This window comes from Phyllobates terribilis, unplaced genomic scaffold (assembly GCF_046119375.1).
Source record: "Phyllobates terribilis strain yellow unplaced genomic scaffold, ASM4611937v1 Scaffold_4__5_contigs__length_816908805, whole genome shotgun sequence".
NCBI classification, from domain to species: Eukaryota; Metazoa; Chordata; class Amphibia; order Anura; family Dendrobatidae; genus Phyllobates; species Phyllobates terribilis.
In genome coordinates, this window is record NW_027362764.1 from 241403140 (window position 1) to 241475228 (window position 72089).

Here is a 72089-nt window from a genome sequence, read left to right on the forward strand (position 1 = left end):
TGATGAGTAAGCATATAAACTAACCTATACTGTATTACATTAGTTTGCCAGTATTGGGGAAAAAATGTTGGGATTACTTCTTTAAGAATAGCTTAGACTCCATAGCCTTGGAAAATCTTCAGAAATTGATGTCTCCCTTTACTTCTTATAATAACACTATCATACTGTTTTACACCTTTATATTTGTTCTGAAATGATGTAATATGTTTCCATTTTATGTAGCAAGCAGATATCAAAAGTTCCTATGAACATTTAAAAAGTACCATTGTAAAAATTCAAAAGGCTAACTGGGGAGTTGGGGAATGAACAAGAAGCAAAGCAGAACTGAAACGCATCAAATAAGGTTGCTGACAATTTATAGAGAGATATTTAACTGGCCTTTCAAGTGTGAGGCATTTGTGCAGAGAAATGTATTGTGTGCTTCAGCAAGGCTCTCCTGTCACATAAAATGCTATTCAGAATCACAGTGCCCTACTCATTTTATGAGTCATAGAAAAGAGCATTTTAACTATTTAGTCATTAGAACACTACATAGAATTTAAATTAGTCAGAAGCTAAATAGTAGCCTTTACCCACTTTACCCTCAACTATTTTAACTAAAACACTTGATGTTCCTGGAGCAAGGTGGACTACAATTAAAGGAATCTCTAATGTGGTCCAATAGCCTGGTGCTAGCAACCAATGGGCAAGGACAACTGCTACAGGGGAGGATTAGTAAATCTACACTTTACTACAACAATCACAATCTAACGTCTACAAAATATACTCTATTCTATCCTGAAAACCGAGAGGAAACTATCTATCCTTATGGAAAGTGTAGCGCTGGCGTCCCTGCCCTCTGCTAGGCAGGGACGCTGCTCCCCTCACCGCTCTGCTCCGTGCCCGGCGTCCTCTCCCCGCTCTGCTGTCAGCGCGCGCTCCTTCCCGGCGTCCTCCTCCCGCTCTGCTCTCAGCGCGCGCCCCTTCCCGGCCCCTGTGCTTAGGGCGCGCGCGCGCGCGCTCCCCTCCTCTTAAAGGGGCCGCGCGCGCCGTCCTAAGGAGTCCCCGGCCAATGGCCGGAGGACTTCATCATATATAAGGCACCTCCTCCAAAATGGAGGTGCCCGAGCAATGTTGTTTGCACCTGTGTCTCACCTGTGCTTCAGCCCTCAGGTCCCGTTGCCAGTTTCCTGCCAGTTTCCTGCCAGTTACCTGCCAGTTACCTGCCTGATTCCTGCCTGAATACTTGTTACCTGTCTGCCAGTCTGAGGTCCGACGGTCTGCCTTACTACTCCTGTCAGTCTGTCTAAAGGACCAGCCTGCCCGCTCACCTGGGAGCGCATATCAGCTACCTGCCTGCTTGCCTGAGGTCCGACGGTCTGCCTTACTACTCCGGTCAGTCTGTCTATGGACCAGCTTGCCCGCTCACCTGGGAGCGCATCTCCGTTACCTGCCTGCTTGCCAGCCCGGAGGCTCCGTTGTCACGTGCTGTGACCACCAGCTATCTCAGAGACTCTTGCCCGCTCACCTGGGAACGCATCTCCGTTACCTGCCTGCTTGCCAGCCCGGAGGTCCCGTTGTCACGTGCGGTGACCACCAGCTATTCCAGAGACTCTTACCCGCTCACCTGGGAGCGCTTCTCCGTTACCTACCTGCCTGCCAGCCCGGAGGTTCCGCCGTCACGTGCCGTGACCACCTGCTATTCCAGAGACTCTCGCTTGCTCACCTGGGAGCACACATCTACCATCTGCCTGCTAGCCTACCCGGAGGCTCTGCCATCACAGGTCGTACCTACCCCTTACCCAGAGACTGCCCTGATCACTTGCCGTAACTCCCTGTCCGTTCACCCAGAGACTGCCACCCGCTCCCTTACAAGGGCCGCCCCCTTGTATAGTAGCTCAGAGGTTCCGCCTCCCGGACCCGTTACAGTTTGCTCGGGCCATGGAACCCGGTGGCACCCAAGCTCCCTCGCTCTCGGACCTCTGTCTTGAACTGTCCCGTCAGAGGTCCCAACAGGAGGCCATCCTGGGTCACCTGCGGAATGTTAATACTCGCCTGAACACTCTGTCTGATCCACCAACAACCTCCGCCAGTGCCATATCTTGCAATCCGGCAGCTCCGCTGCCCACTAATACTATGGTATCCTACCCCGGACCCCGGCTTTCTGCACCTCCTCGCTTCGGAGGCGACCCCGTCCAGGCTCGGGGCTTCATAAATCAGTGCACCCTGCACTTTGAACTTTTGTCCCATCAGTTTAATTCCGACCGGGCCAAAATTGCCTTTATCATGTCCCATCTCACCGGGGAGGCCCTGGCCTGGCTAAATCCTCTATGGGAGAGAGGAGACCCCCTGGTGTCCAACTTGCCTGCTTTTCTCTCGGCTTTCCGGAAAGTCTTCGACGAACCCGGACGGAAGACCTCATCCGCATCCTCTCTGCTACGCCTCCGTCAGGAGGGTCTCACCGTGGGCCAATATGCCATACGGTTCCGCACCCTTGCCTCGGAGCTGGCCTGGGATAACGACGCTCTGGTATCCGTCTTCTGGGAGGGTCTGTCCGGTCGTATTAAAGATGAACTTGCTGGTCGGGACATTCCTACCTCTCTCGATGATCTAATAACCCTTGCCACCCGGATTGACCTACGGTTCCAGGAGCGTGCCAAAGAGGTCACCCGTGAGAGAAGGATTCCAAGTTTAGCTCCTACTTTCCAGAAACCCGTCATTCCCTCCATCTCTCCCCAGGTACACTCTCCTGAGCCTATGCAGGTCGACCAGACCAAGATGGTCAAAACCCGTCAGGACTCACGCCGTGCCGAGGGGAGCTGCTTCTACTGTGGCAGTAAGGAGCACCGGATCCGTGCCTGCCCGGAGAGGTCGGGAAACGCCTGTGTCTAGGTTCGCTCAGAGAGGTCCACCTAGACAAGAATAAATCCTCTCCATCCCTGCTGTTGTCAGTTTCGATCATCTACGGGGAGAACCGTTATTTCGAACTAGCCCAACTTGACTCTGGAGCAGCCGGGAACCTTATTTCACAGTCCCTGGTTGAGAAATACCGCATCCCTACCAAACCTCTGGCTGTACCCTTGTCTGTCGCTGCCGTGGATGGGGGCCTCTTACCTCGCCCCATTCAACTCATCACCGAATCCATTACCCTGCAGGTGGGAATGCTGCATTCTGAAAGTATCTCCTTTCATGTTCTGCCTGGACTCTCTCACGCCCTCTTGCTAGGTCTGCCCTGGCTCCAGAGACATGCACCCGTGCTAGACTGGCAAACCGGAGAGGTCCTTCGCTGGGGACAAGACTGTCATAAAACCTGCCTGGTTCCCGTCCATCCCGTCCGTCCCTCTCCTACCCCAGCTAATCTACCTGGACTTCCGATTCCTTATTGGTCTTATGCAGATGTCTTTAATAAAAAGGAGGCAGAGACATTACCACCACATAGACCATACGACTGTCCCATCGATCTGCTACCCGGTACTACTCCTCCCCGTGGGCGTATCTATCCTTTATCCGCTGCTGAGACCCGGTCAATGTCCGAATATATTGAGGAGAATCTGGCCAGAGGATTCATCCGGAAATCTACCTCCCCGGCGGGAGCAGGCTTCTTTTTCGTCAAAAAGAAGGACGGCTCTCTCCGTCCCTGTATAGACTATAGAGGCCTAAACCTGATCACGGTGAAGAATAAGTACCCCCTTCCGCTCATTCCAGAATTATTTGATCGCCTGAGGGGGGCTAGGATCTTCACCAAACTGGACCTTCGTGGGGCGTACAACCTGGTTCGTATTCGTCAGGGGGATGAATGGAAGACGGCATTCAACACCCGGGACGGCCACTATGAATACCTGGTAATGCCCTTTGGTCTCTGTAACGCTCCTGCCGTCTTTCAAGAGTTGGTCAATGACATCTTCCGGGACCTTCTCTACTCCTGCGTAGTGGTGTACCTGGACGACATCTTGGTCTTCTCTCCGGATCTCCAGACTCACCGGAGGGACGTTCGTCAGGTCCTGCTCAGGCTAAGGCAGAACCATCTCTACGCTAAATTTGAGAAGTGCCTCTTTGAGCAGACCTCGCTTCCGTTTCTGGGCTACATTATCTCTCAGACCGGCCTACAAATGGATCCTGAGAAACTGTCTGCCATCGAGAAATGGCCCCGACCGGAGGGGTTGAAGGCCATTCAGCGATTCCTGGGCTTCGCCAACTACTACCGCCTCTTCATACCACACTTCTCTTCCCGGACGGCCCCAATTTCTGCGCTCACCCGTAAAGGTACTAATCCCAAAGAGTGGCCACCCGAAGCAGAGGAGGCCTTTCTTTCCCTTAAACAGGCCTTCTCTTCCGCCCCGGTGCTGCATCGCCCAGATGGCAACAAACAGTTCTTCCTGGAAGTTGACGCCTCCTCCTCTGGAGCCGGAGCGGTACTTACTCAAAAATCATCTTCCGGGAGGATGGTAACTTGTGGCTTCTTCTCTAAACTCTTCTCCTCCTCTGAGCGCAACTATTCCATAGGAGACCGAGAGTTATTGGCCATCAAACTGGCATTGGAGGAGTGGCGTTACCTGCTCGAGGGGGCTCTTCACCCGGTAATAATTTACACTGACCACAAGAACTTGGCTTACCTCCAGCATGCCCAGAGACTTAACCCGCGCCAAGCCCGGTGGTCCTTGTTTTTTGCTCGTTTTGATTTTGTCCTTCATTTTCGCCCGGCTGACAAAAACGTCAAGGCGGACGCCTTGTCTCGGTCCTTTCTGGTGTCTGATCTCGAGGAGGATCCGAAACATATCGATCCCGCCAGAGTAATGCAGGTGGCTCCCGTGAGTCTAAATCGTCTTCCTCCTGGTAAGACGTTCGTACCAGTACCTGATCGGGAGAAGATCCTACACTGGGGTCATTCGTCTAAACTAGCTGGCCACGCCGGTCAGAAAAAGACCCTCCAGCTTATTACCCGGCACTACTGGTGGCCTAACCTGCACAAGGATGTAATAGACTTTGTTTCTGCCTGTGTGTCCTGCGCCCGCAACAAAGTTCCGAGACACCTGCCGGCCGGCCGCCTCCTACCTCTGCCAGTACCTGCTGCCCCCTGGCAGCATATTGCGATGGACTTCATTACTGATCTACCCGTCTCTGCCGGTTGTACGGTCATTTGGGTGGTCGCTGACCGCTTCTCCAAGATGGCTCACTTCATTCCACTGCCAGGTCTTCCGTCTGCACCCGAGCTGGCTAAAGACTTTATCCGCCACATCTTCCGTCTTCATGGCCTGCCCCGTCACATCGTGTCGGATCGTGGGGTACAGTTCACTTCCCGTTTCTGGAGAGCCACTTGTAAATTGCTGGACGTCACCCTGGACTTCTCCTCCGCTTACCACCCACAGTCTAATGGTCAAGTGGAGCGGATCAATCAGAACCTGACCAGTTACCTTCGGCACTTCGTTAATGCCCACCATTCTGACTGGGTGGATCTCCTGCCATGGGCCGAATTCTCGTACAACAATCACGAGAGCGAGTCTTCCTCCAAATCCCCGTTTTTTGTAGTCTACGGTCAGCATCCTCGGATCCCGTTTCCCGTCTCCACCTCGGCGGACAATCCGGCTGCGGAATCTCTTGTTAACAAATTTTCCTCCTTATGGGAGAGTACCCGGTCCGCACTCCTTCTGTCATCCGAGCGTATGAAAAGACACGCTGACAAAAAACGTCTGGACCCTCCTCAATTCCGCCCTGGGGATAAAGTCTGGCTCTCGTCCAAATATGTCCGGCTCAAGATCCCTTCCTATAAGTTAGGGCCTCGGTTCATCGGCCCACTGGAGGTCATCAGTCAGATCAACCCGGTGGCCTATAAATTGAAACTCCCGGCCAACTTACGGATCCCTAACTCCTTCCATGTGTCTCTCCTCAAACCTGTAGTGCTTAACTCTTTTTCCAAGTCTACAGGTACGCCTCCTGCTCCGGTTTCTGCTGAGGACGAGTTTGAGGTAGAGAACATTCTTGCCACCAAAAGGGTAAGAGGAAAGACCTTTTTTCTGGTAGATTGGAAGGGGTTTGGTCCTGAGGAGAGAACGTGGGAGCCCCGGGAGAACATCCATGCCCCTCTCATCCTAGCTAAATTTCTGTCTGGCCTAAAAAAGGGGGGGCCTAAAGGGGGGGGTACTGTAGCGCTGGCGTCCCTGCCCTCTGCTAGGCAGGGACGCTGCTCCCCTCACCGCTCTGCTCCGTGCCCGGCGTCCTCTCCCCGCTCTGCTGTCAGCGCGCGCTCCTTCCCGGCGTCCTCCTCCCGCTCTGCTCTCAGCGTGCGCCCCTTCCCGGCCCCTGTGCTTAGGGCGCGCGCGCTCCCCTCCTCTTAAAGGGGCCGCGCGCGCCGTCCTAAGGAGTCCCCGGCCAATGGCCGGAGGACTTCATCATATATAAGGCACCTCCTCCAAAATGGAGGTGCCCGAGCAATGTTGTTTGCACCTGTGTCTCACCTGTGCTTCAGCCCTCAGGTCCCGTTGCCAGTTTCCTGCCAGTTTCCTGCCAGTTACCTGCCAGTTACCTGCCTGATTCCTGCCTGAATACTTGTTACCTGTCTGCCAGTCTGAGGTCCGACGGTCTGCCTTACTACTCCTGTCAGTCTGTCTAAAGGACCAGCCTGCCCGCTCACCTGGGAGCGCATATCAGCTACCTGCCTGCTTGCCTGAGGTCCGACGGTCTGCCTTACTACTCCGGTCAGTCTGTCTATGGACCAGCTTGCCCGCTCACCTGGGAGCGCATCTCCGTTACCTGCCTGCTTGCCAGCCCGGAGGCTCCGTTGTCACGTGCTGTGACCACCAGCTATCTCAGAGACTCTTGCCCTCTCACCTGGGAACGCATCTCCGTTACCTGCCTGCTTGCCAGCCCGGAGGTCCCGTTGTCACGTGCGGTGACCACCAGCTATTCCAGAGACTCTTGCCCGCTCACCTGGGAGCGCTTCTCCGTTACCTACCTGCCTGCCAGCCCGGAGGTTCCGCCGTCACGTGCCGTGACCACCTGCTATTCCAGAGACTCTCGCTTGCTCACCTGGGAGCACACATCTACCATCTGCCTGCTAGCCTACCCGGAGGCTCTGCCATCACAGGTCGTACCTACCCCTTACCCAGAGACTGCCCTGATCACTTGCCGTAACTCCCTGTCCGTTCACCCAGAGACTGCCACCCGCTCCCTTACAAGGGCCGCCCCCTTGTATAGTAGCTCAGAGGTTCCGCCTCCCGGACCCGTTACAGAAAGTAAATGAACATCATTCTCAAGCAAAAGGTTCCTACTGTCCCTTTATAGTTTCCTAATTATCAAACTACCCATGCATCAGCATAGGCACACTCACGTTTAACACATATTTCTCCCTCTCCAGTGCAACCTGATCTTTGGCATCACTACATATCCCTCCTGGCACCACCTCTTACAATTCTTAATACAAGTAATATCCATATTAATCAGAGAAATGAAGTCCCATGAATTAACTTTGCCCAAATAATTTCTTTTGATACCTATTTCTGGGCAGCCAGCATCTCAATTATACATACAGTTATATGAAAAAGTTTGGGCATCCCTATTAATCTTAAGCTTAATGTTTTCTTAAAATTGGTGTTTTTGCAACAGCTATTTCAGTTTGATATATGTAATAACTGTTGGACACAGTAATGTTTCTGCCTTGAAATGAGGTTTATTGTACTAACAGAAAATGTGCAATCTGCATTCAAACAAAATTTGACAGGTGCATAAGTATGGGCACCTCACCAGAAAAGTGACATTAATATTTAGTAGATCCTCCTTTTGCAAAAATAACAGCCTCTAGTCGCTTCCTGTAGCTTTTAATGAGTTCCTGGATCATGGATGAAGGTATTTTTGACCATTCCTCTTTACAAAACAATTCCAGTTCAGTTACGTTTGATGGTCGCCAAGCATGGACAGCCCTCTTCAAATGATCCCACAGATGTTCAATGATATTCAGGTCTGGGGACTGGGATGGCCATTCCAGAACATTGTAATTGTTCCCCTGCATGAATGCCTGAGTAGATTTGGAGCGGTGTTTTGGATCATTGTTTTGCTGAAAGATCCATCCCCTGCGTAACTTCAACTTTATCACTGATTCTTGAACATTATTGTCAAGAATCTGCTGATACTGAGTGGAATCTATGCGTCCCTCAACTTTAACAAGATTCCCGGTGCCGGCATTGGCCACACAGCCCCAAAGCATGATGGAACCTCCACCAAATTTTACTGTGGGTAGCAAGTGTTTTTCTTGGAATGCTGTGTTTTTTTGATGCCATGCATAACGCCTTTTTGTATGACCAAACAACTCAATCTTGGTTTCATCAGTCCATAGGACCTTCTTCCAAAAAGAAATTGGCTTCTCCAAATGTGCTTTTGCATACCTCAGCTGACTCTGTTTGTGGCGTGCTTGCAGAAACGGCTTCTTTCGCATCACTCTCCCATACAGCTTCTCCTTGTGCAAAGTGCGTTGTATAGTTGACCGATGCACAGTGACACCATCTGCAGCAAGTTGATGCTGCAGCTCTCTGGAGGTGGTCTGAGGATTGTCCTTGACTGATCTCACCATTCTTCTTCTCTGCCTTTCTGATGTTTTTCTTGGCCTGCCACTTCTGGCCTTAACAAGAACTGTCCCTGTGTTCTTCCATTTCCTTACTATGTTCCTCACAGTGGAAACTGACAGGTTAAATCTCTGAGACAGCTTTTTGTATCCTTCCCCTGAACAACTATGTTGAATAATCTTTGTTTTCAGATCATTTGACAGCTGTTTTAAGGAGCCCATGATGCCACTCTTCAGAGGAGATTCAAACAGGAGAACAACTTGCAAGTGGCCACTTTAAGTAGCTTTTCTTATGATTGCATACACCTGGCTATGAAGTTCAAAGCTCAATGAGGTTACAAAGCCAAAAAAAGTGCTTTAGTAAGTCAGTAAAAAGTAGGTAGGAGTATTTAAAACAAGAAAATGATAAGGGTGCCCATACTTATGCACCTGTCAAATTTTGTTTGAATGCAGATTGCACATTTTCTGTTAGCACAATAAACCTCAATTCAAGGCAGAAACATTACTGTGTCCAACAGTTATTACATATATCAAACTGAAATAGCTGTTGCAAAAACACCAATTTTAAGAAAACATTAAGCTTAAGATTAATAGGGGTGCCCAAACTTTTTCATATAACTGTATCACTGACACCATGTTGGGCAGCACCTGCACATAGTGAGTACTTTAAAACCCCTTCAAGTGTTCTTCATCTGAGAAGATTAGACTGAGAGAGTATCCATTGCTAACCACTTTGACTAGCTTTACTATAAAGTCACAAAGCATGATACAAACATGTCTGGAGCAGCACTTCATTTAATGGGGTTCGCAGGAAACAAACATGTCCTTAAACTGCCAGTGGTCACCACAGAAACTTTGAGGAAAGACAACTGCTGCATCAGTACAAACACTGTAAGTAATAAGGGGGTTAATGAGGTTGTCTAATTCTCCTTCCCACAATAATGTCATCCATCCTGTAATAATGTTGCCCATAATGGCTCCTCCTATAATAATGCCCCCAATCTTGGCCCTTTTGTAATAATGTCACTAGTTCTGCCACTCTCCATTTCAAAATGCATTTCCAAAAACTCTAAATGACATTAAATTTTCAAAACAAATCACATGTACCTCCTATGCTCCTAGCCACATATGTACCAAAATTAAAATTAGGCTCTCAATGGGATCAAACTTAAAAAAACAACAACAACAAAAAACCCTATATAAACAGTGTCAATAAAATGCAGAATAGAAATGATAGATGGTTAGATGTTAGATGTGCAAAGATAGACAGAAAGTAGATAGGTAAGCGTGAGACATATAATTAGTGCCTGTGTGTGTAATGCATTGTACTTGTATTTAGCTAATAAATAAATAAATGAAAAAAATGACGAGGGATCCTAGCTATTTTTCATAACCAGACAAGGTAATGCAGACACCTGTGGGCTTATATTAGGAGGTTGGGAAGGTTCCTGGTCATTGAGCCACAGCCACTGCAGAATTGGCGCATCCGCTTTGCCCAGTTCTTCAAGATTGACGTGGTGCATTGGCAATGGGTGTAATGGTAGCTGGGGTTGATGACAGCTGTGATTTATCAAAAATCACAGCTGCCATCAACCCCTGGGTTTTAATAAGGGCATGTGTCTTTCAGACACCGACATTATTAACCTGGTAATAAAAAATAAAAACACACACACAGAAAAAAATAATTAATTGGAAAAAAGACTCTCCCACACTATACCTCATTCACCAATATATTTAAAAAAATAAATCCCATGCATGTCCACCGAAATCCAACAAATCCAAAGTAGTCAAGAAATGTATACCTGAAAAACATAAAAAGACATAAAGAAACACAATAGACAGTACCTCATTCACCAACTTATTACGCAAAATGTTCCCACAAAAGTCTGCCGTAGTCCACGTTCCTCATATCTGACTCCAGAAACTGTGAATAGCAGTAAAGTGAGAACTATTCACAGGTACCGGGTAGAGACGACAATGATGATCATCTTCGCCGGGTCTCACTGCGCGCAGGGAAACTTGGTGGGTCTGATGAGAGTTGTAGTCAGTACCTGACACCTCTGAATAGCAGTCACTGTACTGCTATTCACACTCGCCAGAGCAAGATTTGAGGAACGTGGACTATGATGGAGCTTCGTGAGAGCATTTTGGGTAATAAATTGGTGAACAAGTCTGGGCCAATAACAGAAATCATTTTTCAGCATTATCTTTAGCACTTAGCCATTTTGAGACTTTTTGTGTTTTATATGGGACATAGAAAAACCACTATATTCATCAATACAACAATTACAGTAAAGCACTGACACACAAAAACTAAGACGTTAACAAAATGCTCTCTACTTTCTGCTCAAACCAATCCTATCTGGCATAAACATGCAAGTGTTGTATTACACTAACATAATGTGTGACACCTGTGTTCCTCTCACTTTGGTTAGGCAAAGGTGAGTCACCTAAGCTAGCCTAAAAGGCCTAAAGAATGCCATCCGAGTTGCTTGTTGGATTACCATGCATATGGAAGTAAAAAAAGCTAGCCACCTGAGGAGGATAGAAACCTTGCGTTAGAGCTGGGAAAGGTGTGTTACAATAACCAGCTTTGTATGGGCCTTAGCACAAGGGTCCATCAGAGAATAGAGAGAGTCCTTGGCATGAAACCTTTTGAGCATCCTTGGGGCATTAATATCCTTCCAAAGAAACCAACTTCTTTCTTTTGAATTCTATCCCTTCCAGTCAATCAAGTAGCAAAGACTCATATGAACTTCGTTGAATTTAGAAGTTGGCTAATCTCAAATTCAACATTAAGATTAATAGCAGAATCAGAAATCAGAATCAGAAAATGTATTGATGACCAGTTGTGTATTGAAGACTTAGTAGTAAATATGAACAGATTGATTCGCGGGTGATCAAGTTCAAGTCAAATTTCCTGAAATTAGCAGTTTCACTTGAATTCAAACATTGTAAGATTCGATTTACGGTACGCAAAAAATCCCCAAAAAACAATAACTTTCGGAGCTCCATTTCTCACACTCCTGCAGAATTATCAGAGAGGGTTTATGTCATTTTGCATTGCAGCACGGGCGTCCCCCTGCTCAGCAGCTATGACATCTTACTGATTATAATACCTTGTATAGGAGGGTTAGTATCTGGGCCATCAGATTAGCAGTTCCGAGTGGAACATAGTTTAGATATCAGAGTCATTTTCCATCTGCAGAGTTACTGAGTAAATCTCACTCTTTTATAGAGTGTAAGCTCTTATAGTCAGCTTGATCTTTTCTCTCTCTCCAAAAAAGTGTAAGATCTTAAAGTTTATGCTCTTATATCTGGCTGGCTGGGTCTTTTCCTTCTGCTCCTCCATGTGTATTTTTCAAGCAATTACAAAATTTATCAAATTGAAATTATCGCAAATTTATTCACCATAAATCAAATAAACTATTAGGAATTTTAAAGGAGTAGAAGGCAGTAATAAGTGAAAAGTGACCGGGTTGATTTGCTCAGATATTATAAATGGACCAATGAATCTCAATGGAAGCTTTTTACAGCCAGTATTTAGACCAGGGGTGAAAAAACTTTTTTCTGCCAAGGACAATTTGGATATTTATACCATTATTATACTCTTAAAAATGATCCTGCTAAATTTGGTCAAACATGTAATTAACTCTCTACTAATATAATGTCTGGAATTGCTTCTCTTTGGTGAGGCTGTGATGCTCTGTTGAATTGATGATGTTGCTACTCGCAAGTGCTTTTCCAACTTTGTGTCGGTCTGGAGCACAGTCGACTCTTTTTGATGATAAGTTTTGTAAAAAATGGTTCTCTGCAGTAAGTTGTACCAAACACAGATATATATTTCACTAAATAATTCTTCACCGTGTGACGCAGTGAGGGGAATTATATGCGAGTGGTGGCATGTTATCCCCCAGGATGCGCATAGAAGAATATTGAACCGGCAGGAGTGCATTCAATCACCGACATAGCTGTGGTTGCAGTGCAAAATAAAAGTAAGTTTGGACTTGGTAAAGCTATTTGACCAAGTCCGACTTAAGAAAACCCAGCATGGGCTTTTATTTTTGGAGTGAACTACAGGATGACAGTGGTTCATGTCTACAGTTTTCATTTAAAAACTTGCAGCAAAGGTTTGGGTGTGTTAGTTTTGTGTTTGAAAGCTGCAGTCAGAAGGCTTTGCAATACTGGCCTGTGTGACCTGAACACAGAGGCCAAGAGGAAATAAAAACTCCAGGTGCACGTCAGCATGACACGACGGTGCAGTCGCCCATGGTAACGGGTTTGGAGACAGACTGTATTACAACCCAGCTACAATACAGAGGATACCGTTTACCTTTACTTTGTGAATTTTTGGATAATAAAGACATTTAAGTTGAACTTTACTGGGTCACTGCCTCATTACCACACACTGTGAACACCGCTGCACTACAATATGGTGGAGAATGCGGGCAGTGTGAACTGATGCATACCCCAACGCCAGCTGCATGTCTGTTATTAGGCCTACGACATTGCAGCCCAGGCCCGCAGATGAAATGGAGGAACTGATAAGGCAATTGGTCCTTACTCAGCGGCAACAGCAGGAGCAGTTCCAGCAGCAGTAGCACACCAATGTGCAGCAGATTGAGGCTCTGTGGGAGACGCCACCATCACCGACCCAGGAACGTCGTGAGACCTGGGACAACGTCCGTTCTGCATTGAGGCAGCGGAGTCTGGAGGACAACGAGGAAGCCTTCCTCACCATCTATGAGAGCACAGCAGAGCGGGAGAACATGCCAACTTCCCAGTGGGCTGAAGTGGTGGCTCAGTTCCTGTTGGGCAACACGCAGAAGGCCTACTTTGACCTCAGTTTGGAGGATCATCAGGACTATGGGAAGCTGAAAGGTGAGATCCTTGCCCAACTAGAGGTTAACACATATGTGAGAGCCCAACTGGTGTTTTCATGCAACTTTGTGGAGGCCCGACCCTCTAGTTCTCAGGCATATGACTTGCTGCAGCTAATAAAAAGGTGACTCCAGCCTGAGACCTTGACTCTGGCCCAGATGTTGGAGAGGGTGATGGTCGACCGGTTGGTGAGAACTCTGCCAGCCTCTATACAGCGCTGGATGTGGCAAGGGGACGAGGGCACTCTAGACGAGGTGGTTGGCCTGATTGAGTGGTACACGGCCACTCAGAACTTCATATTGGGCTCTGCCCCATTGCAGCTGTCACGCCGTACCATGCAAGCCCAGGACCCGGGGAAAGGGTTGCGTTCCTCTGCCGAGGACAGTCAGCACCAAGTCCATACTGAAGGGGTACCTCGGAGTGAGGGTGGCAGGAGACCTGCTTCCCCTAAAAAGGTCTCAAGGACTAACAGTGCCTCCACTATTTCGTGCTGGCGATGCCAAGGGCCCAGACATGTGGATGCTAACTTCCCCCTGACTGTAGAACCCAAGGACTGTGGGTTTACTTGCCAGGTGTCCATGTATGCCCAGAATGTCTGCACCACGAATGCAGACATGACGCACAGTGAAGCCCAACTGTGCCAGGTACATGTCCACGGGTACCCGACGGAGGATTTCTTGGACTCAGGGAGCCTGTGTTAGAATCCTCCTGTTTGGTTTTTCCATCTTGTGTTTTGCGGTCATGTGACCATCTGCCTTTATATTCCAGCTCTGCCTTCTTGGCTGTGCTGGACTTCAGTGTTGTTTGACTGTTTTGCTAGCCAGGTGCTTCGGTGCCTATATCTCTCAGTTTGCTTGGTCCTTTGAGACCTCTAGTACCTTTTTGTCAGTTTGTCTTTTGTTTTCTGCAACAACTTTCTCTGTTCAGGAGGTGTCCCATTTTTGTTCCAGTTCTTAGTTCTTTTAGGGACCCCTTCCCTTTATTCTATAGGTCTTTTTTCAGACTAGCCTAGGACTAAGGCGGGTCTGTTTGCTAGGAACATGCAGCCCGCTACATCGTAGGGATTCAGCTTAGTCTTACTGTAGGGAAAGCTTTCATCTTCTTTCCTTAGTTCTTGTTTGCAGCTCATAACAGTAAGTCCAGCCCCAAAAAAATAAGGAAATATTAATAAAGGGATCAGTATGGCTTCCATCTAGGATTTGGCTCGACGCTTGCAGGGGTTGACTCTGGAGGTGGCCGAGCTCCAGCAACACGTGAGTAGCTGTTCTGGAGCGCATTTTGTGGAATCAAGGTAGGACTGCCGGATGTTTTTTATGGTAAACAGCAAGATTTTTTTTCCTTTAAAAATGCTTGTTTGTTATATTTTCGTTTGAGACCAAGGTCCTCTGGGAATGAATCACAGTGCATTAGTTTTATTATGGGTGGGCCTTTTCTCTTCAACCTAATGATCCATGTTTGAGGTCGGTAGAAGAGTTTTTTTCTGCTATGGGTCTATTATATGACAATCCTGATCGAATCTCATCTGCTAATCAGAACTCAGGCATTTGAATCAGGGGTCAGATGATGTTGAGTTTTATTACACACACATTAGATGGTGGGCTTCTGAAGTCACATGGAATGATCCTGCTCTTAAATGTCTATTTCTTGCTGGTCTGAGTGAAAGGATTAAGAATTTGCTAATTGCATTCCCTGCATCTGAGACTCTGCAGGATGCCATGCAATTAGCTGTTCGTGTGGATAGGAGGCTGAGATCTAGGCAGAATGAGGTAAAGACTCCTGTAATGCCAGGTCCTAGTCCCCAGTAAATCTGCTCAGACAGCGGAGAACGGATGGAGGTTGGGGCAATGTCGCTCCGCTCTCAGGAAAGAGACCGGAGGTTTGCCGAGGGATTGTGTCTTTATTGTGGTAAAGCTGACCATTTGATTAAGTATTGTGAGCTTCGTTTAAGTAAAGAAAAAAAAAAGATCAGGTACGCCCGTTTAGCTTGTTTACGCTCTGCAGGAGTATTTCTTTCAGGGAGTACTATTTTGCAGGAAAATTTGATTGAATTTCAGGTATTTGTGGATTGTGGTTCAACACTTAATGTAATTGATAAAGGGTTTTTGGAAAAACTTAAATTGAAATCCAAACCTTTGTCATCACCGATTTCCGTGATTGCTATTGATAACACTCTCTTGAAATGTATTACTCACAAGGTTGCTGCATTTCCAGTCACTAGCAATGGTCTTCATCAAGAAATTTTGGACTTGGTTGTATTAGATAATTTACCCTCTCCGGTTGTTCTAGGATTGCCTTGGTCAAAAACTGCACAATCCTGGACTGGTCTACTAATGTGATAAAGTCTTGGAGTCCGAAATGCTATGATAAATGTTGTAATGGTCTCATTGCGGCTGTGGGAAAAGGGGAATTACCTGTACCTATTCAAGATTTTTGGAGTTTTTTTTCGGAGGAGAAATCGCAAGTTTTACCTCCTCATAGGGATTATGATTGCGCCATTGAGTTTATTCGGGTAGCTACTCTTCCCAAGAGTCGCTTGTTTAATCTAACTATACCTGAAAGAAAGACCTTGGAGGAGTACATACAGACTAGCCTGGCTGCTGGTCACATTAGACCTTCTAAGTCGCCTGTGGCAGTTGGATTTTTCTTTGTTAAAAAAAAAGGACGGGGGTTTGCATCCGTGTCTGGATCTTCATGAAATTAATAAGATTACCATACTCAATTCCTACCCATTTCTGTTAATTCCAGACTTGTTTAACCAGTTAGTGGGGGCCAAGTGGTTCTCCAAGATTGATCTCCGGGGGGCATACAATTTGTTACGAGTGGAGGAGGGCGATGAGTGGAAAACTGCCTTTAACACTCCGGTAGGTAATTTTGAGAATCTGGTGATGCCTTTCGGTCTTACCAATGCACCTGCATTTTTTTAGGACCTTATTAACGACATCTTGAGACCTTTGATTGGTAAGAATGTGGTTGTGTATTTGGATGACATTTTGATTTATTTGCCAGATCTGGAGTCCCATTGGCAGAGTGTACATGAAGCTTTGCAGTTATTGAGTGATAATTCACTCTTTACTAAGCTGGAGAAATGTGAGTTCGCTGTGCAGAAAATTAGTTTTTTGGGCTACATTGTCTCCAGCGAGGGCTTTGAGATGGACCCGGTGAAGGTTCAGGCTGTGCATGAATGGCCTAGGCCTATAGGTTTGAAATCTATACAAAGATTTTTGGGTTTTGCCAATCATTACAGGAATTTCATTAAGAATTTTTCTGTAATTGTTAAGCCTCTAACCGATCTCAACAGGAAAGGTCCGAATACGGTTGAATGGACTACTGAGGCCATTAAAGCGTTTAAGTATCTCAAAGAGAGGTTCAGTTCAGCCCCTATCCTTATGCAGCCTGATGAGACCAAGGCTTTTTTGGTCAAGGTTGATGCTACATCGGTGGGGGTCGGAGCAGTTTTGTCTTAGAAGAACAAGGATGGAGTACATCCTTGTGCCTTTTTTTCGAAAAAAAAAATCGGAAACCGAATTGAATTATGATGTTGGAAATCGGGAGTTGCTGGCTATTATACTCGCATTTGAACATTGGCGTCATTTTTTGGAAGGCGCAAGATTTCCTTTTCAGGTTTTCACAGATCATAAGAATTTGATCTATCTGGATGCTGCCAAGCACTTGAATGCCCGTTAAGCTAGGTGGGCACTTTTTTTTTCTCGGTTCCATTTTTCTGTTACCTATATCCCTGGTAGTGTTGAGCCACCCCCGGAGTGTTCGAGTTCGGTTCGGTTCGTCGAACACCCGTGTGTTCGCCGAACGGTTCGTCGAACTGTTCGTCGAACACCTTCGAACACCGTTAAAACCAATGGCAGGCAAACAAAAACACATAGAAACACATAGAAAACACCTTCAAAGGTGTCCAAAAGCTGACAAACTGCTCAGAAGACACAACTAACACATGGAAAAGTGACAAGTACATATAGTCATGCGAAAAGAAAAGAGGTGGAGGAGTAAAAGGAGGGGGAGACACAGATATAGGCATGTCATGCCCTTCTAAAATCCAAAAAGTGAGAAGCCGACACGTTCAGTCCACTCCTGCCCGTGCCACCTCCGTGTCGCCGGGTTTGTGCCAGAGCCGCGGTGAACCCTGACGGCCAGCCCCCCTCTCCCAATACTGGTGCCTGTTCGCTGGTGGGTCGAGCGAGCCCCCCTGTGGTGGAGGCATCTCTAAGCTTTTTAATATAAATTGTCTCTCTAATTTGAATGAATACACTTTAAATCCATTTACAAGGATCTATTGGAGGGCAAGTCTCATGCCAGCAGCCGCGTAATTCCAGCTCCAGCAGCGTCCACTAAAGCTGCTGCAATTAAAAAGCTTTTATAAGGATCGAGCTCGGCTGTCCACCGCAAGGCATCCTACTGCCAGTCCCAGCCCCTATGCCTTGGGGTGCCTCCTGATGCTCTTCACTGAGTGTCCCGTGGTCCCGAAGCATTTCCTTTGAAAAAATGAAGTGTCCAAACTACAGGTGGTGTAGCTTGCTTAACAGCCGGGATAATCCGCTGACTAGCAGACACTGCTACTAGGCACAAAGTATTTCCTGGGCTAGATGCAGTTAAAAATTTGTAATTAGATACTCTCGTTGGATGCTGAGAAAGCATTCCATAGAGTCTCCTGGCACGCCATATATGATTCTCTTAAAAAGCTTGGGGTAGGGGTCTAGGGGACCCTTTTATAGCCAAAATCACGGCCCTGTATCACAATACGTCACCTAGGCTGAAGATAAATGGAACTGTAGCACCCTGAGGGCTCGGTTGCTACAGAGGTATTGCACCTCACCCAGAGGTGTGATATCTCACTCTCAGGTAAGGATGGAGTGTGGATCAGGACCCCGACACCTGCATGCATTACACCACATTGCCGTGGGGCAGGGCGACCAATATGCCTCTGAGATGGGCACGACAGTCCCTGTCCCTGGCTGGAGTGGGGGGAGGGAACACTGAGGAAGGGGAACCCTGTAGTGCAGGAGCAGGGAGGAAGCAGTTCCTGGGTGCATTGAGAAGGGAGTATAAAAGGTGGGCACCATCTTAGTTCAGTGCAGAGAAGTCTGAGCAGAAGTGGCAGGGAGCAGGGGCTCTGCATGAGCTCTGCTCCGGAGGAGGGCCTAGTAACAGAGGCCCAGGCCTGGAAGAGGGAGAAGGAAGGAAGAGGAGCGGAGAAGGCTCCAGGAACGAGGAATGAAGGGATCCCAGGGGTGTGGACGGGCGAGTCGCCACCGCACGCCCGAATCCACCTGCTTGGAGGGGTCAGGCCAAAGGGGGATACCGGTCCCCGAAACTAGTAGAGGCAGGAAACGACCCTCAGCTAGAAACCGGAGGCTGTGACGTTTTATGTGGCACAGACCCTCGCTACACCCGCTAGGAAGGCACCACATAGGGTCAGGGAAACTGGCGCCAAGTTTACCAAGAGGAGGCCCGAGGCAGCCGGACAGAAGGGTTGGTAAGAAAGGCCAGACAAAGGACACACAAAGGGGGTCCTGTGAAGCGCTCCAAAGTTATCTGGGAGTTGTCTGAGCCCCTCACCTGGTGAGCATAGTACGACGTGGGCAGCCGTTTCCTGCAGACGTGGTCTGGATAATAAGAACTGTGTGTAAAGGCCCTGGACTGCATCACTGACTCCGTGTCATTACTGCTGCTGCCCTGCACCATCACCCCCATCCTCCGCATACACTGCCCTGAGGCTATACTCCTCCCGTGGGGAGTTATGCTACGCTCTGCTGCACCCACAACACCAGCCTCAGCGGTCTGCCCTGCAGCGGCGGTTCACTCTGACCGCAATCCACGGGTGGCGTAGTCGGACATTTAAACATAAAAACCACATAAATAGTTCCGCCACTGGTTTGACCACCCTGAGCCACGGAACCGGGTCGCCGCCACGAAGACTACAACCACCAGCATCCACCAAAAAGGGTCCGGCTCCGGGTGTCCCAAGGCCCAGGGGGTGCATCAGAACATTTTCATCACCTTTCACAATCACCAATGGGACAAGGCAGGGATGTCCTCTGTCCCCTCTCTTATACATCCTAGTGACAGAGCACCTGCTCTCATCAATTCGCCATAACCCCAATATTAGGTGGATTGAGGTGGGAGGCACCGAGTACAAGTGCTCTTTATTTGCTGATGATGTCCTAGTATATATCACTCAATCACATATATCCATCCATGCTGTTATGGCTGAAATAGATCACTTTGTTACATGGTCAAATTTTAAAATCAATGCAGCGAAGTCTGAGGCCCTCGATGTCTCCCTCCCCAAATCCATATAGGATTCCATTCAGTCCAACTTTCCCTTTGCCTGCCCTCACAGGGTATCAAATACTTAGGAATTCCTATTCATAGAGACCTCTCCCATCTATGTTATCTTAGTTTTGGGCCCTTTATTGAACAACTCCATACAGACCACGGCTGGCAAGTTAGAACTGTAAGATTCACTACGTGAACCACTGGTGTTTTGTGGAAAAGCACATGTACACTGTGTTCCAAATTATTATGCAAAAAGTGTTTAGGAGTGATAAGGGAAGAATTTGTTTGTTTGTCAGTTAAACTCATTGATGGTGATGTGTGTCAGGGCTCTTTATATCACTGTAAGCAATTGCAGACACCTGTGCTAATTAGTTTGGCAGGTGTGTCCAATGAAAGGCAAGACTACTTAAGAAGGCTGTCTCACATTATTAAGCAGCCTACATTTTCTGCCAAAATGGGAAAGAAAAAGGATGTGTCGGCTGCTGAGAAGCAACAAATTGTGGAGTGTTTAGGTCAAGGCATGACTACAATCAACATTGTGCGATGATCAGGATGAAGTGTCTTGGCAATCAAGAAGTATGTAGCTGATTCACAGTACACACGTGTGCGTGCTGATAAGGGCAAATTGAGGACTCTTTCCTACAGGCAATTACGTCAGGTTAAAAGAGCAGCGGCAAAAAAGCCTTGTCATAGCAGCAGACAAGTTTTTGAAGCTGCTGGTGCCTCCAACGTCCCCCGAACAACAAGATGCAGGGTCCTTCAGAGGTTTGCAGATGTGCATACGCCATCCTGTCGACCTCCTCTATCCACTTCACACAAGCAGAAACGGCTCCAGTGGGCCAAACATTACATGAAGACTGATTTCAAAACTGTTTTGTTCACAGATGAGTGTCGTGCAACGCTCGATGGTCCAGATGGATGGAGTGGAGGATGGCTGGTTGATGGACACCCCACGCAAACACGGCTATAGCGCCAACAAGGAGGAGGTGGAGTAATGTTTTGGGCTGGAATCATGGGGAGAGAGATTGTCGGCCCCTTTAGGATCCCTGAAGGCGCTAAAGATGAACTCCATAATGTATGTGGATTTTCTCAAACAGCACTTCCTGCCATGGTTCAAGAAGAAGAACCGTGTATTTCACAGCAAGATCATTTTTTTGCATGATAATGCACCATCTCATGCTGCACATAAAATACCTGCATCTCTTACTGATATGGGCATAAAAGGGGACAAACTTATGGTGTGACCCCCATGCTCCCCTGACCTCTACCCCATTCAGAACCTCTGGAGCATCATCAAAAGGAGTGTCTATGATGGCGGGAGGCAGTTCACATCTAAGCAACAGCTCTGGGAGGGTATTCTGTCCTCATGCAAAACAATTGAAGCAGAAACCATCCAAAACCTGACAAATTCAATGGATGAGAGAGTTCAGAAGCTCCTTTCGAACAAGGGGTCCTATGTGAAAATGTAACATCACCTAGAATAAAGTTTTGAGTTGAAAACTGTTTGATTTCAGTTTCTAATGTAACATACCTGGCGGCGTCCTTGCATGGTGGTCCATCTCCCACTGTGCAAGAGGGCGCACTTGATCTCCTGTCCAGAATGTCTCTCTGGCTTCCCTCCATGCTGTCTGTTTGTGTCTGTTTCTGCTGCTTAAGGGCGGCGCCCGATCACTTCCTGCCTTTTGTACCTGCTGTGGGTCACACCCCTTGTGCGTCCTCAGCCTATTGCTGTCTGTCACTTGGTATATAGCTCAGCAGCTCCCTTCTATCCCTGCCTGAGCATAGTGTTTCCTTCAGTGTGTGCTTGCACTCTGAAGGTGCCAGGTCCCGTCTCTTGTCTCCTGCTTTTTGTATCAGTTCCCGTGTCTGAACTGAGTCCTGTATGTCTCCTGCTTTGCGGTATCAGCTCCCGTGTCTGAACTGAGTCCTTTCTGTGTTCTCTTGTCTGTCCTGTCTGAACACGCTCTTTGCCTGTTCGTTCCGCCTTTTAGTGGCCGATTTCCTAGACCCGCTCCTGTGTCTGGTCTGTCCTGTCTGAACACGCTCCTTGCCTGTTCGTTCCGCCTTCTAGTGGCCGATTTCCTAGACCCGCTCCTGTGTCTGGTCTGTCCTGTCTGAACACGCTCCTTGCCTGTTCGTTCCGCCTCTCTGGGGGCCGTATTCCCAGACCCGCTCCTGTATCCCTCTGCAGTGTCGGTCTCCTCCGTACACTCAGTTCCAGTCTGAACTCTCTCCTGTCCTTTACCTGTTTTGCCTCTACGTCCGTTCCCTTCCTTTTTCTGCAGAGTCTGAACTCGTACCTAACTCCTGCTTGTTGTCTCTGCAAGTACTGTGTGAGTATCTGGCTCTGTCTTTCCCTTCCTGTCTGTTCCGTGTGAACAGAGCCCTGTCCTCCCTGCTCAGCCTTGTCTGCACTCTAGCTGTGCTTGCCTGTAACCCTCTGCCTGTATTGTTCCTGAGTCCCGGTGTGTACTGGGTCCTATCCCGCCTGTGTTCCTACCTGCTAGTGCCTCCCTGTCTGCACTCTAGCTGTGCTTGTCTTTACCCCCCTGCCTGCATACCCGCCTGCCTGCATACCAGTCGTGCCTGCCTATACCCACCAGTCTGTGTGCCAGCCTACCAGCCTGTTCCTGTATTCCCCTGTGTGGGTCAACAGCCGTGTCCGGGGTCTGTCCTGGAGTAGCACCTGGTCCCTCTGCTCGGTTCCTCCTTGGTGCACTGGCGTCGTATGCCGTCGTGCGACCCTGGTCGGATCGGGTGAATACCTAGTCACGCCCCTCCAGGCATTCACTCTCCGGCACGGTCCAGTGGAATCACTACCAATCACACGCACACGCCGCTTAGCCCGGGCGTGTGCATAACAGCATGCTCAGGCCATGGCTCCCGTTGAGCCCCACGGCCTTCGCTCTTTGAGAAGTTTTTCCAGCGAATACATGCATTAAAATAAAATAAATAAATTTTTTTCCCCCTTTAGCTGAGTTCCAGGCGAATTACGCACCCGTCCAGATGGATCTATCAGCCCTCGTTCCTGCGGATCCGCCACGTTACTATGGGGATCCAAGACAGTGTCGTGCATTTGTGGAGCAATGCATGCTACACTTTAAGGCTTACCCTCTCTATTTTCCTTCCGATTGGGCTAAAGTGGCCTTTATGATTGACTACCTAGCGGGTGATGCCTTGAAATGGGTCACCCCCCTATGGGAAGCATGGGATCCTGTCATCCTTGACCTGCAGGCCTTCCTGGTGGCCTTTCGTATGGTCTTCGAGGACCCTAACTCTGAAGCCCCTGCTGAAGCTTCACTTCCCAATATCCCGGAGCAGCCCCGACGGGTAATGTGTGTGGGTAGCGCAATAGTCCTCCAGCCCAATGAGACTACTGCCCACCCAGAATCCTCACAGGGTGACTACGCTTTCCGGAATACTTCTCTCAACCTCAAGAGGCAGTCCAGACGTGCTAGACTTAGAGGCAAGCCGTCACGCCAGGGTCTGTCCTCCCTGAGACCTCCTGACCCCAACCTTGAAGTCCCTACTGAAGCTTCATCTCCCTGTATCCCGGAGAAACCCCAATGGGTAATGTGCGTGGGTAGTGCACCAGTTCTCCTGGCCGAAGAGACTTCTGCCCATCCAGACTCCACACAGGAGAACTTCCTGCACCCGGCATCAGATGCTTCTTTCTCTTTAACCGGTGTGCATGTCCAAGGATGCTCCAAAGCTGTGGTTACCTCAGAGTCTGTGCACCTCTACTACCTGGCGGAGGATCCCCTGTTGCCTCCTGAACCCTCCGGGATACCACTCGATGACAAATGGAGAGAGACTTCTCTACACCCGGTACTCAATACTTTGTCCGCTTCGTCCTGTGAGCCTGACAATGGGTACCCCAAAGTGGTAGTTACCTCCGAGTCTCTACACCCCTCCGACCAGGCGGAGGATCTCCAGTTGTCTCCTGAACCCTTCGGGGTGCTACCTGGTAGCGAAAGGACAGAGACTCTCCTATACTCTGTACCTGATACCTCGCTCGCTTCGTCCAGTGAGTCCAACTTAGTGTACTCCGAAGCAGAGGTTACTCCTGAGTCTCTACACCCCTCCGACCAGGCGGAGGACCTCCAGTTGTGTTCAGAATCCTTCGGGGTGCCACCTGGTGGTGAATGGACAGAGACTTTCCTATATCCTGGATCTGATACCTCGCTTACTTCGTCCAGTGAGTCCGACCTAGTGTACTCTGAAGCAGAGGTTACCCGTGAGTCTCTACACCCCTCTGACCAGGCGGAGGACCGCCAGCTGTCTCCAGAACCCTTCGGGGTGCCACCTGGTGGTGAATGGACAGAGACTTTCCTATACTCGGTACCCGATACCTCGCCTGCTTCCTCCAGTGAGTCCGACCTAGTGTACTCTGAAGCAGAGGTTACCCGTGAGTCTCTACACCCCTCTGACCAGGCGGAGGACCGCCAGCTCTCTCCAGAACCCTTCGGGGTGCCACCTGGTGGTGAATGGACAGAGACTTTCCTATACTCGGTACCCGATACCTCGCCTGCTTCCTCCAGTGAGTCCGACCTAGTGTACTCTGAAGCAGTTGTTTTCTCTGAGCCTCTGCACTCTTCTGACCTGGCGGAGGACCTCCAGTTGTTTCCTGAATCCTCCGGGATACCACCAGATAACAAAGAGACAGTGACTTTTCCTCATTATGTACCTGATAACCCGTCTATTTCTTCCTGTGAGCTTGACAAGATGTACCTCGAAGCAGAGATTACCCTTAAGTCTCTGTCCCCCTCCAACCCAGTGAACGACTGGTCCTCGAATTCCCTGCGGAAGATTCTGGCAGGCCTGAAGAAGAGGGGGCGTAAGGGGGGAGGTACTGTAACATACCTGGCGGCGTCCTTGCATGGTGGTCCATCTCCCACTGTGCAAGAGGGCGCACTTGATCTCCTGTCCAGAATGTCTCTCTGGCTTCCCTCCATGCTGTCTGTTTGTGTCTGTTTCTGCTGCTTAAGGGCGGCGCCCGATCACTTCCTGCCTTTTGTACCTGCTGTGGGTCACACCCCTTGTGCGTCCTCAGCCTATTGCTGTCTGTCACTTGGTATATAGCTCAGCAGCTCCCTTCTATCCCTGCCTGAGCATAGTGTTTCCTTCAGTGTGTGCTTGCACTCTGAAGGTGCCAGGTCCCGTCTCTTGTCTCCTGCTTTTTGTATCAGTTCCCATGTCTGAACTGAGTCCTGTATGTCTCCTGCTTTGCGGTATCAGCTCCCGTGTCTGAACTGAGTCCTTTCTGTGTTCTCTTGTCTGTCCTGTCTGAACACGCTCTTTGCCTGTTCGTTCCGCCTTTTAGTGGCCGATTTCCTAGACCCGCTCCTGTGTCTGGTCTGTCCTGTCTGAACACGCTCCTTGCCTGTTCGTTCCGCCTTCTAGTGGCCGATTTCCTAGACCCGCTCCTGTGTCTGGTCTGTCCTGTCTGAACACGCTCCTTGCCTGTTCGTTCCGCCTCTCTGGGGGCCGTATTCCCAGACCCGCTCCTGTATCCCTCTGCAGTGTCGGTCTCCTCCGTACACTCAGTTCCAGTCTGAACTCTCTCCTGTCCTTTACCTGTTTTGCCTCTATGTCCGTTCCCTTCCTTTTTCTGCAGAGTCTGAACTCGTACCTAACTCCTGCTTGTTGTCTCTGCAAGTACTGTGTGAGTATCTGGCTCTGTCTTTCCCTTCCTGTCTGTTCCGTGTGAACAGAGCCCTGTCCTCCCTGCTCAGCCTTGTCTGCACTCTAGCTGTGCTTGCCTGTAACCCTCTGCCTGTATTGTTCCTGAGTCCCAGTGTGTACTGGGTCCTATCCCGCCTGTGTTCCTACCTGCTAGTGCCTCCCTGTCTGCACTCAAGCTGTGCTTGTCTTTACCCCCCTGCCTGCATACCCGCCTGCCTGCATACCAGTCGTGCCTGCCTATACCCACCAGTCTGTGTGCCAGCCTACCAGCCTGTTCCTGTATTCCCCTGTGTGGGTCAACAGCCGTGTCCGGGGTCTGTCCTGAAGTAGCACCTGGTCCCTCTGCTCGGTTCCTCCTTGGTGCACTGGCGTCGTATGCCGTCGTGCGACCCTGGTTGGATCGGGTGAATACCTAGTCACGCCCCTCCAGGCATTCACTCTCCGGCACGGTCCAGTGGAATCACTACCAATCACACGCACACGCCGCTTAGCCCGGGCGTGTGCATAACATCTAATAACCTGCTAATGCTTATAATTTCAAAAATGACCATTTTTTTGGTCTTTATTAAAATGAAAAGGTTGATCGAAAAGTTTGGGGGATCTAAGAGTGTGGCAACCCAGTAGTCATGATTACTTCGAATTCTGACAATATGAGGGTCATGTTGCAGGTAGTGCAGCAAGAAGGCACTTATGTGTCTTCCGCATCTCGGAGCCCCAAAATTATTTTCCGGGCTAGATGCAGCTAAAAATTATTATTAATTTTAAATCTGGTGGAGCTTAGTATAGATGGCCTAATAGGATCAGTGCTGCACACTGCTACAAAGCCCAAATTATTTTCCAGTCAAGATACAGATAAACATGATTAGTAATTTGAAAGCTTAAAACGGTTGGTAGGGTGATTTTAACCAATCATCAAGCTTTTACTCTCCCCAGGATGACACAGGGGTTGAAAAGTCGTTTCGGATCCATGATTTGTTCATCTTTATGAACGTGAGTCTGTCTACATTATCAGTGGAGAGCCGCGTGCGCTTATCTGTCAGCACACCACCAGCAGCGCTGAACACACGTTCAGACAGAACGCTGGCTGCGGGGCATGACAAGATCTCCAAGGCCTAAGTGGCTAGCTCCGGCCATTTATCCAGATTGGAAGCCCAAAAAGAGCAAGGGTCCAGTGACTCAGTCATGGCTTCAATGTTTTCTTGGAGATACTTCTGTACCATCGTCTCTAGGCGTTGACTATGTGTCAGACTTCTTGTCTCCTGTGGCCTTGCAAAGGATGGGCTAAAAAAGTGGTGAAATGATTCCGCAAAATTGATGTTACCAGCAGATACTGTGGTTCTGTTACGGTTTGAGTGCTGAACACTTGACGGTCCCACGGTTGGCAAGTTGGAACTGTGAGATTCACTACGTGCACCACTGGTGTTTTGTGGAAAAGCACATGTAAGATTCTGCAACAGTCTCTGCTGATACTCCTGCATGCGTGCATCCCTTTCTATGGCAGGAATAATTTCTGCAAATTTACTTTTGTACCGGGGATCTAACAGTGTGGCAACCCAGTAGTCAGGATTATTTCTAATTCTCACAATTCGAGGGTCATGTTGCAGGTAGTGCAGCAAGAAGGCACTCATGTGTGTTGCGCATCCAGGAGCACCAAGTCCCTGTTGTGTTGGTGGCGAGGTAACAATCATGCTTCCTTCCTCTGTCCTCTCCCCCCAACCTCGCACAACAGAAATGTGATCAAGGTCTCCCTCATCTGATGAGTCTTCCATCAGTTCGTCCTCCACTTCTTCCTGGGCTCCTGTACCTTCTTCACTAGTTTGGCTGCTACCATGCGCCCTGGTAAAACCATCTCCCCCACCCTCACATGCCTGCCGCCTTGGTGCTGCCGACCGTCCGGACCTTGCAGATGTTAGCCCTTCCGCATACAACTCCTCCTCCTCTACTTCCTCCACCTCCTCTTGTGCCACCACCTGACTCCGAATTCTGTTTAACATGTGCTCCGGCATGTAAATCACCGGAATAGTCATGCTGATAATGGCATCGTCAGCACTAAACATCTTCGTCGCTATTTCAAAACTGTGCAGAAGGGTGCATAGGTCCCTGATCTGAGACCACTCCTCCAGCGTGATTTGCCTCACCTCTGGATCTCGTTGGCCCAGGTTATACGTCAGAACGTATTGCACCAGGGCTTGTCGGTGCTGCCACAGTCGCTGCAACATGTGTAGAGTTGAATTCCACCGGGTAGGCACATCGCATTTTAGCCAGTGAAGTGGCAGGCCCAACGACTTCTGTAGAGATGTAAGTCGCTGAGCTGCGGGATGCGAACGGCGGAAGTGAGCACACAGCGACCGTGCCCTCTGCAGAAGGCCATCTAGTCTGGGATAGTGGGCTAAAAATTGCTGGACAACCAGGTTCAACACGTGAGCCATACAAGGCACGTGTGTGACATTGCCCCGGTGAAGGGCCGCACCTAGGTTTGCAGCATTGTCGCACACGGCCTTCCCTGGTTTCAGGTCCAGTGGAGACAACCATTCATGAAATTGGTTCTCCAGAGCTGACCACAACTCCTCAGCTGTGTGACTCACATTTCCCAGACATTTCAAAGTAAAAACCGCCTGATGACGTTGAGCCCTACTGCCAGCATAGTAAGGAGGTGTGCAGGATCCCTTCTGCGCAGTTAGAAAGCTTGTGGCATGACCAGACAGGCTTTGGGTGCAGGTGGAAGACCGAGAGGAGGTTGAGGAGGCAGAAGCAGTGGAGGAACTTTGACATAAAGAGGATTGACGCACAACTCGTGGGGACAGCAAGACTTGGACAGCAGCCCCTTGTCCTGCTGTCACCATAGTTACCCAGTGCCCAGTCAGCGACATGTAACGCCCCTGTCCATGCCTACTCGTCCAAGTGTCTGTGGTGAAATGCACCCTGTCACACACAGAGTTTCTCAAAGAAGCGGTGATGTTGTGTGCGACATGCTGGTGCAGCGCAGGTAGACCTTTCTTTGAGAAGTAGTGCCGACTGGGCATCTGGTACTGGGGCACTGTGACGGACATAAGGTCTTGAAAATCTTCTGTGTCCACCAGGCGGAAAGGCAGCATTTCTGTAGCCAAGAGCTTGCAGATGGTGAAATTCAACCTCTTAGCTTTCTCATGGCTAGGAGGAAATGGTCTTTTACTTGTCCACATCTGAGGGACCGAGGGCTGGCTATTGTGCTTAGACGGGGTTGATAAGGGTGTCCCCGGCAAACTGCCGGTCTGTGAGGAAGATGCAGGCGGACATGTTAGGTTGCCTTGATCCAAAGGTGGTGCTATCGATGTCGGACAGCGCTCAACACCAGCTGGTGTTACCACCTCCAAAGAAAATGATGACCTGCCAATCACGCTGGCTGTTGCGGGTAAAGAGGTGGCAGGTCTGCGCCCCAAAACAGGTGTGACTGCTGTCCCCCCAGTCACAGAGGATGAAGAGGCCGCGGATGCACAAGATATGGCAGACGGTGCTTGGCCCGGCCGGCTAGGCCGCATTGTAGCACACTGAGCTTCCCACTGCAACTTATGCTTCATGTCCATGTGCCGGTTCATGCATGAAGTACTCAAAATATGTATTTTTTGGCCTCTACTTAGCTTTTGCTGACAAATGTTACAGATAACACGAGTTGGGTCATCTTTATCAATCTGAAAAAATGCCCAGGCTATGCAAGGCTTAGCACCCATGCGACCTGAAGAGCCACCACGACTTGTGGTGAGAGGCAGAGTTGTGTTTGAGGATGCAGTTGTTGACGTGTTTCCAGTACTATGTCTCTGTCCAGGAAGGCGCAACCTGACCTCGTCGTCACTAGCATCTTACTCCACCTCCTCGGCTGACCTCATCTCTTGGCTGACTGTGGGTTGACAGTAAGTGGGATCTCCAACCTCATCATCATCACCCTGTGCGTTATCACACCCGTCGTCCTCAGAGCCAACCTGTTCCTGCCCTGACAAAAAACTAAAGTTGTCGATCCAATCAGGTGTTTGAGTCTCATCATCGTCTTCCTCATTGTCTCCACCAACAGGAGTTACAGTTTGGGAATGAGGGTCTACATTATGGTCAGAACCTTCTGCGTCTGGTCCTGGATCCGACTCATAAAGATTCTGGGCATCAGTGCAGATCATTTCCTCGTCTGGATTCACAGAAGCGCTGGAGTCGACCTCTGATTCCCAGGCTATAGTATGAGTAAACAGCTCTGCAGACTCAACCATCTGTTCTACCTCATACTCAGACGGGCAGCTGAAGATTTGGGAGCTGTGAGGAAGCAAGTGCGATTGGGGTGACACCTTTGAGGACTGGAGTATTTGTGATGTTGAAGTTGATGTGGAGGAGAGCCCACTTAAAGGAGCACTTGATATCCGTTGAAGCACCTGCTGTTTTTGTGCCTCATCTGGAATTTGTAGCGATTGGCGTGGCCGTAAGAAAGGGATCTTATCACATTGTCCGCTAAAAGAAGTAGACATTTTAGTTTGGCTGGAAGATGGTCTTTCTTCTGCAGATGTGACTGTTGCTTTAACACCTACCCCACGGACACAACCTTTTTTCCCCTTCCCAACACGCCTATTCCCCTTTCCACCAGCAGCAGGCCTTTTTCCACTCATTTTGGTGGTTAACTAATTCACAACTCTGGAGTTGTTTGCACAAAAAAACAATGGATGGGAACCGAGCAGAGCTGAGTGGCCAAACTGTGGTATTAGGCCAAAACTATTGGCTGGGTTAGATGCAGAAAAAAATTATATTCAATTTGCAACCTGATGGAGGTCAGTATAGATGGACTAATAGAACAAGTCCCACACACAGCTATAAGCCCAAATATTTTTTCAGAGGTAGATGCAGAAAAAAATTGTATTCAGTTTGCAACCTGATGGAGGTCAGTATATATGGACTAATAGAACAAGTCCTACACACAGCTAGAAGCCCAAATATTTTTTCAAAGGTAGATGCAGAAAAAAAATATATTCAGTTTGCAACCTGATGGAGGTCAGTATAGATGGACTAATAGAGAAAGTCCCACACACTGCTAGAAGGCCAAATATTTTTTCAGAGCTAGATGCAGACAAAAAATTATTTTTAATTTGCAACCTGATGGAGGTCAGTATATATGGACTAATAGAGAAAGTCCCACACACTGCTAGAAGGCCAACTATTTTTTCAGAGCTAGATGCAGAAAAAAATTATATTCAGTTTGCAACCTGATGGAGGTCAGTATAGATGGACTAATAGAACAAGTCCCACATACAGCTAGAAGGCCAAATATTTTTTCAGAGCTAGATGCAGATAAAAATTATTTTTAATTTGCAACCTGATGAAGGTCAGTATAGATGGACTAATAGAGAAAGTCCCACACACTGCTAGAAGGCCAAATATTTTTTCAGAGCTAGATGCAGAAAAAAATTATATTCAGTTTGCAACCTGATGGAGGTCAGTATAGATGGACTAATAGAGAAAGTCCCACACACAGCTAGAAGCCCAAATATTTTTTCAGAGGTAGATGCAGAAAAAAATTATATTCAGTTTGCAACCTGATGGAGGTCTGTATAGATGGATTAATAGAACAAGTCCCACACACAGCTAGAAGCCCAATATTTTTTCAGAGGTAGATGCAGAAAAAAAATATATTCAGTTTGCAACCTGAAGGAGGTCAGTATAGATGGACTAATAGAGAACGTCCCACACACTGCTAGAAGGCCAAATATTTTTTCAGAGCTAGATGCAGACAAAAAATTATTTTTAATTTGCAACCTGATGGAGGTCAGTATAGATGGACGAATAGAGAAAGTACCACACACTGCTTGAAGGCCAAATATTTTTTCAGAGCTAGATGCAGATATAAATTATTTTTAATTTGCAACCTGATGGAGGTCAGTATAGATGGACTAATAGAGAAAGTCCCACACACTGCTAGAAGGCCAAATATTTTTTCAGAGCTAGATGCAGACAAAAAATTATTTTTAATTTGCAACCTGATGGAGGTCAGTATAGATGGACGAATAGAGAAAGTCCCACACACTGCTAGAAGGCCAAATATTTTTTCAGAGCTAGATGCAGATTTAATTTATTTTTAATTTGCAACCTGATGGAGGTCAGTATAGATGGACTAGTTGAGAAAGTCCCACACACTGCTAGAAGGCCAAATATTTTTTCAGAGCTAGATGCAGATAAAAATTATTTTTAATTTGCAACCTGATGGAGGTCAGTATAGATGGACTAATTGAGAAAGTCCCACACACTGCTAGAAGGCCAAATATTTTTTCAGAGCTAGATGCAGAAAAAAATTATATTCACTTTGCAACCTGATGGAGGTCAGTATAGATGGAGTAATAGAACAAGTCCCACACACAGCTAGAAGCCCAAATATTTTTTCAGAGGTAGATGCAGATAAAAATTATTTTTAATTTGCAACCTGATGGAGGTCAGTATAGATGTACTAATAGAGAAAGTCCCACACACTGCTAGAAGGCCAAATATTTTTTCAGAGCTAGATGCAGACAAAAAATTATTTTGAATTTGCAGCGTGATGGAGGTCAGTATAGATGGACTAATAGAACAAGTCCCACACACTGCTAGAAGGCCAAATATTTTTTCAGAGCTAGATGCAGAAAAAAATTATATTCAGTTTGCAACCTGATGGAGGTCAGTATAGATGGACTAATAGAACAAGTCCCACACACTGCTAGAAGCCCAAATATTTTTTCAGAGCTAGATGCAGAAAAAAATTATATTCAATTTGCAACCTGATGGAGGTCAGTATAGATGGACTAATAGAATGATGCTATGCCCAAAAGATTTTACTTCACTAGGTGCAGTGAAAAAATTGGTATTCTATACACAGGTGGTATATCTTGCAACACAGATAGGCTACTCCACTGACTAACACACTCTGCAATAGGTCAAAAAGGATTAGCTTTGCTAGATTCAGCCAAATGCTGTGAAAAAAACTTGCACAGCACTGGCACAGACCTGCCTGGCAAAAACTGATAGGAACTGATGTAACCTAGTCCTGAAAAGGACTGCAATTACAATTAGTCTTTACTCCCACAATCTATCTATTTAAGAGCACAGACCTGCCTGATAAAAGTCGTAGGAAATGCTGCAACCTAGTCCTTAAAAGGACTGCAATCACAACTATTCCCTACTCCAAAGCTATCTGTAGATTTGTGCGAAAATTGGCTTGAAATTAACAAGGTATAGCGCACACAGCAACAGCGGTGCCGTCTAACACGCAGCTGCAGCAGTGAGAAAATGGTGGCGACGGGGAAAATGGCTTGGTCTTATAGGGCAAGGACATGTGATATACACTGCCAATGACACATGCCCTTGCTTGTGTGAAAAAAAGCACTTCGCTCCGTGTGTGCGCTGCTGATAGGCTGACAGATTGCACCTCCCCACTGTAAATGCGGGAAAGAGAAAAAAAATGGAGATCTTCATTATGATTTTGGTGCACGAACAGTTATCGAACATAACCTCGAACAGCCGAATTTTTCTCAAATCGTTCGTGTTCGCCGAAAGGCTCGAACACCGCCCAAAACAGCTCGAATTTGAGATTGGCGAACAGTTCGAGTCGAACAACGCTCATCTCTAATCCCTGGTACTAAGAATGTTAAAGCCGATGCTTTATCTCGCAGATTCTCTCCTGCGGTCGGTGCCGAGGAGGAGGAGAACATTTTACAGAAAAGAGTTGTGGTGGCGGCATTGGACTCCGTTTTGCAGAATGGGATTCTAAAAGCTCAAGATGATGCTCCATCTAACAATCCCCATGAGAGGTTGTTCAAGCCTAGAACCTTTACTAGAGACTTGTTTGTGGAGTGTCATGAGTCTCGGTTGGCAGGTCACCCAGGAATTTCTGAGACTAAGAGATTTATCAGTTGCAGTTTTTGCTGGCCTGGATGGCAGAAAAAAAGTCATCAAGTGGGTGGGTCAATGTACGGTGTGTGCTAGGTCAAAGGCTTCACATACTCCTGCTGCGGGGTTGCTTTGCCCTCTGGAGGTTCCTAGTGCGCCTTTGATGCATCTCACAATGGATTTTATTACTGACCTGCCCATGTCCAAGGGTTTTACTGTCACCTGGGTGGTCGTGGACCGTTTTAGTAAGATGTGTAATTGGTTCCATTCATTAAGTTGCCCTGCGCCAAGATGTTTGTTAAGGAGATTGTCAAGCTTTATGGCATTCCCACGGATATTGTTTCTGATAGAGGACCTCAGTTTGTGGCTCGCTTTTGGCATGCTTTTTGTGACAGGTTGGGAGTCCATTTGTCATTTTCGTCTGGGTATCATCCTGAGTCTAATGGACAGACTGAAAGAAAGAAACAGGATGTAGAACAGTTTTTGCAATGTTTTCTGGCGGACAATCAAGAGGTGTGGTCTGAGTTTCTGCCTCTCGCAGAATTTGCTCTTATCAATCATACATCCTCCTCAGCTGGGTGTTCTCCTTTTTTTTGTTGTACTGGGAGAAATCCGTCTTTTGATTCGTTCTCCAAATTGGGGTCGGCTGTGCCGGAGGAGGAGAATTTTTCCGGTGATTTGGAGAGAGTTTGGACTAATGTACTTTGCAACCTTCAAGAGGCTAACAAGAAGTCCAAGAAGTATTTTAACGGGAAACGAAAGGAGGTTTTGTGTACTGTGGGTGACTTGGTTTGGTTGTCCTCAAGGAACCTGCGGTTGAGGATTCCCTCTAAAAAACTGGGTCCTAAGTTTGTGGGTCCATTTAAAGTGCTTTAGGTTGTTAACCAGTCTGCTGTTAGTTTGGATGTTCCTACTTCCTGGAAGATTAATCCTGTGTTTCATATTTCCTTGTTGAAAAAGGCAGATGTATCTGATAGGGATGCCACTGTCTCACTTCCTGCTGTGGTGGAAGACGGCGAATATGAAATTTCACGTATCTTGAATTCTAGATGGCATAGAGGGAGAGTACAGTATCTCTTCTCCTGGAAGGGTTTCTGTCCCAAAGATAACTCCTTTCGGCGGATGATGTCTTTGCTCCTAGGCTTGTTAGAGCTTTCCACAAGAGGTATCCAGATAGGCCTGGGCCTGGAGGCTCTGAGGATCCTCTTAAAAGAGGGGGTACTGTTAGAACCCTCCTGTTTGTTTTTTACATGTTGTGTTTTGCGGTCACGTGACAATATGCCTTTATATTCCAGCTCCGCCTTCTTGGCTGTGCTGGACTTCAGTGTTGTTTGACTGTTTTGCTAGCCAGGTGCTTCGATGCCTATATATCTCAGTTCGCTTGGTTCTTTAGGACCTCTAGTACCTTTTTGTCAGTTTGTCTTTTGTTTTCTGCAACAACTTTCTCTGTTCAGGAGGTGTCCCAATTTTGTTGCAGTCCTTAGTTCTTTTACTGACCCCTTCCCATTATTCTATTATTCTATAGGTCTTCGTTCAGACTAGCCTAGGACTAAAGCAGGTCTGTTCGCTAGGAACCGGCAGCCCGCTACATCGTAGAGATTCAGCATAGTCTTACTGTAGGGAAAGCTTTCCCCTTCTTTCCCAAGTTCTTGTTTGCAGATCATAACAGTCTGGTGACACTTGTCCATGCATCATTGGTTACTGAGGATAGCCCCAATGGTTGGAAATTAGGGGTTGTTTGCATAAATGGGACCTCCAAGAGTACCTGACAGCGAAGGTTACTTTTTCCACCCTGTGTGGAGAGATGAAACATGTGGTGGGAGTGGTGAAGACCCTTCCTTATGGCATTGTGTTGGGAAGAGACTTGCCTTTCTTCTGGTGCCTGTGAGAGAACAAAATTAACCCTCCCAGGGTAAATGTCATTCTGGGAGCGGAACCCGAAGATCCTGAGTCAGGGATACCTGCCATAGGGGTCGCCAACCTACGGACAGAGTGTAAGCCCGATAGGTTTCATCTAGAGGTGTTGCCAGGAGGGGTTGAGGAGACTCCGTTGATTCCAGAGCTGGAAGTGTCCCCTGGTACGTTTGGGACAGCTCAGCCCCAGGATCCCACTCTAGCCCGGGCATGAGAAAGGGTGAAATAAATGGAGTGCCTCAGAAACCGGGTGCAGAGGCGGTTTTCCCACGCATGGCTGTCAACCAGGATTTCTTATATAGGATTGATAAAATCCGGGATGAAGTAGTGGAAAAGCTGGTAGTGCCCCAGTCGTACCATCGGGTGGTGCTAGAGATGGCCCACACACACATGCTGGGTGGACACTTAGGGGTAAAGAAAACACAAGAACGTATTTTGCAGCAATTCTTTTGGCCCGGGATTTATGCCGAGGTGCAGAGGTATTGTGAGTCATGTCCCGAATGTCAACTTACCACACCCACTGCAAATTTCCGGAATCCATTGGTACCTCTACCCATTATAGAGGTACCATTTGAGCGGATTGCCATGGATCTGGTGGGGCCTATAGTAAAATCTGCCTGTGGTCACCAACATATTTTGGTGGTAGTAGATTATGCCACCCGTTACCCAGAGGCAATACCACTTCACCACACTTTGGCAAAACTTATCGCCCGCGAGCTGTTAGCAATGTTCTGCCACCTTGGGCTACCAAAGGAGATCCTTACAGATCAGGGGACTCCTTTTATGTCCAAGGTGACAAAGGAGCTATGTAAGCTGCTTTGGATTAAACAGTTGTGTACATCGGTGTACCACCCACAGAATTATGGGTTGGTGGAGAGATTTAATAAGACACTTAAATCTATGCAAAAAAAAAGTGGTCTCCAAGGAAGGGAGGGAATGGGACATGTTACTGACCTATTTGATGTTCTCTGTCCATGAGGTACCACAGGCTCCCACAGGCTTCTCACCCTTTGAGCTATTGTACGGCAGAAATCCTAGTGGGTTACTGGACTTAGTGTTAGAGCCTCATCAGAAGTACTCGTCAGCAGTCAGCATATTTAGATGATATCATTATCTTTAATACCGACTGGCATATCCACCTGTCCCAGGTACAAGCGGTGCTGAAATCACTCAGAATCATGGGGTTAACAACGAACCCAAAAAATGTGCGATAGGACTTAAGGAAGCCCGGTACTTAGGGTACGTGATTGTCCGCGGAGTCATCAAACCCCAAATAAACAAGATTGAGGCCATTCAAAACTTGTCCAGGCCTTTGAGTACAAAATAGGTGAGAGCGTTCCTCGGCATCATTGGGTACTTCCGTTGATTCCAGAGCTGGAAGTGTCCCCTGGTACGTTTGGGACAGCTCAGCCCCAGGATTCTCCTCTAGCCCGGGCATGAGAAAGGGTGAAATAAATGGAGTGTCTCAGAAACCGGGTGCAGAGGCGGTTTTCCCCCACATGGCTGTCAACGAGGATTTCTTATATAGGATTGATGAAATGAGGCATGAAGTAGTGGAAAAGCTGGTAGTGCCCCAGTCGTACCATCGGTCGGTGCTCGAGATGGCCCACACACACATGCTGGGTGGACACTTAGGGGTAAAGAAAACGCAAGAACGTATTTTGCAGCAGTTCTTTTGGCCCGGGATTTATGCCGAGGTGCAGAGGTATTGTGAGTCATGTCCCGAGTGTCAACATACCACACCCACTACAAATTTCCAAAGTCCATTGGTACCTCTACCCATTATAGAGGTACCATTTGAGCGGATTGCCATGGATCTGGTGGGGCCTATAGTAAAATCTGCCTGTGGTCAGCAACATATTGTGGTGGTAGTAGATTATGCCACCCGTTACCCAGAGGCAATACCACTTCACCGCACTTTGGCAAAACTTATCGCCCACGAGATGTTTGCAATGTTCTGCCTGCTTCGGCTACCAAAGGAGATCCTTACAGATCAGGGGACTAGAGATGAGCGTTGTTCTACTCGAACTGTTCGCCAATCTCAAATTCGAGCTGTTTTGGGCGGTGTTCGAGCCGTTCGGCGAACACGAACAATTTTGAGAAAAATTCGGCTGTTCGAGGTTATGATCGATAACTGTTCGTGCACCAAAATCATAACTGGATTTTTCCTCAGTAATGATGAAAATTAATGTTAATACGCAGTTTGAGTGTACAGCGGGGTGGGGGGAGGGGCAGGGGATGGATCTCTGCAGGAACAATGAAGATCTCCATTTTTTTTTTCTCTTTCCCGCATTTACAGTGGGGAGGTGCAATCTGTCAGCCTATCAGCAGTGCACACACGGAGCGAAGTGCTTTTTTTCACACAAGCAAGGGCATGTGTCATTGGCAGTGTATGTCACATGTCCTTGCCCTATAAGACCAAGCCATTTTCCCCGTCGCCACCATTTTCTCACTGCTGCAGCTGCGTGTTAGACGGCACCGCTGTTGCTGTGTGCGCTATACCTTGTTAATTTCAAGCCAATTTTCGCACAAATCTACAGATAGCTTGGGAGTAGGGAATAGTTGTGATTGCAGTCCTTTTAAGGACTAGGTTACAGCATTTCCTACGACTTTTATCAGGCAGGTCTGTGCTCTTAAATAGATAGATTGTGGGAGTAAAGACTAATTGTAATTGGAGTCCTTTTCAGGACTAGGTTACATCAGTTCCTATCAGTTTTTGCCAGGCAGGTCTGTGCCAGTGCTGTGCAAGTTTTTTTCACAGCATTTGGCTGAATCTAGCAAAGCTAATCCTTTTTGGCCTATTGCAGAGTGTGTTAGTCAGTGGAGTAGCCTATCTGTGTTGCAAGATATACCACCTGTGTATAGAATACCAATTTTTTTACTGCACCTAGTGAAGTAAAATCTTTTGGGAAAAGCATCATTCTATTAGTCCATCTATACTGACCTCCATCAGGTTGCAAATTGAATATAATTTTTTTCTGCATCTAGCTCTGAAAAAATATTGGGCTTCTAGCTGTGTGTGGGACTTGTTCTATTAATCCATCTATACAGACCTCCATCAGGTTGCAAACTGGATATATTTTTTTCTGCATCTACCTCTGAAAAAAATTTGGGCTTCTAGCTGTGTGTGGGACTTGTTGTATTAGTCCATCTATACTGACCTCCATCAGGTTGCAAACTGAATATATTTTTTTCTGCATCTACCTCTGAAAAAATATTGGGCTTCTAGCTGTGTGTGGTACTTGTTGTATTAGTCCATCTATACTGACCTCCATCAGGTTGCAAACTGAATATATTTTTTTCTGAATCTACCTCTGAAAATATATTGGGCTTCTAGCTGTGTGTGGGACTTGTTCTATTAATCCATCTATACAGACCTCCATCAGGTTGCAAACTGAATATATTTTTTTCTGCATCTACCTCTGAAAAAATATTGAGCTTCTAGCAGTGTGTGGGACTTGTTGTATTAGTCCATCTATACTGACCTCCATCAGGTTGCAAACTGAATATATTTTTTTCTGCATCTACCTCTGAAAAAATATTGGGCTTCTAGCTGTGTGTGGGACTTGTTCTATTAATCCATCTATACAGACCTCCATCAGGTTGCAAACTGAATATATTTTTTTCTGCATCTACCTCTGAAAAAAAATTGGGCTTCTAGCTGTGTGTGGGACTTGTTGTTTTAGTCCACCTATACTGACCTCCATCAGGTTGCAAACTGAATATATTTTTTTCTGCATCTACCTCTGAAAAAATATTGGGCTTCTAGCTGTGTGTGGGACTTGTTGTATTAGTCCATCTATACTGACCTCCATCAGGTTGCAAACTGAATATATTTTTTTTCTGCATCTACCTCTGAAAAAATATTGGGCTTCTAGCTGTGTGTGGGACTTGTTCTATTAATCCATCTATACAGACATCCATCAGGTTGCAAACTGAATATATTTTTTTCTGCATCTACCTCTGAAAAAATATTTGGCCTTCTAGCAGTGTGTGGGACTTTCTCTATTAGTCCATCTATACTGACCTCCATCAGGTTGCAAATTAAAAATAATTTTTATCTGCATCTAGCTCTGAAAAAATATTTGGCCTTCTAGCAGTGTGTGGGACTTTCTCTATTAGTCCATCTATACTGACCTCCATCAGGTTGCAAATTAAAAATAATTTTTATCTGCATCTAGCTCTGAAAAAATATTTGGCCTTCTAGCAGTGTGTGGGACTTTCTCTATTAGTCCATCTATACTGACCTCCATCAGGTTGCAAATTGAATATAATTTTTTTCTGCATCTAACCCAGCCAATAGTTTTGGCCTAATACCACAGTTTGGCCACTCAGCTCTGCTCGGTTCCCATCCATTGTTTTTTTGTGCAAACAACTCCAGAGTTGTTAATTAGTTAACCACCAAAATGAGTGGAAAAAGGCCTGCTGCTGGTGGAAAGGGGAATAGGCGTGTTGGGAAGGGGAAAAAAGGTTGTGTCCGTGGGGTAGGTGTTAAAGCAACAGTAACATCTGCAGAAGAAAGACCATCTTCCAGCCAAACTAAAATGTCTACTTCTTTTAGCGGACAATGTGATAAGATCCCTTTCTTACGGCCATGCCAATCGCTACAAATTCCAGATGAGGCACAAAAACAGCAGGTGCTTCAATGGATATCAAGTGCTCCTTTAAGTGGGCTCTCCTCCACATCAAATTCAACATCACAAATACTCCAGTCCTCAAAGGTGTCACCCCAATCGCACTTGCTTCCTCACAGCTCCCAAATCTCCAGCTGCCCGTCTGAGTATGAGGTAGAACAGATGGTTGAGTCTGCAGAGATGTTTACTCATACTATAGCCTGGGAATCAGAGGTCGACTCCAGCGCTTCTGTGAATCCAGACGAGGAAATGATCTGCACTGATGCCCAGAATCTTTATGAGTCGGATCCAGGACCAGACGCAGAAGGTTCTGACCATAATGTAGACCCTCATTCCCAAACTGTAACTCCTGTTGGTGGAGACAATGAGGAAGACGATGATAAGACTCAAATACCTGATTGGAGCGACAACTTTAGTTTTTTGTCAGGGCAGGAACAGGTTGGCTCTGAGGACGACAGGTGTGATAACGCACAGGGTGATGATGATGAGGTTGGAGATCCCACTTACTGTCAACCCACAGTCAGCCAAGAGATGAGGTCAGCAGAGGAGGTGGAGGAAGATGCTAGTGACGACGAGGTCAGGTTGCGCCTTCCTGGACAGAGACGTAGTACTGGAAGCACGTCAACAACTGCATCCTCAAACACAACTCTGCCTCTCAACACAAGTCGTGGTGGCTCTTCAGGTCGCATGGGTGCTAAGACTTGCATAGCCTGGGCATTTTTTCAGATCGATAAAGATGACCCAACTCGTGTTATCTGTAACATTTGTCAGCAAAAGCTAAGTAGAGGCCAAAAAATACATAGTTTGAAAATACATAGTTTGAGTACTTCATGCATGAACCGGCACATGGACATGAAGCATAAGTTGCAGTGGGAAGCTCAGTGTGCTACAATGCGGCCTAGCCGGCCGGGCCAACCACCTTCTGCCATATCTTGTGCATCCGCGGCCTCTTCATCCTCTGTGACTGGGGGGACAGCAGTCACACCTGTTTTGGGGCGCAGACCTGCCACCTCTTTACCCGCAACAGCCAGCGTGATTGGCAGGTCATAATTTTCTTTGGAGGTGGTAACACCAGCTGGTGTTGAGCGCTGTCCGACATCGATAGCACCACCTTTGGATCAAGGCAACCTAACATGTCTGCCTGCATCTTCCTCACAGACCGGCAGTTTGCCGGGGACACCCTTATCAACCCCGTCTAAGCACAATAGCCAGCCCTCGGTCCCTCAGATGTGGACAAGTAAAAGACCATTTCCTCCTAGCCATGAGAAAGCTAAGAGGTTGAATTTCACCATCTGCAAGCTCTTGGCTACAGAAATGCTGCCTTTCCGCCTGGTGGACACAGAGGATTTTCGAGACCTTATGTCCGTCGCAGTGCCCCAGTACCAGATGCCCAGTCGGCACTACTTCTCAAAGAAAGGTGTGCCTGCGCTCCACCAGCATGTCGCACACAACATCACCGCTTCTTTGAGAAACTCTGTGTGTGACAGGGTGCATTTCACCACAGACACTTGGACGAGTAGGCATGGACAGGGGCGTTACATGTCGCTGACTGGGCACTGGGTAACTATGGTGACAGCAGGACAAGGGGCTGCTGTCCAAGTCTTGCCGTCCCCACGAGTTGTGCGTCAATCCTCTTTATGTCAAAGTTCCTCCACTGCTTCTGCCTCCTCAACCTCCTCTCGGTCTTCCACCTGCACCCAAAGCCTGTCTGGTCATTCCACAAGCTTTCTAACTGCACAGAAGGGATCCTGCACACCTCCTTACTATGCTGGCTGTAGGGTTCAACGTCATCAGGTGGTTTTTACATTGAAATGTCTGGGAAATGTGAGTCACACAGCTGAGGAGTTGTGGTCAGCTCTGGAGAACCAATTTCATGAATGGTTGTCTCCAATGGACCTGAAACCAGGGAAGGCCGTGTGCGACAATGCTGCAAACCTGGGTGCGGCCCTTCGCCGGGGCAATGTCACACACGTGCCTTGTATGGCTCACGTGTTGAACCTGGTTGTCCAGTAATTTTTAGCCCACTATCCCAGACTAGATGGCCTTCTGCAGAGGGCACGGTCGCTGTGTGCTCACTTCCGCCGTTCGCATCCCGCAGCTCAGCGACTTACATCTCTACAGAAGTCGTTGGGCCTGCCACTTCACCGGCTAAAATGCGATGTGCCTACCCGGTGGAATTCAACTCTGCACATGTTGCAGCGACTGTGGCAGCACCGACAAGCCCTGGTGCAATACGTTCTGACGTATAGCCTGGGCCAACGAGATCCAGAGGTGGGGCAAATCACGCTGGAGGAGTGGTCTCAGATCAGGGACCTATGCACCCTTCTGCACAGTTTTGAAATGGCGGCGAAGATGTTTAGTGCTGACGATGCCATTATCAGCATGACTATTCCGGTGATTTACAAGCTGGAGCACATGTTAAACAGAATTCGGAGTCAGGTGGTGGCACAAGAGGAGGTGGAGGAAGTAGAGGAGGAGGAGTTGTATGCGGAAGGGCTAACATCTGCAAGGTCCAAACGGTCGGCAGCACCAAGGCGGCAGGCATGTGAGGGTGGGGGAGATGGTTTTACCAGGGCGCATGGTAGCAGCCAAACTAGTGAGGAAGGTGCAGGAGCCCAGGAAGAAGTGGAGGACGAACTGATGGAAGACTCATCAGATGAGGGAGACCTTGATCACATTTCTGTTGTGCAAGGTTGGGGGAGAGGACAGAGGAAGGAAGCATGATTGTTACCTCGCCACCAACACAACAGGGACTTGGTGCTCCTGGATGCGCAACACACATGAGTGCGTTCTTGCTGCACTACCTGCAACATGACCCTCGAATTGTGAGAATTAGAAATAATCCTGACTACTGGGTTGCCACACTGTTAGATCCCCGGTACAAAAGAAAATTTGCAGAAATTATTCCTGCCATAGAAAGGGATGCACGCATGCAGGAGTATAAGCAGAGACTGTTGCAGAATCTTACATGTGCTTTTCCACAAAATACCAGTGGTGCACGTAGTGAATCTCACAGTTCCAACTTGCCAACCATGGGACCGTCAAGTGTTCAGCACTCAAACCGTAACAGAACCACAGTATCTGCTGGTAACATCAATTTTGCGGAATCATTTCACCACTTTTTTAGCCCATCCTTTGCAAGGCCACAGGAGACAAGAAGTCTGACACATAGTCAACGCCTAGAGACGTTGGTACAGGAGTGTCTCCAAGTAAACATTGAAGCCATGACTGTGTCACTGGACCCTTGCTCTTTTTGGGCTTCCAATCTGGATAAATGGCGGGAGCTAGCCACTTACGCCTTGGAGATCTTGTAATACCCCGCAGCCAGCGTTCAGTCTGAACGTGTGTTCAGCGCTGCTGGTGGTGTGCTGACAGATAAGCGCACGCGGCTCACCACTGATAATGTAGACAGACTCACGTTCATAAAGATGAACAAATCATGGATCCGAAACGACTTTTCTACCCCTGTGTCATCCTGGGGAGAGTAAAAGCTTGATGATTGGTTAAAATCACCCTACCAACCGTTTTAAGCTTTCAAATTACTGATCATGTTTATCTGTATCTTGGCTGTAAAATAATTTGGGCTTTGTAGCAGTGTGCAGCACTGATCCTATTAGGCCATCTATACTAAAGCTTCACCAGATTTAAAATTAATAATAATTTTTAGCTGCATCTAGCCCGGAAAATAATTTTGGGGCTCCGAGATGCGCAAGACACATAAGTGCCTTCTTGCTGCACTACCTGCAGCATGACCCTCATATTGTCAGAATTCGAAGTAATCATGACTACTGGGTTGCCACACTCTTAGATCCCCCAAACTTTTCGATCAACCTTTTCATTTTAATAAAGACCAAAAAAATGGTCATTTTTGAAATTATAAGCATTAGCAGGTTGTTAGAAACTGAAATCAAACAGTTTTCAACTCAAAACTTTATTCTAGGTGATGTTACATTTTCACATAGGACCCCTTGTTCGAAAGGAGCTTCTGAACTCTCTCGTCCATTGAATTTGTCAGGTTTTGGATGGTTTCTGCTTCAATTGTTTTGCATGAGGACAGAATACCCTCCCAGAGCTGTTGCTTTGATGTGAACTGCCTCCCGCCATCATAGACACTCCTTTTAATGATGCTCCAAAGGTTCTGAATGGGGTAGAGGTCAGGGGAGCATGGGGGTCACACCGTAAGTTTGTCCCCTTTTATGCCCATATCAGCCAGAGATGCAGATGTTTTATGTGCAGCATGAGATGGTGCATTATCATGCAAAAAAATGATCTTGCTGTGAAATACACGGTTCTTCTTCTTGAACCAAGGCAGGAAGTGCTGTTTGAGAAAATCCACATACATTATGGAGTTCATCTTTAGCGCCTTCAGGGATCCTAAAGGGGCCTATAATCTCTCTCCCCATGATTCCAGCCAAAACATTACTCCACCTCCTCATTGTTGGCGCTGTAGCCGTGTTTGAGTGGGGTGTCCACCAACCAGCCATCCTCCACTCCATCCATCTGGACCATCGAGCGCTGCACGGCACTCATCTGTGAACAAAACAGTTTTGAAATCATCTTCATGTAATGTTTGGCCCACTGGAGCCGTTTCTGCTTGTGTGAAGTGGATAGAGGAGGTCGACAGGATGGTGTATGCACAGCTGCAAACCTCTGAAGGACCCTGCATCTTGTTGTTCGGGGGACGTTGGAGGCACCAGCAGCTTCAAAAACTTGTCTGCTGCTATGACAAGGCTTTTTTGCCGCTGCTCTTTCAACCTGACGTAATTGCCTGTAGGAAAGAGTCCTCAATTTGCCCTTATCAGCACGCACACGTATGTACTGTGAATCAGCTACATACTTCTTGATTGCCAAGACACTTCATCCTGATCATCGCACAATGTTGATTGTAGTCATGCCTTGACCTAAACACTCCACAATTTGTTGCTACTCAGCAGCCGACACATCCTTTTTCTTTCCCATTTTGGCAGAAAATGTAGGCTGCTTAATAATGTGAGACAGCCTTCTTAAGTAGTCTTGCCTTTCATTGGACACACCTGCCAAACTAATTAGCACAGGTGTCTGCAATTGCTTACAGTGATATAAAGAGCCCTGACACACATCACCATCAATGAGTTTAACTGACAAACAAACAAATTCTTCCCTTATCACTCCTAAACACTTTTTGCATAATAATTTGGAACACAGTCTACATGTGCTTTTCAACAAAACACCAGTGGTTCACGTAGTGAATCTTACAGTTCTAACTTGCCAACCGTGGTCTGTATGGAGTTGTTCAATAAAGGGCCCAAAATTAAGATAACATAGATGGGAGAGGTCTCTATGAATAGGAATTCCTAAGTATTTGATACCCTGTCAGGGCCAGGCAAAGGGAAAGTTGGACTGGATGGAATCCTATATGGATTTGGGGAGGGAGACATCGAGGGCCTCAGACTTCGCTGCATTGATTTTAAAATTTGACCATGTAACAAAGTGATCTATTTCAGCCATAACAGCATGGATGGATATATGTGATTGAGTGATATATACTAGGACATCATCAGCAAATAGAGAGCACTTGTACTCGGTGCCTCCCACCTCAATCCACCTAATATTGGGGTTATGGCGAATTGATGAGAGCAGGTGTTCCGTCACTAGGATGTATAAGAGAGGGGACAGAGAACATCCCTGCCTTGTCCCATTGGTGATTGTGAAAGGTGATGAAAATGTTCTGACGCGCCCCCTGGGCCTTGGGACACCCGGAGCCAGACCCTTTTTGGTGGATGCTGGTGGTTGTAGTCTCCGTGGCGGCGACCCGGTTCCGTGGCTCAGGGCGGTCAAACCAGTGGCGGAACTATTTATGTGGTTTTGATGTTTAAATGTCCGACTACGCCACCCGTGGATTGCGGTCAGAGTGAACCGCCGCTCCAGGGCAGACCGCTGAGGCTGGTGTTGTGGGTGCAGCAGAGCGTAGCATAACTCCCCACGGGAGGAGTATAGCCTCAGGGCAGTGTATGCGGAGGATGGGGGTGATGGTGCAGGGCAGCAGCAGTAACGACACGGAGTCAGTGATTCAGTCCAGGGCCTTTACTCACAGTTCTTATTATCCAGACCACGTCTGCAGGTAACGGCTGCCCACGTCGTACTGTGCTCACCAGGTGAGGGGCTCAGACAACTCCCAGATAACTTTGGAGCGCTTCACAGGACGCCCTTTGTGTGTCCTTTGTCTGGCCTTTCTTACCAACCCTTCTGTCCGGCTGCCTCGGGCCTCCTCTTGGTAAACTTGGCGCCAGTTTCCCTGACCCTATGTGGTGCCTTCCTAGCGGGTGTAGCGAGGGGCTGCGCCACATAAAATGTCACAGCCTCCTGTTTCTAGTTGAGGGTCGTTTTCTGCCTCCACTAGTTTCGGGGACCGGTCTCCCCCTTTGGCCTGACCCCTCCACGCAGGTGGATTCGGGCGTGCGGTGGCGACTCGCCCGTCCGCACCCCTGGGATCCCTTCGTTCCTCGTTCCTGGAGCCTTCTCCGCTCCTCTTCCTTCCTTCTCCCTCTTCCAGGCCTGGGCCTCTGTTACTAGGCCTGCCTCCGGAGCATAGCTCATGCAGAGCCCCTGCTCCCTGCCACTTCTGCTCAGACTTCTCTGCACTGAACTAAGATGGTGCCCACCTTTTATACTCCCTTCTCAATGCACCCAGGAACTGCTTCCTCCCTGCTCCTGCACTACAGGGTTCCCCTTCCTCAGTGTTCCCTCCCCCCACTCCAGCCAGGGACAGGGACTGTCGTGCCCATCTCAGGGGCATATTGGTCGCCCTGCCCCACGGCAATGTGGTGTAATGCATGCAGGTGTCGGGTCCTGATCCACACTACATCCTTACCTGAGAGTAAGATATCACACCTCTGGGTGAGGTGCAATACCTCTGTAGCAACCGAGCCCTCAGGGTGCTACAGTTCCATTTATCTTCAGCCTAGGTGACGTATTGCGATACAGGACCGTGATTTTGGCTCTAAAAGGGTCCCCTAGACCCCTACCCCAAGCTTTTTAAGAGAATCATATATGGCGTGCCAGGAGACTCTATGGAATGCTTTCTCAGCATCCAACGAGAGTATCTAATTACAAATTTTTAACTGCATCTAGCCCAGGAAATACTTTGTGCCTAGTAGCAGGGTCTGCTAGTCAGCGGATTATCCCGGCTGTTAAGCAAGCTACACCACCTGTAGTTTGGACACTTCATTTTTTCAAAGGAAATGCTTCGGGACAACGGGATACTCAGTGAAGAGCATCAGGAGGCACCCCAAGGCATAGGGGCTCGGACTGGCAGTAGGATGCCTTGCGGTGGACAGCCGAGCTCGATCCTTATAAAAGCTTTTTAACTGCAGCAGCTTTAGTGGACGCTACTGGAGCTGGAATTACGCGGCTGCTGGCATGAGACTTGCCCTCCAATAGATCCTTGTAAATGGATTTAAAGTGTATTTATTCAAATTAGAGAGACAATTTAAATTAAAAAGCTTAGAGCTGCCTCCACCACAGGGGGGCTCGCTCGACCCACCAGCGGACAGGCACCAGTATTGGGAGAGGGGGGCTGGCCGTCAGGGTTCACCGCGGCTCTGGCACAAACCCGGCGACACGGAGGTGGCACGGGCAGGAGCGGACTGAACGTGTCGGCTTCTCACTTTTTGGATTTTACAAGGGCATGACATTCCTATATCTGTGTCTCCCCCTCCTTTTACTCCTCCACCTCTTTTCTTTTCGCATGACTATATGTACTTGTCACTTTTCCATGTTTTAGTTGTGTCTTCTGAGCAGTTTGTCAGCTTTTGGACACCTTTGAAGGTGTTTTCTATGTGTTTCTATGTGTTTTTGTTTGCCTGCCATTGATTTTAACGGTGTTCGAAGGTGTTCGACGAACAGTTCGACGAACAGTTCGGCGAACACAAGGGTGTTCGACGAACCGAACCGAACTCGAACACTACGGGGGTGGCTCAACACTACAGGGGACTCCTTTTATGTCCAAGGTGACAAGGGAGCTATGTAAGCTGCTTTGGATTAAACAGTTGTGGACATCGGTGTACCACAGACAGACTGATGGGTTGGTGGAGAGATTTAATAAGACACTTAAATCTATGCAAAAAAAAAGTGGTCTCCAAGGACGGGAGGGATTGGGACATGTTACTGACCTATTTGATGTTCTCTGTCCGTGAGGTTCCACAGGCTCCCACAGGCTTCTCACCCTTTGAGCTATTGTACGGCAGGAATCCTAGTGGGTTACTGGACTTAGTGTTAGAGCCTCATCAGAGGTACTCGTCAGCAGTCAGCATATTTAGATGATATCATCATCTTTAATACCGACTGGCATTTCCACCTGTCCCAGGTACAAGCGGTGCTGGAATCACTCAGAATCATGGGGTTAACAGCGAACCCAAAAAAATGTGCGATAGGACTTAAGGAAGCCCAGTACTTAGGGTACGTGATTGTCCGCGGCGTTATCAAACCCCAAATAAACAAGATTGAGGCCATTCAAAACTTGCCCAGGCCTTTGAGTACAAAACAGGTGAGAGCGTTCCTCGGCATCATTGGGTACTACCGCCAGTTTATACCTAATTTTTCTGGGAGATCGGCACCCCTAACCAATCTGTTAAAGGGTAAGAAGTCAGTTATAGTACGGTGGAACCTTCAAGTGGAGGAAGTGTTCCAGTCCATGAAGTTGGCATTATGCGGACAGCTAGTCCTCACCAGCCTCAACTTCAAGAAAGTTTATTGTGCAAACAGATTCCTCTGAGGTTGGCCTAGGAGCAGTACTATCGCAAGAGGTGAACGGAGAAGAACATCTGGTCACATACTTCCATAGGAAACTTACCCCAGCAGAGAAAAATTATAGTGTAGTGGAGAAGGAGTGCTTGTCTATTAAATGGGCCTTGGAGTCCCTATGCTATTTTTTGCTCAGACGACAGTTTCGCTTGGTGACGGACCATTCACCCTTGGTATGGATGAGAAATGACAAGGAGAGGAATGCCAAAAGCTTAATATGTCATTAAATTTTCAAAAAAATCACATGTGCCTCCTATGCTCGTAGCCACATCTGTACCAAAATTCAAGTTTGGCTCCCCTATATAAACAGTGTCAATTCAAAAATTTTGAATTCTGATCTGTTCAGCTTGTGGTCTAAAAAAGGGTGGAGGGTCTCTGTTTTCCAAATAAAAAACTCATGTTTTTTTTAGATATTGTGAGGGTGGAGGGATCCTTCGGCTGCTTCTTCACATGATGAATAGCTGACTGGACCGTGAGATAAGCTTTATAAACACTCAACTCCTCTCGCCCAAACTGCTCTCCGCCAATCCAATCACATCTCACAGATCTGCCCATTAAAGGAGACAACTTGAGCAGATTCTAGAAAGGTGAGTACCACAAGCACACCCCAGAAGGGGTGTGGAATAGACCAATAATTAAAATAGAAAAAGAACAAATGATTAAATACCTGAAGAGGAAAATTAAGGGGTTAATATTGACAGAAAGACCATATTCAGATCAAATGTTAACACCCATGCAACTTTTCAACTGGAGTGTGCAAAATATTCCTAACATCCAGTTCATGTACTGTACAAACCAGGACTACGAAGAAGAGGAGAGTTTGTTAAAACATAGTTACAGGAAGCAGAACCCAACAAAGTGACTTAGCAATACTACACTTTCATTCCATTGAGGGAAGCAGAAATAAAAACAAGGATTTTTTCATTCAGCAATGACAGTAAAGTTCATGAAGTGATTGAAGATGTCACAAGATTGGCAATGGATGACCAAGCTGGTTATATGACCTGTGAATATTATCAGCACTGGTGGTCAACTAATGTCCTCTCCAAAGATTATGATAATGAAGAAGAAGAAGTGACTTTTCTGCACATTCTGGTCCATCCCCATCTTTTGTGTATCCAAGAAAACCATACATTATAAAAGTAAACAAAAATTAGATATTAACTCAGGTATCCCCAAACACCATAACAGGCTGTACATACTCTTTAACACAAAAGGAAATGGCTGTTGTTAGTAAGAGATTGTGGACAAGATTAAATCTCGCACCATAGAAGGGACGAATTGATTATAAAAGCTCAGTGTAAAGACTTAATATTAATTGTTCAGACTAGTTAATTTTGTTTTATTTTAAAGCTTGAAGATTTAACTACTATAATCTGTTTAAAAACTTAAAAAATGACATAACTAGTGTCATAATAATAAAAATAATTAATACATGTATATTTACTGTAAATATTTAATATTGCTTCTTTTACTTTAATATTAAACATATGATTAGGATGAGACTGTATTTGGAAAATTACACTTAAAAAAATGAGATAAGGAAAGACCATCTTGAGTCCTTCTGCAAATGTAACCAAGAACTCAAGTTACACATACGACTTTTTATAATTTTATAACATATTGTTTTTTCAAAATTGCGTATCAAAATTTTAATTTGACTTCTCAAAAACAAAATATCAACAAAAATAAACTTGTGATATATAAAATTAAAGCCTGTATTGTTCTAAACAAAATGATGCCTCTCACATCTCTTCATCTTATTTCTAACCCGAGATATGATAAAAAATGTAACGGCATTCAAACCCAAAATTCAGTCTTTTTCAAAACTTTAGAAATTTATAAAAAATTAATTAATGAAGATAAAAATGGAAAACTTTTTTTTGTAGTTCACTAAAGTAGCCCTTAAGAAAAAAAAACAAATTTAAAAATATCCGAAGACATCAGGAGAAAAAAAATCAGATTTGGATCACCTGATATGGAATGATCCCTATACTACATTTCTAATAGGAGGTATTTGCTAATATTATTATTATTGTTACACCTACTACATATTGGAATAGGTTGATGAAGATGGGAATACCACTTAAACGCTGGCCATTCAAATAAACTTTTGTTGTGTTGCCATGACCTCAAGGGCCTTTGAGATCCTTTGATGGTTTACCAAGAATCCTACCTCACCCACAAGTGTTTCTGCTGGTAGAAAATGGGTGAGTGTTGAAGTCAAGGCTCTTCTACATTCCAGGGAAATTTAAGTCTTTCCCTATCAGGTCAGTTTGGTCTGAAAATTTTGAAAGCTGGCCAAGTTCAAGATGCTTCAGATTGAATTCAGAACTCCTGTTTTTCATTGTAGATGCCCTTGTACACCATCCATAGCATCCATATAGACCTTTCCCAAAGGTCTCCAATTCTGCTTAATTTCTTTGGCATTAAATTTACTGGCAGGACTGTTGTGTCCAAAATTTAGAAAGCTTAGGGTTTTTCAGATTAGATTTGTCTTACTAGGATTAGTGAACAATGCCCTTAAACATCAAGCTTCAACCATTCCATTTAGAAAGCATATTTTTCATAAAAGAACCTATCAGAAACGCTCCTATGACAATATCCTCGTTTTTTAATTTTTGCTTACCTTATGCTAAAGCCAGGGTTGATTCTCAAGGGCCAGGATACAGCCTTGGCTTTCCTTGCTCTTGACTTGTAGGCTATTGTTAAAGACTGCTCCCCTGGGTAGGGTGAACTTGGGGCCACCATATCAGCCCCTTGGAACTGGGGGACCTCAGTCTGGTCTTTGACTCCCTTCAGTCCTCTCTTTGAGTGCCAATAAGAGATATCTCTCGATTTTAGTTCTCCGAAATTCTCTGTGATTTTTTCCTTTTAGCGATCTCTTCCTCAGTCAAGGCTTCAAGTGGTTGCTCTTACCTGTCTTTCTCCTTCTGTACGAAAGCATGGTCTTGTGTTTGCTATCCTACTTTCTCCCGAGAATGTTCTCCGCTTTCCACCTTAATGAGGAGATTACTCTCCTTCCTTTAACCGGTTCCCGACCGCCCACTGTAGATAAACGTCGGCGCTTGCCGGGCTCTGTGCAGTGCCAACGTTTAAAAACGGTGGGTGGTCTCGCAGTGCTCAGGACCCCCAGGGTCCTGCAAGCACTGCGATTCCAGTGCAGAGCGTCAGCTCTGACAGGGTACATCATCGGGACCTGATTAGATCAGGTCCCAGTGATGTTAACCCTTTGCTGTCTTCTATATGCTGTGATCTATAGTGATCGCGGCATATAGGAGACAGCAGGAAGAGAGGGGGTCGTCTTACTTACCTCCGAAGACCTCCGTTTCGTTTGAGGACCTGGGGTTGCTATGGCAGCTGGAGGTCACATGACCGCCTCCAGCTCTGCCATATATGGTGTCCTTCCTGTCTGACTTCAGCCTGTATGTAGCTGAAGTCAGACAGGAGACTCTGACTGAAACAGTCAGTGAAGATCTCATATAATGTAATATATGTGTATTACATTACATGAGATCAGTGATCAGAAAAATAAAAATTAATGTCCCATACAGGGCTAAGTAAAAATGTAAAAAAAAGTAAAAAAAAAGTTTTTAAACTATTAAAAAAAAAAATCACAAAGTAAATAAAAATAAATAAATAAAATATTAAACCAATAAATCCGTAAATTATTACAAAACCAAAAAAAGTACACATATTTGGTATCGCCGCATCCGAAACAACCCGAGCTATAAAACTGTCACACTAATTAACTCCTTCTGTGCACACCGTAATAAAAATAAATAAAAAACGGAGCAAAAAAATATGCTTTTTCATCATATCGCCAAACAAAAAGTGGAAAAAAATGCGATCAAAAAGCAGAATAGAAATAAAAATGGTACCACTGAAAACGTCATCTTGTTCCGCAAAAAAAAGCCGCCATACAGCTCCATCAGCCAAAAAATAAATAAGTTATAGCGCTCAGAATAAAGCAATGCAAAAAAAATATTTTTTTTTCTATAAAATTGTTTTATTGTGTAAAAGCGCCAAAACATAAAAAAATACAGTAAGTGTAGTATCGCTGTAAACGTACTGACCCGAAGAATAACGCTGCCTGATCACTTTTACCACACGCAGAACGGCATAAAAAAAAACTCAAAAAACAATTCCTGAAGTGTTTGTTTTTGTTAACTTTACCTCCCAAAAAACGGAATAGAAAGCGATCAAAAAATGTCACGTGCCCAAAAATGGTTCCAATAAAAATTTCAACTTGTCCTGCAAAAAACAAGCCATCACATGACTCTATCGGCCGAAATATGGAAAAATTATAGCTCTCAAAATATGGTGATGCAAAAACTAGATATTGCAAAAAAAGCGTATTTTAGTGTGTGACAGCTGTCAGTCATAAAAACCCGATATAAATCTGGTATCTCTGTAATCGCACCAACCCGAAGAATAAAGTAATCTAATCAGTTATATCACACTAGGAACGGCATAAAAAATAAATAAAACAAATATTATTCACCTGCTACTGATTTGTTTATTATGTCTCCCAAAGATCCCAGTAAGGCTCTGCTCACATTTATCCTGTGCTCTGCGCTGAGCACTTACACCAGAGTTTCCGTGTAAATCTCTGAAATACGTGATTCAGCCAGAACCCATGATGGAAGATTCCCTGTAATGAGGCAGATATAGGCCACTGTGGATGCCGTCTAGCCTGGGATCCCACGGTGTCATTTGTTTTAGGCGTGCATAAAAGTGCGGTTGGCCACAGTTTTGTGCACTTCTGAAAAAAAGGACACCACTAAACAGAGGCCAGACGGAGTCCAGAGTAACTCTGCTGCCTCATTACAGTGAATGGATCCTGCAGGGGTTTCATCTGAATTACATCACTTGGAAAATTAGATGGAAACCCCGATGTAAGTGCTCAGCCTAGAGCGCCGGATAAATGTTACGTAAAATGTTCCCAATAAAAGCTTCAACTCAGTCCTCAAAAAAAGCTAGTCCCCACTCAGGTCCATCATCTTTTAAAAATATAAGGTCCAAGTTACTGGTAGCAGAAAGGCTCTGGAAAAGCAAAATGGTCCTTGCCCCCCAAAAGAAATTCAGAAAATTTTGTGCTCCCAAATCCAAATGCCTATTCTACAATAATTTGTTCTCCAATTGTCAAATAGCGCTCCTTCCCCCTCAAATCTCACCGTATGGCTAAGTGGTACGATACAGCCACATATGGGGTATTGACACTTTTAGAAGAAATTGTGTGACACATTTTGGCACCATTTTTACCCATTGCCTTGTGTGAAAATGTAAAATCTGAGGGTAAAACATTTTTTTGTGGTAAAAATATAATTATGCTTTTTTCACTGCCCAATGGTATAAATTTAAAAATTAAAAAATGCTCACTACTTCCCTAGATGAATTCCTTGAGAGGTGTAGTTTACAAAATGGGGTCACTTGTGGGGGTTTCTGCTGTTTTGGCATGTCAGCGACTCTTCAAATGTGACATGGTGTCTGCTGCCTATCCCAGCCAACATAGCGCTTCTTTCTCTTCCGAACCCTGCCGTACACCAAAGCAGTGGTTTTCCCCCACATATGGGGTATCGGCGTACTCAGGAGAAATTGTACAACAAATTTCATGGTGCAATTTATCCTGTTACCCTTATGATAATGCAAAATTAGGGAATGAAAAACATTTTTTATGGGAAAAATGTGAAAATTTTATTTTTACGGCTCAATATTATAAACTTCTGTGAAGCAGCTGGGGGTGCAAGGTGCTCACCACACATCTAGATAAGTTCCCTAAGGGGTATAGTTTCCAAAATGGTGGCACTTGTGGGGGGTTTCCACTGTTTAGGCACATTAGGGGCTCCCCAAATGTGACATGGCGTCCGCTAATTATTCAAACAAATTTTACATTCAAAAAGTCAAATGGCGCTCCTTCCCTTTCAAACCCTGCCATGTGCCCAAACAGTAATTTGCCTCCACATATGGGGTATCGGCGTGTTCAGGAGAAATTGCACAACAAATTTCATGGTGCAATTTATCCTATTACCCTTATGATAATACAAAATTAGGGAATGAAAAACATTTTTTGAGGGAAAAATGTGAAAATTTTATTTTTACGGCTCAATATTATAAACTTCTGTGAAGCAGCTGGGGGTGCAAGGTGCTCACCACACATCTAGATAAGTTCCCGAAGGGGTCTAGTTTCCAAAATGGTGGCACTTGTGGGGGGTTTCCACTGTTTAGGCACATTAGGGGCTCCCCAAATGTGACATGGCGTCCGCTAATTATTCAAACAAATTTTACATTCAAAAAGTCAAATGGCGCTCCTTCCCTTTCAAACCCTGCCATGTGCCCAAACAGTAATTTGCCTCCACATATGGGGTATCAGCGTGTTCAGGAGAAATTGCATAACAAATTTCATGGTGCAATTTATCCTATTACCCTTATGATAATGCAAAATTAAGGGATGAAAAACGGTTTTGTGGGAAAAATGTGAAAATTTTATTTTTACGGCTCAATATTATAAACTTCTGTGAAGCACCTTGGGGTTCAAGGTGCTCACCACACATCTAGATAAGTTCCCTAAGGGGTCTCGTTTCCAAAATGGTGTCACTTGTGGGGGGTTTCCACTGTTTAGGCACATCAGGAGCTCTCCAAACGCAACATGGCGTCCGCTAATTATTCAGACAAATTTTACATTCAAAAAGTCTAATGGCGCTCCTTCCCTTCCGAACCCTGCCGTGCGCCCAAACAGTGGTTATCCCTCACATATGGGGTATCAGCACGCTCAAGAGAAATTGCACAAAAAAATTTGGGGTCCATTTTTTCATGTTACCCCTGTGAAAATAAAAAAATTGTGTCTAAAGTAACATTTTTGTGAAAAAAGTTAAATGTTAATTTTTTTCTTCCACATTCCAAAAATTCCTGTGAAGCACCTGAAGGGTTAATAAAGTTCTTGAATGTGGTTTTGAGCACCTTGAGGGGTGCAGTTTTTAGAATGGTGTCACTTTTGGGTATTTTCTGTCATAAAGACCCCTCAAAGTGACTTCAAATATGATGTGGTCCCTAAAAAAATGTTTTGTAAATTTTGTTGGAAAAATGAGAAATCGCTGGTCAACTTTTAACCCTTATAGCTCCCTAACAAAAAAAAATGTGGGTTCCAAAATTGTGCTGATGTAAAGTAGACATGTGGGAAATGTTATTTATTAACTATTTTGTGTGACATATCTCTCTGATTTATGGGCATGAAAATTCAAAGTTTGAAAATTGCAAAATTTTCAAAATTTTGGCCAAATTTCTGATTTTTTCACAAATAAACGCAAGTGATATCGAAGAAATTTTACCACTATCATGAAGTACAATATGTCACGAAAAAACAATCTCAGAATCAGGGGAATACGTTGAAGCATTCCAGGGTAATTACTTCATAAACTGGCAGTGGTCAGAATTGAAAAAATTGGCCTGGTCACGAAGGCAAAAACAGGCTCTGGCGCGAAGTGGTTAAGCACTCTGCCTCTCATCTCCCTGGGAGGTTCTTACACAATCAGATATAGTCACAGCTGTGTAGCTCTACATGTCTGTCATAATGCCATTTGGACATTTATATATGTGACATGCAAAAGTAGTGCTTTTCCTTCCAAAGCATCAAGCAACTGTTACAAATAACACCAGCACAGGAGACAGGAAGTGTTGTGCTTCAGAAGCATCCAGCAACTAGAGGGGTTAACACAGTCACAAGAGACACAGAGTATTTTAGCAGAGCCCCAGGGGGATTGTGGGGAACTTGTATGGTAGTCTGGCTGAAGCCGAAGAGAAAGGTGGTGGTGTGTTACTGGATCTGACAGAAGGCAACTGAACAGGATTCAGATCAGGAGAGAAACTAAACACAGGTCAGATAAACTCCCTGAACTAACAGTGCAGAGTATTATCAGGCAGGAACTTAAGGACTGGAAGGAATTGTGTCACAGGAATCATCTCCCTCATCAAACCCTCACCACCTCCATCTCCATGCAGAATAAAGAATGTTGTGTACTATTGTGTCCTTGTGAAGGAAAAGCATGTGGTTGTGTATGCATAGAAGTGTGCTGCTAAGAGACCTAATCTATGCTGAATTATGCTACCGAAGAGACTGTAATACAGTGCCTTGTGAAGAATCTACTGTATTGTTACTAGAGCTGGTTGCTCAAGAAACTCAGATTGTACTGTAATGAAGATTGTTGCTGTAATATCCCTGAATTGCACTGTCCGTGTGTCAGATTAAATTCCACTGTTAAACTGTTGAAAAAGACTCTTGTCAGACGGGTCAGCAATTGAATCTATCGTGTGCCTGAGAGAAGCTGCAGTCTATGGTCGCCCTGAGTAATGGTTCCCCAAGGATTCCAAAGAATTCATGAAACCCGTCTCGCCCTATCTGAACCTAGCAGCATCCGTGTAACATATACAGTGCATTGTGAAAGTCCAGACCTGAATCCAATCGAGAATCTGTGGAAAAACCTGAAAACTGCTGTTCACAAACGCCCTCCAACCAACCTCAATGAGCTCGAGCTGTTTATCAAGGAAGAATGGGTAAGAATTTCAGCCTCTCGATGTGCAAAAGTGATATATACCAAAAGCAACTTCCAGCTGTAATCGCAGCAAAAGGTGGCGCTACAAAGTATTAACTCAAGGGGGCCGAATAATATTGCATGCCCCACTTTTCAGTTTTTAATTTGTTAAAAAAGTTTAAAATATCAAATATATTTCATTCCACTTCACGACTGTGTCCCACTTGTTGATTCTTCCAAAAAAAATTAGAATTTTATATCTTTATGTTTGAAGCCAGAAATGTGGCAAAAGGTAGAAAAGTTCAAGGGGGCCAAATACTTTCACAATGCACTGTACTATGTTGGTTATCCCAGTATGCTCTTGCAGAGGTTGGACTGCCTCTAGGTCTACCATTTTTTATTGGTTTTGATCTGGAAATGCGGAAGTTCAGGCTAATCTAGGGAACCCCTCACCCCCCCACCTTATAGTCGAAGCCTCCTATGTAATATGCATCCAGGCATCTGTTCTTCTGTTCTATAGGGTTCCATCTTTGTCTTCAGCGCATATCTTTGTCAAGCTTTTACCTTTGCATCTAAAGCCCCCGTCTCACATAGCGAGATCGCTGCTGAGTAGTGTTGAGCCACCCCCATAGTGTTCGAGTTCGGTTCGGTTCGTCGAACACCCTTGTGTTCGCCGAACTGTTCGTCGAACTGTTCGTCGAACACCTTCGAACACCGTTAAAACCAATGGCAGGCAAACAAAAACACATAGAAACACATAGAAAACACCTTCAAAGGTGTCCAAAAGCTGACAAACTGCTCAGAAGACATAACTAACACATGGAAAAGTGACAAGTACATATAGTCATGCGAAAAGAAAAGAGGTGGAGGAGTAAAAGGAGGGGGAGACACAGATATAGGCATGTCATGCCCTTCTAAAATCCAAAAAGTGAGAAGCCGACACGGCCAGTCCGTTCCTGCCCGTGCCACCCCCGTTTGTGCCAGAGCCGCGGTGGACCCTGACGGCCAGCCCCCCTCTCCCAATACTGGTGCCTGTCCGCTGGTGGGTCGAGCGAGCCCCCCTGTGGTGGAGGCAGCTCTAAGCTTTTTAATTTAAATTGTCTCTCTAATTTGAATGAATACACTTTAAATCCTTTTACAAGGATGTATTGAAGGGCAAGTCTCATGCCAGCAGCCGCGTACTTCCAGCTCCAGTAGCGTCCACTAAAGCTGCTGCAGTTAAAAAGCTTTTATAAGGATCGAGCTCGGCTGTCCACCGCAAGGCATCCTACCGCCAGTCCCAGCCCCTATGCCTTGGGGTGCCTCCTGATGCTCTTCACTGAGTATCCCGTGGTCCCGAAGCATTTCCTTTGAAAAAATGAAGTGTCCAAACTACAGGTGGTGTAGCTTGCTTAACAGCCGGGATAATCCGCTGACTAGCAGACACTGCTACTAGGCACAAAGTATTTCCTGGGCTAGATGCACTTAAAAATTTGTAATTAGATACTCTCGTTGGATGCTGAGAAAGCATTCCATAGAGTCTCCTGGCACGCCATATATTATTCTCTTAAAAAGCTTGGGGTAGGGGTCTAGGGGACCCTTTTATAGCCAAAATCATGGCCCTGTATCGCAATGCGTCAACTAGGCTGAAGAAAAATGGATCTGTAGCACCCCGAGGGCTCGGTTGCTGCAGAGGTATTGCACCTCACCCAGAGGTGTGATATCTCACTCTCAGGTAAGGATAGAGTGTGGATCAGGACCCCGACACCTGCATGCATTACACCACATTGCCATGGGACAGGGCGACCAATATGCCCCTGAGATGGGCACGACAGTCCCTGTCCCTGGCTGGAGTGGGGGGAGGGAACACTGAGGAACGGGAACCTTGTAGTGCAGGAGCAGGGAGGAAGCAGTTCCTGGGTGCATTGAGAAGGGAGTATAAAAGGTGGGCACCATCTTAGTTCAGTGCAGAGAAGTCTGAGCAGAAGTGACAGGGAGCAGGAGCTCTGCATGAGCTCTGCTCCAGAGGCAGGCCTAGTAACCGAGGTCCAGGCCTGGAAGAGGGAGAAGGAAGGAAGAGGAGCAGAGAAGGCTCCAGGAATGAGGAACGAAGGGATCCCAGGGGTGTGGAGGGGCGAGTCGCCACCGCACGCCCGAATCCACCCGTGGAGGGGCCAGGCCTAAGGGGGAGACCGGTCCCCAAAGCTAGTGGAGGCGGGAAACGACTCTCAGCTAGAAACCGGAGCCTGTGACATTTTATGTGGCGCAGCCCCTCACTACACCCGCTAGGAGGGCAGCACATAGGGTCAGGGAAACTGCTTCAAGTTTACCAAGAGGAGGCCCGCGGCAGCCGGACAGAAGCGTTGGTAAGAAAGGCCAGACAAAGGACACACAAAGGGGGTCCTGTGAAGCGCTCCAAAGTTATCTGGGAGTTGTCTGAGCCCCTCACCTGGTGAGCACAGTACGACGTGGGCAGCCGTTACCTGCAGAAGTGGTCTGGATAATAAGAACTGTGAGTAAAGGCCCTGGACTGCATCACTGACTCCGTGTCGTTATTGCTGCTGCCCTGCACCATCACCCCCATGCTCCGCATACACTGCCCTGAGGCTAGACTCCTCCCGTGAGGAGTTATGCTACGCTCTGCTGCATCCACAACACCAGCCACAGCGGTCTGCCCTGCAGCGGCGGTTCACTCGGACCGCAATCCACGGGTGGCGTAGTCGGACATTTAAACATCAAAAGCACATAAATAGTTCCGCCACTGGTTTGACTGCCCTGAGCCACGGAACCGGGTCGCCGCCACGGAGACTACAACCACCAGCATCCACCAAAAAGGGTCCGGCTCCGGATGTCCCAAGGCCCAGGGGGCGCGTCAGAACATTTTCATCACCTTTCATAATCACCAATGGGACAAGGCAGGGATGTCCTCTGTCCCCTCTCTTATACATCCTAGTGACGGATCACCTGCTCTCATCAATTCACCTTAACCCCAATATTAGGTGGATTGAGGTGGGAGGCACCGAGTACAAGTGCTCTGCATTTGCTAATAATGTCAATCACATATATCCATCAGCAGGCTGTTATGGCTGAAATAGATCTCTTTGTTACATGGTCAAATTTTAAAATCAATACAGCGAAGCCTGAGGCCCTCGATGTCTCCCTCCCCAAATCCATACAGGATTCCATCCAGTCCAACTTTCCCTTTGCCTGGCCCTCACAGGGTATCAAATTCTTAGGAATTCCTATTCATAGAGACCTCTCCCGTCTATGTTATCTTAATTTTGGGCCCTTTATTGAACAACTCCATAAAGACCACAGTTGGCAAGTTAGAACTGTAAGATTCACTATGTGAACCACTGGTGTTTTGTGGAAAAGCACATGTACACTGTGTTCCAAATTATTATGCAAAAAGTGTTTAGGAGTGATAAGGGAAGAAATTGTTTGTTTGTCAGTTAAACTCATTGATGGTGATGTGTGTCAGGGCTCTTTATATCACTGTAAGCAATTGCAGACACCTGTGCTAATTAGTTTGGCCGGTGTGTCCAATGAACGGTAAGACTACTTAAGAAGGCTGTCCCACATTATTAAGCAGCCTACATTTTCTGCCAAAATGGGAAAGAAAAAGGATGTGTCGGCTGTTGAGAAGCAACAAATTGTGGAGTGTTTAGGTCAAGGCATGACTACAATCAACATTGTGCGATGATCAGGATGAAGTGTCTTGGCAATCAAGAAGTATGTAGCTGATTCACAGTACACACGTGTGCGTGCTAATAAGGGCATATTGAGGACTCTTTCCTACAGGCAATTACGTCAGGTTAAAAGAGCAGTGGCAAAAAAGCCTTGTCATAGCAGCAGACAAGTTTTTGAAGCTGCTGGTGCCTCCAACGTCCCCCGAACAACAAGATGCAGGGTCCTTCAGAGGTTTGCAGCTGTGTGTACGCCATCCTGTCGACCTCCTCTATCCACTGCACACAAGCAGAAACGGCTCCAGTGGGCCAAACATTACATGAAGACTGATTTCAAAACTGTTTTGTTCACGGATGAGTGCCGTGCAACGCTCGATGGTCCAAATGGATGGAGTGGAGGATGGCTGGTTGATGGACACCCCACGCAAACACGGCTACAGCGCCAACAAGGAGGAGGTGGAGTAATGTTTTGGGCTGGAATCATGGGGAGAGAGATTGTCAGCCCCTTTAGGATCCCTGAAGGGGTAAAGATGAACTCCATAATGTATGTGGAGATTCTCAAACAGCACTTCCTGCCATGGTTCAAGAAGAAGAACCGTGTATTCCACAGCAAGATCATTTTCATGCATGATAATGCACCGTCTCATGCTGCACATAACACATCTGCATCTCTGGCTGATATGGGGATAAAAGGGGACAAACTTATGGTGTGACCGCCATGCTCCCCTGACCTCTACCCCATTCAGAACCTCTGGAGCATCATCAAAAGGAGTGTCTATGATGGCGGGAGGCAGTTCACATCTAAGCAACAGCTCTGGGAGGGTATTCTGTCCTCATGCAAAACAATTGAAGCAGAAACCATCCAAAACCTGACAAATTTAATGGACGAGAGAGTTCAGAAGCTCCTTTCGAACAAGGGGTCCTATGTGCAAATGTAACATCACCTAGAATAAAGTTTTGAGTTGAAAACTGTTTGATTTCAGTTTCTAATAACCTGCTAATGCTTATAATTTCAAAAATGACCATTTTTTTGTTCTTTATTAAAATCAAAAGGTTGATCGAAGAGTGTGGGGGATCTAAGAGTGTGGCAACCCAGTAGTCAGGATTACTTCGAATTCTGACAATCTGAGGGTCATGTTGCAGGTAGTGCAGCAAGAAGGCACTTATGTGTCTTGCGCATCTCGGAGCCCCAAAATGATTTTCCGGGCTAGATGCAGCTAAAAATTATTATTAATTTTAAATCTGGTGGAGCTTAGTATAGATGGCCTAATAGAATCAGTACTGCACACTGCTACAAAGCCCAAATTATTTTCAAGCCAAGATACAGATAAACATGATTAGTAATTTTAAATCTGGTGGAGCTTAGTATAGATGGCCTAATAGAATCATTACTGCACACTGCTACAAAGCCCAAATAATTTTCCAGCCAAGATACAGATAAACATGATTAGTAATTTGAAAGCTTAAAACGGTTGGTGAGGGGATTTTAACCAATCATCAAGCCTTTACTCTCCCCAGGAAGACACAGGGGTAGAAAAGTCGTTTCGGATCCATGATTTGTTCATCTTTATGAACGTGAGTCTGTCTACATTATCAGTGGAGAGCCAAGTGCGCTTATCTGTCAGCACACCACCAGCAGCGCTGAACACACGTTCAGATAGAACGCTGGCTGCAGGGCATGACAAGATCTCCAAGGCGTAAGTGGCGAGCTCCGGCCATTTATCCAGATTGGAAGCCCAAAAAGAGTAAGGGTCCAGTGACACAGTCATGGCTTCAATGTTTACTTGGAGATACTCCTGTACCATCGTCTCTAGGCGTTGACTATGTGTCAGACTTCTTGTCTCCTGTGGCCTTGCAAAGGATGAGCTAAAAAAGTGGAGAAATGATTCCGCAAAATTGATGTTACCAGCAGATACTGTGTTTCTGTTACGGTTTGAGTGCTGAACACTCGACGGTCCCACGGTTGGCAAGTTGGAACTGTGAGATTCACTACATGCACCACTGGTGTTTTGTGGAAAAGCACATGTAAGATTCTGCAACAGTCTCTGCTGATACTCCTGCATGCGTGCATCCCTTTCTATGGCAGGAATTATTTCTGCAAATTTACTTTTGTACCAGGGATCTAACAGTGTGGCAACCCAGTAGTCAGGATTATTTCTAATTCTCCCAATTCGAGGGTCATTTTGCAGGTAGTGCAGCAAGAAGGCACTCATGTGTCTTGCGCATCCAGGAGCACCAAGTCCCTGTTGTGTTGGTGGCGAGGTAACAATCATGCTTCCTTCCTCTGTCCTCTCCCCTCAACCTCGCACAACTGAAATGTGGTCAAGGTCTCCCTCATCTGATGAGTCTTCCATCAGTTCGTCCTCCACTTCTTCCTGGGCTCCTGCACCTTCCTCACTAGTTTGGCTGCTACCATGCGCCCTGGTAAAACCATCTCCCCCACCCTCACATGCCTGCCGCCTTGGTGCTGCCGACCTTCTGGACCTTGCAGATGTTAGCCCTTCCGCATACAACTCCTCCTCCTCTACTTCCTCCACCTCCTCTTGTGCCATCACCTGACTCCGAATTCTGTTTAACATGTGCTCCAGCATGTAAATCACCGGAATAGTCATGCTGATAATGGCATCGTCAGCACTAAACATCTTCGTCGCCATTTCAAAACTGTGCAGAAGGGTGCATAGGTCCCTGATCTGAGACCACTCCTCCAACGTGATTTGCCCCACCTCTGGATCCCGTTGGCCCAGGCTATACATCAGAACGTATTGCACCAGGGCTTGTCGGTGCTGCCACAGTCGCTGCAACATGTGCAGAGTTGAATTCCACCGGGTAGGCACATCGCATTTTAGCCGGTGAAGTGGCAGGCCCAACGACTTCTGTAGAGATGTAAGTCGCTGAGCTGCGGGATGCGAACGGCAGAAGTGAGCACACAGCGTCCGTGCCCTCTGCAGAAGGCCATCTAGTCCGGGATAGTGGGCTAAAAATTGCTGGACAACCAGGTTCAACACGTGAGCCATACAAGGCACGTGTGTGACATTGCTCCGGCGAAGTGCCGCACCCAGGTTTGCAGCATTGTCGCACACGGCCTTCCCTGGTTTCAGGTCCAGTGGAGACAACCATTCATGAAATTGGTTCTCCAGAGCTGACCACAACTCCTCAGCTGTGTGACTCACATTTCCCAGACATTTCAAAGTAAAAACCACCTGATGACGTTGAGCCCTACTGCCAGCATAGTAAGGAGGTGTGCAGGATCCCTTCTGCACAGTTAGAAAGCTTGTGGCATGACCAGACAGGCTTTGGGTGCAGGTGGAGGACCGAGAGGAGGTTGAGGAGGCAGAAGCAGTGGAGGAACTTTGAGATAAAGAGGATTGACGCACAACTCGTGGGGACAGCAAGACTTGGACAGCAGCCCCTTGTCCTGCTGTCACCATAGTTACCCAGTGCCCAGTCAGCGACATGTAACGCCCCTGTCCATGCCTACTCGTCCAAGTGTCTGTGGTGAAATGCACCCTGTCACACACAGAGTTTCTCAAAGAAGCGGTGATGTTGTGTGCGACATGCTGTTGGAGCGCAGGCACACCTTTCTTTGAGAAGTAGTGCCGACTGGGCATCTGGTACTGGGGCACTGCGACGGACATAAGGTCTCGAAAATCCTCTGTGTCCACCAGGCGGAAAGGCAGCATTTCTGTAGCCAAGAGCTTGCAGATGGTGAAATTCAACCTCTTAGCTTTCTCATGGCTAGGAGGAAATGGTCTTTTACTTGTCCACATCTGAGGGACCGAGGGCTGGCTGTTGTGCTTAGATGGGGTTGATAAGGGTGTCCCCGGCAAACTGCCGGTCTGTGAGGAAGATGCAGGCGGACATGTTAGGTTGCCTTGATCCAAAGGTGGTGCTATCGATGTCGGACAGCGCTCAACACCAGCTGGTGTTACCACCTCCAAAGAAAATGATGACCTTCCAATCACACTGGCTGTTGCGGGTAAAGAGGTGGCAGGTCTGCGTCCCAAAACAGGTGTGACTGCTGTCCCCCCAGTCACAGAGGATGAAGAGGCCGCAGATGCACAAGACGGGGCAGACGGTGGTTGGCCCGGCCGGCTAGGCCGCATTGTAGCACACTGAGCTTCCCACTGCAACTTATGCTTCATGTCCATGTGCCGGTTCATGCATGAAGTACTCAAACTATGTACTTTTTGGCCTCTACTTAGCTTTTGTTGACAAATGTTACAGATAACACGAGTTGGGTCATCTTTATCGATCTGAAAAAATGCCCAGGCTATGCTAGGCTTAGCACCCATGCGACCTGAAGAGCCACCAGGACTTGTGGTCAGGGGCAGAGTTGTGTTTGAGGATGCAGTTGTTGACGTGCTTCCAGTACTACGTCTCTGTCCAGGAAGGCGCAACCTGACCTCGTCGTCACTAGCATCCTCCTCCACCTCCTCTGCTGACCTCATCTCTTGGCTGACTGTGGGTTGACAGTAAGTGGGATCTCCAACCTCATCATCATCACCCTGTGTGTTATCACACCCGTCGTCCACAGAGCCAACCGGTTACTGCCCGGACAAAAAAGGAGAGTTGTCGCTCCAATCAGGTATTTGAGTCTCATCATCGTCTTCCTCATTGTCTCCACCAACAGGAGTTACAGTTTGGGAATGAGGGTCTACATTATGGTCAGAACCTTCTGCGTCTGGTCCTGGATCCGACTCATAAAGATTCTGGGCATCAGTGCAGATCATTTCCTCGTCTGGATTCACAGAAGCGCTGGAGCCGACCTCTGATTCCCAGGCTATAGTATGAGTAACCAGCTCTGCAGACTCAACCATCTGTTCTACCTCATACTCAGACGGGCAGCTGGAGATTTGGGAGCTGTGAGGAAGCAAGTGCGATTGGGTCGACACCTCTGAGGACTGGAGTATTTGTGATGTTGAAGATGATGTGGAGGAGAGCCCACTTAAACGAGTACTTGATATCCGTAGAAGCACCTGCTGTTTTTGTGCCTCATCTGGAATTTGTAGCAATTGGCGTGGCCGTAAGAAAGGGATCTTATCACATTGTCCGCTAAAAGAAGTAGACATTTTAGTTTTGCTGGTAGATGGTCTTTCTTCTGCAGATGTTACTGTTGCTTTAACATCTACTCCACGGACACAACATTTTTTCCCCTTCCCAACACGCCTATTCCCCTTTCCACCTGCAGCAGGCCTTTTTCCACTCATTTTGGTGGTTAACTAATTCACAACTCTGGAGTTGTTTGCACAAAAAAACATTGGATGGAAACCGAGCAGAGTTGAGTGGCCAAACTGTGGTATTAGTTTAAAACTATTGTCTGGGTTAGATGCAGAAAAAAATTATATTCAGTTTGCAACCTGATGGAGGTCAGTATAGATGGACTAATAGAACCAGTCCCACACACAGCTAGAAGGCCAAATATTTTTTCAGAGCTAGATGCAGAAAAAAATTATATTCAATTTGCAACCTGATGGAGGTCAGTATAGATGGACTAATAGAACAAGTCCCACACACTGCTAGAAGGCCAAATATTTTTTCAGAGCTAGATGCAGAAAAAAATTATATTCAATTTGCAACCTGATGGAGGTCAGTATAGATGGACTAATAAAACAAGTCCCACACACTGCTAGAAGGCCAAATATTTTTTCAGAGCTAGATGCAGGAAAAAATTATATTCAGTTTGCAACCTGATGGAGGTCAGTATAGATGGACTAATAGAACAAGTCCCACACACTGCTAGAAGGCCAAATATTTTTTCAGAGCTAGATGCAGAAAAAAATTATATTCAATTTGCAACGTGATGGAGGTCAGTATAGATGGACTAATAGAACAAGTCCCACACACTGCTAGAAGGCCAAATATTTTTTCAGAGCTAGATGCAGAAAAAAATTATATTCAATTTGCAACCTGATGGAGGTCAGTATAGATGGACTAATAAAACAAGTCCCACACACTGCTAGAAGGCCAAATATTTTTTCAGAGCTAGATGCAGATAAAAATTATATTGAATTTGCAACCAGATGGAGGTCAGTATAGATGGACTAATAGAACAAGTCCCACACACTGCTAGAAGGCCAAATATTTTTTCAGAGCTAGATGCAGAAAAAAATTATATTCAATTTGCAACGTGATGGAGGTCAGTATAGATGGACTAATAGAACAAGTCCCACACACTGCTAGAAGGCCAAATATTTTTTCAGAGCTAGATGCAGAAAAAAATTATATTCAATTTGCAACCTGATGGAGGTCAGTATAGATGGACTAATAAAACAAGTCCCACACACTGCTAGAAGGCCAAATATTTTTTCAGAGCTAGATGCAGATAAAAATTATATTGAATTTGCAACCAGATGGAGGTCAGTATAGATGGACTAATAGAATGATGCTATGCCCAAAAGGTTTTACTTCACTTGGTGCAGTAAAAAATTGGTATTCTATACACAGGTGGTGTAGCTTGCAAAACAGATATGCTTCTCCACTGACTAACACACTCTGCAATAGGCCAAAAAGGAATAGCTTTGCTAGATTTAGCCAAATGCTGTGAAAAAAACTTGCACAGCACTGGCACAGACCTGCCTGGCAAAAACTGATAGGAACTGATGTAACTTAGTCCTGAAAAGGACTGCAATTACAATTAGTGTTTACTCCCACAACCTATCTATTTAAGAGCACAGACCTGCCTGATAAAAGTCGTAGGAAATGCTGTAACCTAGTCCTTAAAAGGACTGTAATCACAACTATTCCCTACTCCCAAGCTATCTGTAGATTTGTGCGAAAATTGGCTTGAAATTAACAAGGTATAGCGCACACAGCAACAGCGGTGCCGTCTAACCTGCAGCTGCAGCAGTGAGAAAATGGTGGCGACGGGGAAAATGGCTGGGTCTTATAGGGCAAGGACATGTGACATACACTGCCAATGACACATGCCCTTGCTTGTGTGATAAAAAGCACTTCGCTCCGTGTGTTAGCTGATAGGGATAGGCTGACAGATTGCACCTCCCCACTGTAAATGCGGGAAAGAGAAAAAAAAAATGAAGATCTTCATTATTCCTGCAGAGATCCATCCCCTGCCCCTCCCCCCGCCCCGCTGTACACTCAAACTGCGTATTAACATTAATTTTCATCATTACTGAGAAAAAATCCAGTTATGATTTTGGTGCACGAACAGTTATCGAACATAACCTCGAACAGCTGAATTTTTTTCAAATCGTTCGTGTTCGCCGAACGGCTCGAACACCGCCCAAAACAGCTCGAATTTGAGATTGGCAAACAGTTTGAGTCGAACAACGCTCATCTCTCCTGCTGAGTCAAGGTTTTGGTGATGCAGCAGCGACCTCACCAGCGATGTCTCTATGTGTGACACTTTGCAGCGATCAGGCCCCTGCTGTGAGGTCGCTGATCGCTGCAGAATGTCCTGGACCATTTTTTGGTCTTTGCCCTCCCGCTGGTCAGCACACATCACTGTGTGTGACCAGCGGGACCAGCGATCAGGCTGGTAACCATGATAAACAGCGGGTTAGTAGGGGCACACGCGCACTTAGTAACCCTCTGTTTATCATGGTTACCACTCTGCTACGGTGAGCGGTAACCTCCCGCTCATCGTAGCAGGCTCGTAACCATGATAAACAGCGGGTTAATTGGTGCGCGTGTGCCCCTAGTAACCCGCTGTTTATCATGGTTACCAGCCTGCTCCTGCTTCAGCAGGCTGGTAACCAGGAGCAGGACATCGTGGAAAGATTCTTTCCATGATGTCGCTGCTCCTCTGATCGCTGGTGAGCCTGCCTGTTTGACAGCTCACCAGCGATCACATAGCAACGCAGCAACGATCCCTGGCAGGTCGTATCGTTGTCAGGATCGCTGTAGCATCGCTAAGTGTGACGGGGCCTTAAGGATTCAGGTCTTAGCAGAAGGGTGCTACAAGCAGCAGTTCCTCAGAAAGGAATCTGAGTGATTGCTATTCTAACTTCTGAAGCACTAATATTAGTTTTCACACTGCAGTGACATCTTTATGATGTGCTATTTTTTCCTTTTTCCTTCAATAAAGTGTCAGATAAATGAAGATTTTTGGTACTCACAGCAAAATATCTTTCAAGTAGCCTTCATTTTGGATGACAGCACCTTCCATTGTTTTGTGAGTCCTGGTTGTGCTCATCCTACAGCTTTTACACTAACTTTATAGCTCGGTGTTTGCTTCCTAGGTGAAGCCTGTTTTTTCTAAGATGTACTGCATGTGGCAGCATATAAACTCGTGGTTCATGTGTTCTACAATGAAAGCTATGAGCAAGAAATTTCATGTTGAGTATCAAAAATCTTCGTACTTCACTGGCTTTAGCACAATTAGGACTTATAGTCCAATAATATCAGATCAGAAGGGCTCTGGCTATAGCACCCTAGTAAGCACAATACATTATTTAACAGGCACAGCTCCATACATTTTGTAATGGTTGTGCCTCATATTGCAGTTCTCTGCAGCTCAATTCTATTCCCGTGAATTTGAAAGAGGTGTAACAGCAGGAATTGCCACTACTAAATATATAGAGCGGTTAAAGACAGAAAACAATGAAGAGGATACGTTGCTCAACAAAGCATTGTAGCCTTGTTTGTCAGCTGATTGAGACGGTACTGGGAGCTGATCTCCATTAATGTCAAAGTCCCAGAAACCCCCCTTAAGGACATTTTCACATCAAGTGTAGGGGCTACCACTGCAGTTGGGTTTCTTGGGTTCAAAACCCCCAAAGGACAACATCTCCAAGGAGCTTGTATTGTGTTTGTGTGACCAGGGCCAGTTTTAGACAAAGTAGGGTCCTTAGAAAAAGTTTAAAGCGGGGCTCTAAATGCTAATGCAATTGCACCATCACACTCAAATATTTAGGTGCCATTTACATGAGCTGATTTCATCCCGCTAAATGTGTGCGATCGACAATATTGAAGTCCTTCAACACTTGTTTCCCTGCCTCTTTACACAGGTTGAGGAAGAATGAAGGACACAGAGCAATCACTAGTAGATCAATCTGTCCCTATACAGTATCATGTTATCAGCAGCACATCTGCAGTTTAGACCAGGCAATGAGCTGCTGAGAACAATGATTTTTTCTCCACCATAAAACAATCCAATCACCAAATGAATGAGCAGCATTTGGCTTGTTCGTTGGGCGATAGCTGTCATGTTTATGTGACGCCCAGCTGTGCTTGGTATCACAGATCCTAGAAGGGTGTATTGATGGATTCCTCCACAAGAGGCCCCCATAACCATTCACACATCTCCACCTTCCACCTCAGACCACCAGAGGGAGCCCGTTAGGGATAGATAAATAGGGAAGGTGGAGCCAGGCAGCAGTTAGTCTAGACTGGAGTCGACAGAGAGCAAACCTGTTGAGAGAGTTCCTGCAGTAGAAGCCTGAGAGAGGTTAGTCTGCGTTGGAGCACAGTCGAGACTCAGTTGTAGCTCAGAGAGGTGAGCTTTGGGTGTGCCGGCGCCATAAGATCGGTGAAGCGCGGCAAGCTGCCGTTAGTGTGAGTAGCCTAGTGAGGGCCTGAGTAGGCCGAAGGCGAAGTGGAGAGTTAGTACATAGGGGGCAGAGGAGCTTAACTGGCTCACACCGAAGAATTTACCGGACACCGGGTCCGAAGTTTACCGGGATCTCTATGACCCAGTAAGATAAACCAGAATCCCTGGAGAACTATAAGTTCCAGGATCGCTAAAATGCTGATACGTAACAGAGCCAGGAGACACATAGGCCCCGTAAGTCGGGAGTGTGCACTCCAAGAGAAGGCCCAACCACAAGGTCAGCCAGCGCAGGACAGAGACAAAGTTAGGCCTAGCTCCAGGCAGGTCAGAAACTTACTATGCAGAGGCAAGAAACAGGAGGCCCAAAAACCCCCTCATTGGGGAGGATCCTAACATGCACCCTTCACCCTACAGTGCTCCGGGACGTGCCTGAATTTCCATCAGTAAAAGGTACTGAAGTGACTATCGTGTCTGTCCCTGTTCTTGCTCTGACCCGACTTGGTCTCGCCTGTCCTGCATCACCCTGCATACACTGCCCTGAGGCCTAGCTCCACCTGTGGGGAGCTATACCATCGAGCTGCCTTATCATCGGCCTCAGTGGACTGCGCAGCACTGGTGATCCTCACCAGAAGCCACAGGTGGCATCACGAACTCTTTTATAAACTTAACAAATTATCCACCCTTTTTAAGGAGCGACCCCAGGGTAAGGGCCCGGGAGCCGACCACCGCGACATCCCTACAAGGCCAGGCTAAAGGCCCGGGTACCGAGTCATCCCCATTCCCCTGGGCGAGTCATTTACAGTTGAACTCTCATCTGCGCTGCTGGGATTTATAAATGTGAATGCTACATACATACACCATATGTGACGCACATTGTATGTTACACAAACATATGTATACACACATATAGCACACAGGCATGTATCAACCGAACACATACACACATGTATACAGAGCACATACATACACATATATTTCTTCACAAATACTGTATATGCCATCAAGAGTCCATACATTCTAGGCTCAACCACACACACACAAACACATCCATTCATATCATTGGGCTTTCTGTGTCAAACAGGACAGGCACTCCAGAGAGAAATGCTCTTTGTAATCAATTATATTCTGCCCAAGAGATGAGTATTCTAAACACATGACTCCTTAGATTAATTAGGAATTACCTAATTTAATAAAATAGGTTTTACAAACTGGAGAGTCTGTAAGATGAACATTTTCATAGGATCATCTACTTAAATGTAAGTTTTAACAAAGAGCTCCTATATACTTCATACTAAAGTCTATTTTACACAAAAAAAGTTACATTTGTGGTTAGGTTAGCACTGCAGCCTTGCAGCGCTGGGGTCCTTGGTTCAAATCCCACCAAGTCCAACGTCTGCAAGGAATTTGTATGCGTGGGTTTCCTCTGGGTTCTCTGGTTTCCTCACACACTCTAAAGACATACTGATAGGGAATCTAGATTGTGAGTCCCATTGGGGACAGTGCCGATAATGTCTGTAAAGCGCTGTGGAATAAATAGCGCTATATAAGTGAGTAAAATAAAATAAATAAATAAATTTGAATCTTTAAGCATCATCCTGGTGTTCCAAAAATCCCTATGACAACACTTCCTGTTTTGCGTTGTTATGGGGTCACTAATGAAAAGGTTGAACATAATGCCTTGTAAGTTCTGCCTGACAACTGTCTACACATTTAGGAATCAAAGATGTACCTTTACTCTAATTGCATTTTTATAGATATGACTATTTATTTTAGTTGTTTTAGTAAACTCAACATGAACATCCTAAGAAT